Here is a 67,680-nt window from a genome sequence, read left to right on the forward strand (position 1 = left end):
CGAACTGAATCCTATCCGTTTACATCCCTAATTTAAACCGGGATCATTCCTTGGTGGTACGACTATGGTTTAACCAGCTTGATACTAAAATTGAAATGGATTTTTCTCAAAAGGTTAATTAGTTTAGTTCCACACACAGCACCCCCCCCCCCCCCCCACCCCCGGCCCCACCCCAAAAAAATACACATACACACACACTCTCTCTCTTAACTAGTGAAGGCTCATCTTATTTTGTAGGTATTATTTCAATGTTGTTTTATATTCAATCTACGATCATAAGTACGGCAGTCAACTGACATATACGGAAATTATCCTTTGATTCAATTATTTAGGATATGGATATGCTTATATTCTATCTGCTTAATACTTGGAGATAAATATTTTAGTATGTATAATAACCTTACCTAACTTATGACATAAACTAAATAAATAGGATTTGCATTGTATCATATAAATTATAAAGTTTTATCTTTGAAAAGTATACAGTTTGTGAGGGGTTTGGTTTATGCATTTAAAATTTTGTAAAATGGTACCATACGATTATGCTAGGCATGAATTTGTATTTTGCTGTGCTTTTTATGTTTAATAGGAAATGCAATATTTGATATGGTATTCGAGTATTTAAATGAATACACCTGTAAACATTTCGTATTGACCCATATATACACCAACTTATGAGTTTGCATTCATATTGTTTAGGTTGAATGTGATAAGAGGATTTTTTTTTTTTTTTTTTTTTTTTTTGTTTGGTTGGGTTGGTATTGGGAAAGAGGAATGTTGATTATTTTTTTTTATGTTATAGTTTTTAGTACTTTTATTTTACATATTTTATGTTTATTATTTTTTTAATAATTAAAAAATAAAAAAAGAAAATTCAACTCCTTTTCCAATGACCCATGGGATAACTGTCAGGTGTAAATTACCCTACATCTAAGTGTAATGAGAACACCATATTTAAATATGTTAGAGTTTGTTGCCTAAGAATTGGCATGGAAGTAAAATAAAAGCATCAAACTTTTTTTTAATTTTTTTTTTTTGGTTTAATTCTGATCAAACACCTTATAGAAAAGTTTTTTTTTTTAAATTTAATCTCATATACTTCACTCTATCATTGATTATTATTAAAAAGAATATCCATTGAAATTTTTATTTTAATTTATTATTATCAAAATGAAACATCGGGAATTAAAATTAAAAAATTATTATGTTATAATAATAAGGGAGTTGATTTGCTCTTAAGTTCCCTGATTCCAATTCTAAGCCTCTTCTTTTGGAATTTTTTTTATTTATAGAAATAAAAAAAATAGAATAGCCGCATTTCGTTAGCCAATGTTATAGTCTAACCTCTTTTTTGTGTTTGCAAATGTACTCGAGCAAAGGTTATTTGTTTAGTCCATCTAGAGATGTTTATTAGGTTAGCCTAAAAGTCTATCATATGTTGGATGAGATCCAAATTTTATGGATGGTTTGACCTCAAGATTATCTGTTTACATGTCAATTTTCAAGCCAATTAGAGTTGGTAAAATGATAAAATAAGGATTTTTTTTTACCAAAAAAAAAAAAAAAAAATGCACTTCAACTACCAAGAGGGTGCATAGTATGCACCAAAAAATGGAATATGGAATGTAGGAATGAGTTCGTCAATAACTACCAATACAAGGATGCACGTTTTTAGATGGGGGAAGGTATGAGATTGATTTTGGCTATGAAATTCAACAATTGACTAATTCAGAGCATACCTTATCCATCAATTGGTTTCCATTGCCACATCATTCTACCATGTGGAACAACTAGGTGGACTATCAAGAGAACAATTATTATTATTAGGGAATATTATTATTATTATTGGACGGTCTTTATATTTTAACAATTCATTTGAAATAAGAATTAAATTTATAAATTTTGGAGTCTGGTTCCTACACGCCCATTTTAAATGTCAACAAGTTCTAGATGTCAAGTTTAATCTCTATCCAGAGTTTTTTGTGTGGCAAAACAAAGCCTTAAAAATCTACTATGGGAGAGTGCATAGTTGTGATCAAATTTTATGAATAGGTAGACCCACTAAATCCCTTGCTCATATGGCAAATTTCAATTGAAATAGAGTTCTCCAAATGGCAAAATGGAGCGTTAAAAAGCTACCATGGAAATTGCACAGTAATGGTTAGACTGCCATAGACATGCATGGACACACATGTGTATGCATGGTTATACACAAAGGAGTATTTGATTACATTTGAGTCTGAAACTTGGTGAGTGGCCTCTCTAGACCATCCACTTTCTATCCAATGGACAGAAGTTCGCCTCGTTTTGCCATGTGGAAAATTTTTATGGACCGTCTAGAGAAGCATGTATTCATGGGGTTGTGAAGTAACATTTTTATTTAAATTTATTTGATTTTATATAATTTTATCTAATTAAAAATAAATATTATTGTTTTAATGGATATTGAGTTATTTTTGGTAAAATATTCCTTTGTACTTATTATTTCAAAAAATGCGACTTTGTGACCCCATGGATAGGGTTGTAAATGGATAACTGAAAATCCGAATTCGATCCACATCCGTATCCGTTTCGGAGCATCCGAATTCGTTTAGAGATATCCGGAAAAAAATCCGAATACTCCGATAAAAATCCGAATCCGAATACTTAATTATAAAAAATTAAATAAATAATGATCTTGAGGGTTTTTGAAGATTCAACAGGTTCTAGAATATGAGGAAAAGAGAATCATGATCTAAAACTATGGATTGAGAGTGAATTGTATCCACTAGGGGGAGGAAGGTTCAGGTTACACAAGGTAGAGGTGTAAACGGATGGTCGAAAATCCGAATTCGATTCGCATCCGAATCGATCCGAATCCGTTTAGAGGTATCCGAATTCAACCAAAAAATATCCGATCCGTATCCAAGCCGAATCCAATCTGTATCCAAACCGAATCCAATCCGTTTACAGACCTACCCATGGATATAAGCTTTCCTTGATGATACATAAAAGTTTGCCATAAGGAAAAAAATGATGTGACCATTCCAATGGCTGGATAGATAATGGATACTATAAATAGACCACTTATTATATATAATACTGAAATTCAATCATATACCATCAAAAAAGAAGAAGAAAGAGTGTGTGGGTTTAGTCCTACATCGGGTGCGTGAGTGTGATGTGTGTTGTGTATATCCGTCATTCCACGGTCTTAAAAGTCGATTAACCTTGTGGGATTGATGTGTGGTTTGTGTGATTACACTTTCATAAAAAATAAAAAAAAAATCAACTATATACCTTCAATGTGTTGGCATGGATCTTTATGTATATCCATACATTTCAATGTTTTTTTAACAGTAAAACGAATAATGAAAAATCCTATTTTGTAAAAAATTAAAATTTTCTTTTTCCATTTCTTTTACATGGAAACTAACTCGTAGAGCCATTACATATGTAATGTAGTCCCCTGAAAAAAATTATCTCATATATGTTTGTAATATTCCAAAAATATTATTTCATACATGGATTTTTGGTTTTTTGGTGTGTGTATGTGTGTGTGATTATAGCAACAATGGGAGGTTATGTACATAAAAGTCACAAGATAAATCAGAGTCATCTACTTTTACGTTTTATAAACTAAACCAACTGTTTCCACTCAGAGTTAGGAGAGCGCACAATAATGTTTAGAGTACTGATGCATATGCATGGAAATATATAAGATGTGAACGAATACAAAAAGAAAGGATATTTGATTCAATTAGACTATGAAATTTGACACACAGATAATTTAGACTTGTCCTCTCTATCCCACAGTCAGAATGGATATATGATATGTCCAAATGACAAAACAGAGTCTTTGATTCTCATTAAAATAAAAATAAAAAATAAAAAAAAGAATCTTTGACATTTGAAAAAATAACAAATCTTTGTAACTATAATAATTTGTTTTTTTTAATCTAAAAGTAGATTCTAGCTTGCATGCACATAAAGAGAAATTATTCTCCACATATCTTTCAATGCTATAATCTCCTAACCACCATTTTCATCTCAAAAAAAAAAAAAAAAAAAATTTCTCCTAACCACCATGATAGAAAATTTTCTGTTTATCTCAAAAAACAAAGAAAAAAAGATTGGAGCAAGTTTTTTACCATATGTAGGACACATGTCTGAAAGACAAGTTACTTGGAGAATGATAGTAGGGGAAAGTATCCAAACTCCTAAAAATCCATGTGTTCTTTCTTCTTTGGTGCTTGAAAGGGGAAAAAAAATCCTTATGATTCAATGGCTTTTACATCAGACAATCTACTCCGTGTTATACATTGATACGAAATCGACTAGAATTGATATCGACAAAGATCGATACTAATACTGATCGACTAATCCCATACCACTTCTTAGATCCATGTAAACCACTCTTCACACCAACTACATAATAAACTTGTGTAGAATGACCAGTACCCCATTGTAGTTTCTGTTTCTTTGAATTCAAAAAGGGGAACAATTGCTTCAACGCTGATTTTTGGTTTTTTTTTTTTCTTTTTTTAAATGGGATTTGACTTTCTTACTTAATTGACTTTTTTGTAGCTCAAAATTACTAACATGGTAGCCCATACGGGAGTTGACTTTCTGCCATCTCCGGATGGCGGCCATGGATATAAGCCTTTGGTGTAGTACCACTCTTCACACCAACTACATATTAAACTTGTGTAGTATTACCACTACCCCATTGTAGTTTCTGTTCCTTTGTTAACTGAAAAAGTGGAAAAATTGCTTCAACGCTGGCTTTTGGTTTTTGTGTTTTATTAAATGAGATTTGACTCTTTTTACTTAATTGACTTTTTCGTAGCACAGAATTACTAACATGGTAGCCCGTACGGGAGTTGACTTCCTGCAATCTCTAAATGGCGGCCATGGAGATAAGCCTTTGGTGTAGTTTCTTCTTCTTAATACGGTAGCGCTACCAATCCGTAACCTCGCTTCTCATCAACGAAAGGGTCTCCGGACTCAGTTTCCACCAATAAGTGGGCCGCATATGGCATAAGTCAGCATGCCTAGATAACATTCAATGTGGAAATATGTTTAATTGAACAGTTAGGAAAATCTAAACATATATCTTTGTAGTCAAGAGTACTTATCAAGTGGTGGGTCCTATTTCTCTATATATGGAACACGTGTCTTAATTTGGCACCAGGGACCGGCCTTTGTAAATTGGTTCCTTGGACCGGCTAGCACCGCTAAAGTCCCAATCCCTAAACCAACACACTCCCATGTTTCAATACGGCCCACCCATTTTAAGTCCCAAAGGGAATTAAGATATGTCATGTAGCAAATCAGATGAAACCCAAATTTTGTGATTCCGTTATTGTTTTATTTTTTTTGTGCAAAAAACTATTTATTAGGCCGAAACAAGATAGGAGTTACAATGTCCATGAGGTCCCCAAAAAAAAAGGGGTTCCCAAAAGCAGCTCAGCGAGCTAGAGAGGGCCCATTTAGCAATATTATGAGCCAAGTCATATGCGTCCCTACTGACATGAACAAAATCACAGAAAAAAAAAGAAGCTTCCAGGATACAAATATCCTGAATAATACAAGAGAAGTTAGGGGAAGAAGGAAGGGGGGAGGGGGATATGCATTTAATAAGGAAAAGACAATCCGACGAAACCAAAATGGAGAGCACTCCCAACTTCCTAGCTACTGAGAGCGCCAATCAAATTGCCAATGCCCCACCAATCATCGCCGGTGCCAAGGCAAAATGCTCAGACGCAATCAAGCACAACTCACCACTTGGATAAAAAACGATGCAGTCAATGTCAAGGGCCTTGGGGCTAGAACCAGTAGCCATATCAACGAAGAAGGAGTAGGTTCCCGCAGGAGGGGAGGGGGGAATCACCACTGAACTCCCAAAAACTACCGACTGCGGAGCTTGTAAGGAGGCCGACAGAACATCCTCGACTTCCCTATTGACTGAGGCAATCCACGGCTTGAAGGATGGAACCGAAAACCTGAAGCAACGGACATTCTTCAGCTTCCAAATTTCTCAGGCCACCGAAGCATGAGAAGTGAAGCAAATCTTGCGGTCCTTCCTTGAAACCCCCGGCCCCTTGCTCCTCACATATTATCAGAGTTTACCATATGGCAAAACTCTATTTTTAAAACTGGGGATATGGGGAACGCACAGTAACGGTCAGAATGCAGGATAGGTGCATGAAATGATAGGATGTAAATCGATCGATTCGATTTGTTATTGGTCCAACTCAAAACCAAAATCGTTAAAGAAGTTTCTAATTCGATTAATTCGGTGTATTACTAGGCCAAGTTGAAACGAAACCATTAAAGAAGTTTTAGTTTTCAGCCTAGTTTCTTATCGATTTGTAGTTGAGCTACTATTGAGTTTGGGGTATTTGGTTTCTTATTGGGTTACTACCAGTCTGATCTCAATTTTTTGACGGGATTGATCCATATTTTGATTTTCGATCAGTGCATTTGACGATCTGATTTGATTTTGGTTTATATCAATTTCATAGAACCCCAATCCAAAACCAAACCGATAAAGGTTTAATTCACAGTACAAACTTAACCATTTGGTTTGATCGATCGATCAGTTCGTTCTGAACTTTGACATCATATGTGCATATGAGGATGTATGCCTATATAAGGAAGGTGTTTGATTGAATTAGGCTCTAATTTTATATATTATAAATCTAAAAGAAATTAAAAAAATTTACTCACTAGCATGGATTCTATGCCAAAACATAAAAGCATATAAAATTATCATCCCATCAATTAAAATAAAAAAATCTTATCCATATTAATACCCGTGAAGGCTACACTATCAGCCCTAATCCAAAATTATGATTTCATTATCTAACTATTAAAATAATTACATCATCTCTACACACATGGCAATAGTTAAAATGGACATGAAGTATCCTACCACATGCGTGTTGAAACCATTTCCTTCCCCCCCACCTCCCCTGCCCTTTTGAGAGTTTTAGAGCCATCGCCATCTTTGACCCAATTGGACAGGCAATTCCCAAATTGTGGGACCCACCACGTGTCCTTATATAGTGGGGTCTGTGGTTAAGTGATTCGCTGATGACCGTAGATTCTATTAATCAAAGATCTTAGTTAGTGGTGTATATAAATGTAGAGAGAGTCGAGTGCGAACGGGTATGGTAACGAAAAGTGGGTGGGGGGAGGTAACGTCTGTTCTAGGTTGGAGCTGGAACTTGGAGAAGGGCCCATAAATAAAACACTTCAAACCTTGTTTTCTTAGGGTTCGTTCTCTTCACCCTTTTCCCTCTTTTATTATTATTATTATTATTATTAATTATTAATTATTAATTATTATTGTAAGGGGCAAAATTCTATGGATAAAAGTTCAATCTTTCTGTATCTCCTCCGTGTTAGTGAAGAAGACAAGAGGATTAACAAGAAGAAGAGAGCGAGAGCTCCTTTTGAAGAAGACCTTCTTCTTGTAGATTGATTGATTGAAGCACGTTATCGTTAACAATCTTTTTCTTTCTTTGGTATCTCCTCAACGTCACAGGAACCCAAAATTTTTTTCTTTCATCCCATTTATATTTTTCTCTCCTACCTTGCAACAAAAAAATCTCAGAGGAAAACCTCGGTTTGGTGAGGATAAATTTCTTTTTCCGTTTGTGGGTTCTGTTTATCTTGTGTTGGGTTGGTTCGGCTTGGGGTGAATGGAAATGGCGTCGATTCAGAAACAGGAGGCGGAAGAAGAAGACGAGAGGGGTACTGTTGATCTTAGAATGAGCGGTGGAGGTGGTGAAGAAGCAATTGATGATAATAACGGAGAGGAAGACGATGACAACGGTGGAGTTCCAGCTTCTGATCCACCAGAGGAGGTTGTGCCACCGGCATCTACTGCGTCTCCAATGCAACAACCACCACCCTCGTTGGTGGCGCCGCTAGTGTCTTTAAAAGAAGAGCCAACGGACACAGAGCCAGAGTTGGAGGGGAGACAACACCCGCCCATTGGCGTAGTACCGATGGCGATGCAGATGCCCATGCCTATGCAGATTAGGAGATCAGTGACTCCAGGAAGAAGAGCTTCCACCAAAGACCGGCACACGAAGGTCGAAGGTCGAGGACGAAGGATCCGGATGCCGGCCACCTGCGCGGCCAGAATCTTTCAGCTAACCAGGGAACTGGGTCATAAATCCGACGGTGAAACCATCCGGTGGCTCCTTGAGCACGCGGAGCCAGCCATCATCGCTGCTACAGGGACAGGAACTATTCCAGCTATAGCTATGTCCGTAGGAGGCACACTTAAGATCCCAACCTCTTCCTCTAATCCAGACGGCGAAACGACGAAGAAGAAAAGAAAGCGGGCGGCCACCAGTGAGTACTATGATGTCAGCGATGGAGTTTCCATATCTTCGGGTCTCGCTCCCATTGGAGCGACAGCAGTGGCTGCAGCACCACAAGGTCTCGTTCCTATGTGGGCAGTTAGTAGTGGCGGGAGAGTTATCCCTTCCAACGCTGTCGCTGCGGGTACGTTTTGGATGATACCTCCTTCTACTGCCATTGCTGGACCTTCAAACCAGCCTCAACTATGGACGTTTCCTCCTGCAACGCCACTCATTAACATCTCTGCCAGACCTATTTCTTCTTTCATATCTGCTATGCAACCGGGGATTAATTTAACCTCTACAACTCCGGTGGAGGTACAAACTGCTCCGGTCCCTAACAACACCGGTACTGCAGCAGCTGCAGTAACGTCAACAGGAGCAAAAGCGGCTAAGAGTTCTACCATGGCTCCAAGTTCAAGTTCTACCACAACTACTCAGATGCTTAGAGACTTCTCTTTGGAAATCTACGATAAACAAGAACTCCAGTTCATGAACCGTCCTGCAACTCAACAAACCTCTTCTTCTAAGCAATAAGAGTTGGAAAACGGTCATGAATTAGTGGAAGAAATTAGAGCTTACAAGTTCCAACAAACCTCTTCTTTTTCTTTTGTCATCTGGGTTTGGTCATTTAAAGGTTGTTTAACATTAGATTTTTCTATTTTCTTTTCCATCGCTTCTCCAGATTAAATTTCTCTGTAGTTCTTTTTCTTGTTTTTGGCTTTCCCCTGAAAGAAGAACCAGAGGGAGAGGAGGGAGGAGGTGATTGTATTATTTTCCCATCGAAGGAGGAGAACGGGGGTGTGGATGGAAGGTGGTGGGCCCAGCACGTGTTTAGAGTGACGCACGTGTGGAGTAGGCTTAGTTTATGGGGGAGGGTCTGTTACTCTGTTAGGAAGGGTGTGGGTCCCACAGTCTCCGGTGGTGTGGGTCAAACAAGGGCAAGGTAAGGTGCTCCGTGGACCGTGCTGAATGGTTTCATTGTGGGCCACCATCTGTCTGTCATGTGATGGTTAAGCGCGGGCCCCAAAGGGATTGGTGGGCCCGCAACCGTCTGTCTACGCTCTCGAGGTGGGGGCGCGTGGTGGTCCCCATACCTTTTTGGTGGTATTTTTACTTTGGGTGGTTCGATCGAGATGAGAGGAAAGGCTTGACTGGCTATGCTGACACGTGTCTCTGCTTAGCTGTTTCTGTGGGGACCGTTTTGTTCTACACCCGACACGTGGAGTGTAAGACGTGGCCGGAGCGAATATCCGTTATTGAACCAGAGATGATAATGATAAATATAGATTGTTTGCACCAGATTCCATGGGTCCCTCCTCTTTTCTCTCTATACAAACACTTGCTAATATTTATTCTCTTTTTCCTTCCTACATCTTAGGAATATATTTTTTCCTCTTCTTTCTTGGTGGCTTCTTACTTCTTTAAGTAAATTTTAATTAGCTTAATAGGAATTTCTCTCTTCTCTTTGGAATTTGGTCTGACTAATATTGTAATTGTGTACCATCATCATCGATGTAATATCTAAGTTTAAATTTCTGTTTTCAATTTCTCTCCATCTCAACTTTTCAATCTTTTCAGTTTGGTGTTTGGAGTTGATGCTTACCCATAACAAACTGCGGTGTGTGGGTCCCAATCTTTATCACCAACCGATCCGCTGCTTTCTCGGTGGCCCACCTCCTTGCTTGGACCATAGGAAAATGAACGAGAAAAATAAAAATTGGAAAACGAAACAAGAGATCGTAGCCGTGCGTTCAGCATCTTTTTATTTGATTTGACTTGACTTCATCTTCGTTCATATCGTCGTACTAGCAGGCATGGTCCTCATCGACGGTGACCAAGAAAATATTGGGCTACGTGGCAGCATATCGCAACACTTAAAAGTTATTCGGTTGGGTCCCAGATAAGGCGTGATTGACCATAACGGCGTAACGATCCGTTTTGCACGGGTTTCCTTTGAGGCAATGAATGGGAGGAAGAAAAGGAGAGGAGGGTTTGGGTAGCTGATCCACCACCAGTACCCAATCTCATCTTGACACCCTACGATCAATAGCAGATCAACGGTGAACGATGAGGGTTGGTGTTGGAAGCTGGGCTTGACGAGTGGCAAATGGCAATAGTAGTGGTAGAGAGTGTCCACAGCTGGGTCTCCGTTTCATAATGTTACACTTTTGTAGGTGGCCCATCCTTTAATGGGCCCCCATCGGGTACATAGTCTGGATCATGTCGAGTTTGGTGGGCCACGTGTGTGGTGTGAGTGTGGGTCAGCGATATGAATGTGATACTCTTGAGTCTTGATCAGCAAAGTCAAGTAATGCTCGCTGCCACATGAAATTTACAAAAAAATAAAATAGATTTTAAAAAGAAGGGGGGAAAATTGTTTGGACGAAGAAGGCCGTTATTTTACTAGGGAATGGGGTGGGGGGGGTATTGTCACAGAAGGAAGGCGATGCTTATCAAAACATGGTGTGGTGGGTGGACCCCACACCCACCACTACCACTATTACCACCATGGCACCACCACCAGTAGGTCCACCACTACCACCAGGAGCAGCAAAGGCAGAGGCACCAACTCATCTAAATGGGTGGGCCCTTTGTTGGGCATGGACCATTAACCCGCCGCCTGCCCCCACAACTTTCTTCCACCCTACTAAAAAAAATCAAGATAGATGGGACGATCTGAACCGTGCAATCAATGATGCTTAGTTGTGTGTGTGTGGCCCCCACTGCTTCTGCTTTAGGTTGAGGAGGATGAGTCAGGGTCTCAAGACTCTCAAGGGTGGAAACGTGAGCCATTTTGCCTGTCTTGTGAAGTTGGGTGGGGCCCATTTGTGTTAACCTGCCCGAAATGATGATTGGGCCCACACGGTGTCGGTAAGAAGTAATAAAGATGTGATTGGGGAACGTTTACGCAGTCTATAGTCTATAATTCTATATATATAGCTTACCCTTTTCAACCCTCTTGCTTTCAACCCCCACTAACGTGAATTCTGTCCCTTCTTCTCTATTATGTTAAGAGTAGACCTATGGTAGAACGATTCCGTCGTAGGATTGGCATATTCTTATTAGTGGGCCCCAATTGAAAGATCAAATACTTTCTTTTTTTTTTTATGAAGACCAAAACTCAAATGGTTTTTTTTTTTTTTTGATAAGTGAAATATTTATTGAAAATGTGGGGGAAAATGGAGCACAAGACATCTTGATTACATAACTCAAGGAACCAGAGAGTGGACAAATGCCAAAAACTATCCTACTTGCCATAGATAGATAGGGTTGTCTTTGCTAGAGAGTCATCGACTGAATTCGCTTCTCTAGAAATCCAAACAACTGTGACATTTGGAGTCTGGGAAAGGAGGAGTCTAATATTACCCACAACGCCGCTTGCTGCTATAGAAAAGAGACTTGTGGGGTCATTGATGGCGTTGATCACAGTTCCAGACTATTAGATTCGACTTTATGGTTGCACAGCCCCTATTGAAACTTTTAAAGAGACCGGCCCGGATAGCAATACCTTCTCCTACAAATATGTCATCAAATTGCTCGAGGCTGGAGAAAGCTGCTAAAGGCTTGCCGTTACCATCACGGATGACTACTCTTGTGTTTTCAATACCCCCATTGGCATTATCAGGGAGACAGGAGGCATCACAATTTACCCTGAAACTACCCATCGCCGGGGGATACCAATTGATGCTGGAAGGAATACTCGCACTGTGCGCTGACGATGGAACCCCCATAGTCGAGGCAGAGAATTCATAAAAAGCCTGCTGAGCTTTGCAAATAGTCTCCATGGGAGAGCGTATATTCTTGTTGAACGTCAGGTCATTTCTGGAGAGCCAAAGGGACCACATAACAAAAGCTGCCTAGGAAAGGGCGTCTTGACGATTCTTCTTAGATGGAAATGTCATCGTCCTCCATCCCTGTAAGAATTGTGGAAGGCTAGCTGTATCACGCGATGGAGGAACAAATGAAAGAAAGATCGCAGCCAAACCCAGAGTGCTCTGGCGTACTGGCAATCGAACAAGACGTGATCCATAGTCTCTATAGTGGCGCCGCATCTGCTGTATGCTGGATCGACTTGAAAGTTCCTCCTGAGTAGATTCTCTCCTGTGGCCAATCCTTCCAGAGAAAAGACTTGATCTTCGGGTAGGTTGAGCAGCTCCAAATATGCTTCCAGGTAGAGGATGGAATCAAGTCCCAACTGTGAACGCGTGTGATGATGAAGAACCAATGTTACTTGTATGGAAAGCTCACTCAGCCAACCGGAAAAAAAAAATCCTCAACAATTTCTTATAAGTGCAGTGTGGTTTAGTTTGAAATTGAGAACTAGACATGTGGAAGATGTTAAATTCAACTGTGTTGAGAAGAAAGATAAAAGAAAACTGGGTCAATCGATCTCAACACGGTGGAATTTAGCATCATTTAAGGAATTGGAGAGGATTTTATCCGAGCCGATAAACCTTTTAATGAAGCCCTTAATTCTTTTTTGGGTTTTTTTATAATTATCATCCCTAAATCTTTCATATCTACTGTTACTCCCTCAAAAATTTTCAAACAACTGTTACCATCCCCTGTTGCATGCTAATGACAAAATGACCCCCACCGGTACAGACCCGTAATGGAGGGGGTTAGTAGTGATATTGTGCTATTGTAACGAATTTTATATAACCAAACTACCCTTCGTCCAAACCCTTCCTCTTCACTTCCTCTCCATCACTTCATCACTTGCAGTAAATCGGAGGAACAAGAACATCGTCGGCTTCCTTCTCCGGCGAACACCTCCTTGTTCCGTGACGACTTCATTCTCTGGCGAACACCTCTTGCTCCGGCAGCGACCACCTGTGCATATAAACTCTCACACTCATTCCTTTTTTTCTTTACTCTCTTGTTCTTTGCTTAAGTGGACAACTATTAACCTCACACTACTACTTATTCCATCATTGGAATTGACCCACCAGCAGCCAGGATATGTTGCTCCAGCCTGAATAGAGATTCAAGCTTGTTCTTCACAAGGAAGTACTCCTGTTTCACCTGCTGCAGACATCTGAGACACCCTTTTGTGTTCTGCATCTCACAAAAGTTGCGAAACGCAATGCAGGCATTTTTAACCCTCTGTGCACCTATGCTGGAGCTGCTACCCTTCAGCTGGTGAACATAGGCATCCACCTTCTTGAAATCTACAATCTGTTGATCACGAGCTCTGCCCAAATCGTTGAGAAGCCTCTCAGAATCTTCAAAGAAGAGAGAGACAACTTCGACAACGACATCGGGGTTGCTTTAGTCTTGCAGTTGCTGAAGCTGAGTGAATTGAACATCCAGAAATACCTCACGAAACAAGGATGCAGTGTAATCAGCAAACCATCTCTGCATCTAATCCACATCCATGCGTGACTCCTCAGTCCTCTCTCCCCTCTCCTCTTAGACTGCCTTGCTCTCACGGTCTCACCAAACTGAGCTACCCCTTTGATTTTGCAAATCTTATATAAAAGAGGATGGAAATGAGAAAAGAAGAAACAAAACCCCGATCTTACCATTGCTGGACTCACCGGACACCTTCGCCTCAACCATCTCATGCGAACTCAGAACCCTAATTTCCAAATGAACTCGAACCAAATGGGCATGTAAGACCCAACATACAAGAAGAAATCAAAGCCAACCATTGTGTATTATATTTCTAAATGTAATGAAAACAAGACCAAATCAACAAATTAGAGAGAAAAGGTTGAACATTTCTCAATAAAGGTTTTCCCTCTTTCACTGGAAAACAGGATAAAGAATAGAAGGAAAGCAAACAGAGACGAACATATTAATACAAAATGACATCTAAAATTTGTAAGTAGAAAGTTTAAAGATAAAGGAACAATCCAAAATCGAATAGAGAAGTTAAAAAATGAACGAATTTGTTGAAAATGACCTCCAAAGTCTCAAAATTGACAGGATTTTCTAGATAGAATTTCAACTCTGCAACACGTTTCGCGGAGCTGAATCTCACAACCGGTGCCCTAGTCATCGCATCTCTAAGTATCACGCTGGTGGCACCACCAGATGCGTAAATGGCCCTACAACCCCTGTTAGTACTAGCCACCAAGCAACCCTCCGTGGTGGCCATAGGCACCGTAAACTCCCTTCCATCAAGCAACAGAGGGCATGCGACTCCCACAGAAATCTGAATATACCCAACGGGCATCTCACCTTTCAAACAACTTGAAAGTGAAGAGAAAGTGATGAAGAGGTGTTCGCCGGAGAAGGAAGCCGACGATGTTGTTGTTCCTCCGATTTGCTGCTAGTGATGAAGTGAAGAGGAAGGGTTTGGACAAAGGGTATTTTGGTCATATAAAATTCGTGACAATAACACAATATCACTACTAACCCCCTCCGTTACGGGTTTGTAACGGTGGGGGTCATTTTGTCATTAGTTTGCAACAGAAGAGGGTAACAGTTGTTTGAAAGTTTTTGGGGGAAGATAATAATAGATATGAAATATTTGGGATCCGTAACGGAAGGGGTCATTTTGTCATTAGTTTGCACCAGGGGAGGGTAACAGTTGTTTGAAAGTTTTTGGGGGAGAGGATAATAGTAGATATGAAAGATTTGGGGGTGGTAATTATAAAAAACCCTTCTTTTTTATCTTTCTCCTGTTATTATTTGTACGTTATGTAAGTTAGACTAACCATTTTAATTTGGACCGGGTTAGAACTTCTATTGACTTCCAATTGTGGTTGGTTAAGTGGACCTGGCCGTCCCTGATACAACCTATTTTCAACCCTTTTTTTTTTTTTTTTAAAGAAAGAATAATTAAATAAAAGGATCGAGTTTTCATAGTGAATTGGAATCCACGCAATGTGGGTCTTTAGAAGCACGGTATCGTGATGGTATTCTGGGGAACATACTAAAACCCTACAAAGGTTTGTGAACCCTAGAATGGTGTGGTGTGCCTTCAGTGTGTGGTGAAAGAAAAATTTCTCATAATTAAAAAGGCAAATGTTTCAGTATAGTTGGAAAATCGGGTTTTGACTGGGCCTTGCCGGAATCGAGTATAAATAGTTAGAGTCAAATAAGACTCAGTATTTTTATCTTAGTCATGACAAACTTGAGAAGTTTAATCATTGTTTAAAAAACCCATAAAAGTAATTCACTTAGGAATTGAGTTGATTAAAATAGTAAATTTGTATTATAAAACAGTAAAAAACCCTCAACTCCTCGTTTCTTTTATCTTGTTCAATGGTATAAACTCAAGATGCATTAATATGCGATTCTTTGATTTTATTTTTTGGTTTTCTCATATTCTTCTGGTTTTTTTTTTTTATATATTTTTTTTACTAAATTATACTTATTTATTGTATTAATAATAATAAGAAAAAAAAAAAAGCATGACTTGCCTTTGACAAGTCCAAGTCACTAGATTGTTTTGAAAGATCAATCGAGTCGAAAAACCTGATTTTCCAACTATGGATTTCACATGATATGACGATAGAAAACCGGACCAAAGAGAGACGAGATAGTTTCAGTTTAGAAGGAGCTGTATTTTGTTTTAGGAGAGAGAATGTAAGTATGGATCCTAGAACTCATTATGTAAAAAAGGTATACAAAAGAATCTCCACTCAAGCATCGTGAAGATTTTTTTTTCTAATTAAATATAGCTCAAACAGAGCAGGAGAAAAGATGAATTGACTTAAAAACACAAAAGAACCCAGAAGACAAAAATTCTTTTTGTTGATCTATCTAGTGTGGTTAATAATACAAAATCAGATGTCTTATTCTTTGAACAATTTGATCCCTAAATTCGTTACGCACTCAAATATTATCTATAATTTTCTGTTTATTATATTATTGCCACTAAAGAAGTCAAGAACTCCAAGAAGGGTTATATTCATGTGTTGTTAATTGGATGTGGGGACATTTTGTTATGTTCCTGATTTTAATGTCATTAATCAGCCGACCAACCAATAATAACCCAAAACCAAGTTTCATCTTTCACTATCGTATGGGTTCTTTAATATTTTTTGACCATCTCTAGGGTGGTCGAGCTTACTTGGTTTTGATTTGGACAGAGTCCAGCCCATTGAGATGTAACCAAATCAGATATGGATTGGAATACGGATATTCCTAAATGGTTATGAATGTAAATTGAATTTAGATTTTCGACTATTTGTTTACATCGCTAACTTATGAAACTTGGGTCTTCTTCTCCTGACAGATCTGAATTACTCTCAATCCATGTCTCTTAGTTGTCTTAGTCTCGTGATTCTCTTTTCCTCATTCTTTAGACCTTGTTAAATCTTCAAAAACCCTTAAAATCATTAGCTATTTAATTTTTTTTTACTCTTACTTGGATATTTATTTGGATCAGATATTTTTTTTTCTCTAAATTATCCGAATTCAAATCCGGATACAGATGCCCGTAAACAAATACGGAGATTTTCAAATATATGTTTACGTTCCTGGTTGTATGGCCTATTCCAGGACATTATAGATGGGCTTCAGCTTCGAATATCCAACCCAAGCAAAGGTTTTTTTAAGCCTACTAGAGTGGTATCAAACGGTTGGTTCAGTCCAGTTTCGATGAGATTGAATCGGTTCTAGACATGTATTGGATCAAACCTCAGCTGAACAGTTTAAGATAAATTTCGGTTTCTTATCAGTTTTCAGGTTTTTATCTTTTTTGGGTTCTGTTCAATTTTCTGTTTCGGTTGATTCATTTGGTCAGTCTGATCATTTTCGGTTTCTACCAGTTTTTAAAAATCGCAAACCAAAGCCGAATTGTTCAGTTTGATTCGATTAGGTTCGTTTTTTGGGTTGATTTCAATCGAACTGGCCTGTTTGTGCTGGAATATGGCACCCTGCACGCATGTTTGTCAATGTGGGGTTGTAAAGCATTACACCTCACTTAGATGGTGAAGCACCTTTATTACTATAGCATCCAGTTTGAATAAAGGCTTATGAAAGTAACCGGACCACATCAACCGGTCAAACCAGGAATGGACTTGTTCCTTTTGTGCCAGATTGACCCCTTGTCTTTGAAAACCTGAAATTGAACGGATGAACACTTCCGGTTTTCTAAACTATACCTTTGATCCTTAACAAGTAAATATTTTGCACTTTAGGGAGACCCATTTTCTTACTTCTTTATCATCTATTATGTGAAAACAGTGTTGAATTTTACACCACTTGAATGCAAATCAATATTGATTCTTGACAATTATTGATACAATTTGCCAATTAACCCATCCCGATGAAGCGGTTCAGGTTGGGTTGGGTTCAGTTGGGAGTTTCCGGTGACCTACTTCAGCTTATGAAGAAGGCAAGAACCCACCGTATAAGTGCCAACTTGGTAAGCCACGCTAGAATGGACCGGGCAAACCATTGCTATTAGAGACATAAGACAGGTTCAGATCCAGCCAAACTAGTAGTTTTCGCTGAAAATATAACACCGGTCTGATCCATAATTAACCAGTCGGGGTGGGCCGTTTGAGCCATAATAAGGCCGGTACAATTTCATCCCAACTGGCAGTTTGAGATGGAAATATAACACCGGTCTGACCCATAATTGGCCAGTCGGGCGATGGTAATTCAACCCTTCACACACACACACACACACACACTTGGATAATGCCATTTGCTTCACAGCAGCCTTTGAAAAGTATGCCCTAAATGTGGTGTTTCCCTCTTTTCATCGTTCATCACCATGGCAAGTTGAGCTGTTGAAGGATGCATTTAGTTAAACGGTGAAGATAAAGTGAACCAAAAGTAACAAATTTATTTCATTTCCAACCAAACACCATATTGAAAAATCATCATTTTATCTTTCTATATTTCATTTTTACTTCAATTTACCAATGAAAATTATAGATCATTTCATTTCCCCTTCTAATCAAACTAGTTTGTTCATAGTCAAATTGACAGGAATACAACATTAAAATATTAAATTGAAGCTATTTCTGCATACAATGGGGGAGATGCCCCGCTTCGTAGAGAGAGAGAGAGAGAGAGAGAGTTCAACTTTCTTCTCCATCTAAAGGACTGTTCAATGGTACAATCCCCCAGAGACAAGCTGTTAAAATTTAAAAGACCAGAGAAACAGAAGCATCCAACCTAGAACTTTCAAGCTGCAGAAGTCTTCTGATTTGGCTTGAATACATACTTTATGAGCGACTCCTTAATGGATAGAAGTTCTGGGAATTCCTGCTTCAGTTTAGTTGTATCCAGTTCATTGTTGCTCCGAGGAGCAATGATAACTTTTGCCTGCTCCTCCAGGGTAAAATTCTTCCACGTGAACTTTGGGTCTATGTATTCCCTGTACATCTCCAATATCTCATTGTGGCTGACAACTCCAGGGTTGGTGAAATTATAGATTCCAGTGAGGTTCCTCTGTGCCATCTTGATGGAGATCGGCAGGAGTTCATCCAAGATTGTCATTGAATTGGGAATGTCGACCACCTTCTCATATCGAGCAATCTTTGTGATAAAGTTTCGAGGGTTGGACAAATCTGATGAAATGGGCATCCTGACTCGAAGAGTGCAGACATTCTCATAGTTCTTAAGTAGATCTTCCACCTGAAACATTTCCAGTTAAACAGACCACCATAAGAAGGATGACTTATATTGCCACTCACCTGTCCATATTCCACGTAATTTAGCAAGTAAGTTCAAATGATTGTACACCAACATTCAAATGCTATATCATGTTTGTTCACTGGAGAAGTCTAAGCATTTGTGTAAGGCTTTGTTGAGCTTCAATGAGAAGCCACCACCAAAGGCCACTTCCATTACCGTGCTGTCATCTACGTTCCATTTTATGTGTTAAATAAGTTTTATCAATGGAGAGTCATGTATTGTTTATAGATCCTGTTCATTTATTAGATAATTTGAGCATTCCATTCAAAGGTGAACATGAGATAAGTAGTGAGTGTGCTTGTGTCTGTATGGTTGTTGTGTTTGTATGAGAGAGAGGCAAAACTTGCTAAACAAGTAAACAGCAAGTATTATATCCCACAGGTAGGACCAAATAACAGAAATTCCAGCAACCAAAGTGAAGTCGGTAGTTAAGGATCACGGCTCCGATGACCCGGTAGGTAAGGACCAGGGTTGAGAGAGAGAGAGAGGGCTAAACTTGCTAAAATGCAAGTATTTATACCCATCTCACAGGTAGGACCGAATAACAGAAATTCCAGCAACCAAAGTGGACCCGGAAGGTAAGGACCAGGGCTCAGATGAACCCTAAAGTCTGGTTGAAAGGGTAGTAGCTAGGGTAGGGGAACAGTGCCTTAACGTTTGTTGCTGATCCAAAGATTGGATCAATGGCTGTAACAAACAGGTAGAACACAAATAGAAAGTATGAACAAATTTAGTAACAACTGAGAATTAACAATTCAATTGACAAATCAAAATCAACATTGGATCCATGATCCAACATATGGCTTGGTTAACGGAGATGGACAACCAAATATTCCAGCAAGTTAGTGGTCAGATCTGGAGATATGATAGTAGGACTGAAATTAGTAACTTACTACTTGTAGCAGATCCAGCCATGGGATGTGACTGGAACTGAGGTCGATAGGCTACTAAAGTAAAAATCTTCAAAATCCCTTGGGTAGCTGATGGTCAGATGTGGAGACAACACCACAGATATAAAATTTGACACTAGGGAAGATTTAGAAACTTACAGACTTGAGAAGATCAAACCATTAGAGGCTGATGTTCAGTTCGATGGAAGATCTCAAAGGGAGGATTACACCCTCAAAACAATGACTGAATCTGATGGCCAATTAGAAGTTGATGAGGCCTGAATACATGCTGCAATATAACTCCACAGACAAGGTGCCGCATGTCAGGGATGATGCCACAGAATCTTCACTTGGTGCTGGGTTGATGATATCTATACTTCAGCTCCACAAATAGCAATCAATAACACTGATGTAGCAGTTGTCGAATGCTTCATAATACAGTATTTGTGGCAGTAATAAAATAGAAACAGAGGAGGAATTGGGGGATATGACCAAGGATTCTCACCTATGGCCTAGGTCAGTCTCTCACTAACCAATGGGGCATCTCACCACACAACTGCATCTCATAGCAAACAAAGGCAAAAGCCAATATTCTTTCATTATCAAAATAGTGGGTTAGGGTTCTATGAAGAGTGGTTCAACCTTTTGAGAAGGGAAAGTAACACAATAGAAACTAGAAGAGGTCCACAATTGTAGTAATGGATCCTTTTTACATTAAACAACTGAAAATATAAATAACTTAAATATAAACTTACTTATTGTTACCAAATAACCAAAATAGAAATTAATTACTTAAAAGTAACTACTAAAAAATAAAATAGAAGCTAGCAGATAGGACCCCCATGCATGGACTTCTTGAAGGACTAACTGATGGGCTTAAGTCTGGCCCAAACTGGGCTGCTTGATGGCTAGGCTTACTGGCCCCTCTTCTCTTCTTTCTTTGAACTAATCAGAGAGAAAGACAGAGTGGTTGGTCTTCATCAGTTTCACAGCACAAATATGTTCATTTTTCCCCACCTGTAATTAGGGCCACTTATCCTATGCATCGTTTATCTATCAATCCGCTTCAGATCTCAGTTGGGTCTCTTATGGACTGTCAAGTTAGGTAAGCACTAGACAAATAAATGGTTGTTCACAAACTCCACCAACAGTCCAAAACACGATTTAAGTTCATTATACATAGCAGTCAGGTTAAACAATTTCCTAGAAAGCAGTATTTGAAACATGTTTGTAGATACAACTGGAGCACAAAGTGACTGATTTTCATAAGAACTTCCAATGTCATTTTGATGCTTGATAATACTTAGAACTCAAAAACCTTGTATTAAAACCTCATGATATTTATTTTTGTCCTTATTGTGGAATAACTAAAAATCTAAGAACAAAGATAAAAAAGCCCACTTCATCTGCTCCTGACTTCGTCTTGATCCAATCCAAGGGATTATGTTTGCTTAGGCTTCAATATCACCTAATACAGCAGTAAACCAAATACTTTGAATTGTCAACCAGATAATCATTACCATATTCTTCGAATCTGGTATTACTAAAAATCTAAGAACAAAGATAAAAGAGCCCACTTCATCTGCTCCTGACTTCTTCTATGAAACCTGCGATGGCTACTAAATCATTACCATATTCTTCGAATCTGGTATTACTAAAAATCTAAGAACAAAGATAAAAGAGCCCATTCATCTGCTCCTGACTTCTTCTATGAAACCTGCGACGGCTACTAAATAACCTCCTTTTACTTTCACAATAATAAAGCCTTTTACCTGTGTATTCGTTCGCCAAATCTTTTTCAGTTCCATCCAACCTCGGTTTTGTCTGAATCTTCGTGGAGTCTCCTTTTGGAACTACTTCTTTTCCTTTCTCTCTGCTATCCTATTCACTGAACTGACAGTATCGAGGCAAGGTCGGAAGAAAAGGCTGAGTGTAGACTAGTCCGTTCAGACAGTCACAGGCTCGCTAAAGCTAAAAACGGAACAACGCTTCTCACTGACACAGACTTCAGAAATGGTAGTAGTTTTCTTACAGGCCGGGTCTTCAATCTATCTATACATGCGAGATCATGAATTAGTACCTACATCCAATCCCACACATAAGGCTGAGTGTTTGATTTGATAGTTATTTTTTTTATGACAGGAGATTCTATTCATCCCCCATCGCCATGACACTAATTGTACTAGTTACTGCTATTGCTAGTGCTAGTGTTCAAAAAAGCCGTCTATTTGATTCTATTTTGATTCTTTAGGGGACTCATACTCTTTTTCTTTCCTTGATCCAATCCAGGGGATTATGTTTGCCTAGGCTTCAATATCACCTAATACAGCAGTAAACCAAATCCTTTGGATTGTCAACCAGATAATCATTACCATATTCTTCAAATCTGGTATATATACATTCAAAACAACCCCCCCCCCCCCAAGGAAAAAGGTAAGGAAATAAAATTGGGTTTGAATAGACAAATACCCCCTCAGTCGGTGGCTGTAATTAATCACGTTCAAGGTAGAGAGCTCAGTCAATTGCTTTCTTAATCAGGTATATCAAGGTGATTTTTCCCCAACTTTATAATAGGAAATTAAGATTCTATAAGATGGATATCAAAACGAAATTCTTTCAGTAGAATGGCAGGAATCTGAAAACATTAAAAAAAATCTAAAGCTAAAAATGAATATATGATTCAAAAAGATTACCAATTTAACATGATGAGAGATCGGAAATTCACGTTGAGAATGATGTGAATAAGAAAATTTTCAGATATATTTTTTGTGCCTTAGCACTAATTTTTTTTTCTTTTTGAGAAATATCTCAGGAGAGAATCGGTTAACTCAATTGAAACCAGAAAAAAACCACGTCTTATCATCTCAATCCAACAACACATGATTAATGATGTGATGCATATCAAAAGATGCCATCTTTATAGTAAGAGTTTCTATTTTCTTTTGTCCTTTTTAACTCCAAAATGAGAATTCAACCTGTGCGCATCTGGGATGCACAGAAACCTAAAAAGACCATCAACCACACCAAGGCTGCATGACTCTGTTTCTTTACTGAGGAAGAGACTTAAGCTGATGTTCTGGGCAAACATCAAGACATGAATGCATATACTCATAGAAGCTAGCATTTTCTTTGTAAACGTTTCTCAAGACACAATCTTGAATCGTGCACAGATGCGCTATTCAAACTGCAAAAACACAATTGGCAGGAACTATTCTGACTGTCTACCAACCTCTACAAGCAAAATGCCGACTTACAGATCCAACTACAAAACACAAATATAATAGATCTTAACATTCTAATTAGCAGAGAAACAGAAAAATTAAACGCAATTACTTCGATTCATGCAACTATACACTCGAGATTCATCATTCATGTACTAATAATTAGCACAAGACGAGCACCAAAAGATCAATTCTGGATAAATTTAATTTCCAAAATTGAAAAATTGGAACCAAAATGTTCATATACTAAAAGTCAGAATGTCTAAAACCAGAACTACAATAGACAGTATGGATCTGTGACCCCAAACAGAGCAAGATCGAGCAAACCAGAACTAAACAATCCAGACCAGCACAAACTCATCTCATACTTAACCAGATCCAGAGATAATTAAGAAAGAAACTCACCATGGCCTTGGTCTTGGAATAGAAGGATCCAATAAAATTCGGGATATCCTCCTCCTTGAATCCGATCCCAGAACCAAGCGGGTAGTCCTTATTGTACTCGAAGATACAACCGGTTGCATAATTGATCAAGATCAAGCCTTTCTCTCTGCAAACATCAGCAAGGGTTAGGGTTCCAACGACATTGGCGCGGATGGTCTCCACCTTATGGGATTCGCACCAGTCGACATTAGGTCGACCAGTGACGCCAGCAGCGTTGAAGACATGAGTTGGCCGGACGGTGGCGATGTCAGACTCCAATGAATTTCGGTTCTCAAGACGACCTGTACCGTAGGCGAATTCGATGCCCTGAGCCTTGCAGAGCTTACCCAGGAAACCTCCAATCCATCCGGTGCGGCCGTAGATCAGGAACTTCAATGGCTTATCCGATGCAGATCCATTTGATTCAAAACCCATTAGAGACCGAAGAGAAGAAGAGATGAAGAAGTATCAGAAGACACGGAGAAAGACAACGATACCTTGGAAGAGGAGAGAAGAGAGAGTCGAGAAAAGAATGGAAGAACTGTAAGATGGGATCTGAGCTCTCAGGTATTTTAGCTTTGGCATAAGCGACACCGATACGTGGGTTGGTTATTGGTTTGAGGTTTGACCTCGTTATTTTGAATTCTTCCCTTTTTTTTTTTTTTTTTTTAAATCAGAAAATAAGGAGCGAAAAAAATAGTATGCATATGTATGTGCATGGGAGGAGCATTGATGACGCTGGATTCGATAGAGATATTCATTATACACCATCCGATGTGATGACTTTAACAAAGAATTTTATATATTAAGTCGGTTATTGATGTGGCGGTGCTCGGATTACGGAGTATTGGGCGCGATTCTCAATGCTTTCTTACTGTCTTACCGTCTACTCTTAGGATTGTTGTCCTAAGGTGCGTTTGGAATTGCTTTTTTGGCTCACACACATGCACTTTTGTCGCTTTAACTAAAGTCTTGGTTTTTTTTTTCCTGTCCAGATACTTGCTGATAATAATTGTAATTTTTTTATTTTTTTTTTGGGGAAAAGAAATCTATTGATTTGCTAGTGAAATACATGTGGCTGACAGGATTTCCCTGGTCTCAGCCACTGAGTTGGTTTTCCTAAGAATAAAGAAAAACTTATTAAAACACCAATTTGGCTCTCCTTCAATCGTGTGAGAGTTGGAGGGTCCAGCTTAGCAAAACAAAAAGGGTTTTGATCATTTCACATGTGGGATTTAAGTGGGGCCTATGAAATAATCAAACCCACCTACCTTATTTTACTGGGTTGGACCTTCCAACTCCCACCACGGCTACAGAAGAACCAAGTCCCTAAATGATGTCCACTATGATTGGCTCGACAGATGGGGGAACCATCTTCTCCTGATGTTGCAGGTAAAATATGATGTTTTTGGTTATGATAATGGTTATAATCGTGATTCGTGAACGTGTGACTTGGTGGGTATGGAGTATGGACCATTAAAGGGATTAATACTGATAAATAATCGGATTTGGCTGGGTCGGGTTTTGCAAACACAACCCATTAAGTATGTGGTCAACTCTAATTAGTTATCCAATCCAAAGAATCATACAATATATTTATAATATTTTTTTTGTATTAAAATATACCCTCGTATGTACATGTACCATTATTATATTATGGGTCATGCACACTTGTGGTAGAAATCTCGGAGAGAAATTCAATGTTTCTGAAGAAAATAGTTCTACATATTTATGTAAGTTTATGGGGTTAGCGAGACTAATCAATTGAGTTTGACAAAAAAAAAAGAGTAATCAATTGAGAAAATGATATACATAATAAGCATAAAATATTAAAAATAATAAAATAAATTACATGAAAAATAGTAAATAGAACAATTATTTTTAAATTTTACATTATCTATAAATATGATATTATCAATCTAAATTTATGTTGGAAATAAATTTATTGTATAGGAACTTATTTTAACCACTTAATCTTTGAAAGAAGTAACTATGTACTGAAGAGATGTCGGTATACAGACAAACTCACAAACACTTGGTAGAATTGAGTTGTGTCATCGGTCACTCTCTTCAATTCAAGATCACCCTTATGGTGCAATATGGGTTCCACGCAAGGAGCATGAATAAGCAATAAACCAAAACCAAAGAGAGAAAACAATAAGCAATAAGCCAAACCCAAAGAGAGAAAGCAAAGAGTATGAGAGAACTAATGGAACATTTAGAATCAATCTCTAAGGTGTCCAAGGTCTTTTATTTTATAGAGGAGAAATGCCTCTTAGATACACCTGTCGAATGAAGCCCAAATGATGTGTCTCTAAGAAAGAAGATATAGAAAACCAACCATTATCGATCTAAAGCTTTTTGAATGACACAATGAAAAATTGTCGATGCTGGTGACGCATCGGACGGAGTCAAAAGACACCTACCTGAAGCCAGAAAAACGGTGTTCAACATTGAACAGAGAGTAGGGCTATAAACGGATCGGATTCGGTTCGAATAGTGCTATATCTGCATCTGCATCCGATTAGCTACCGAACGGATTCGGATAGTGCTAAACGGATACGGATCAGATATTTTATCTGTTTACATGTAAGTATAGCTTTTCGGATAGCTATAGTTTATCCGTATCCCCATCCGTTTAACTTTCGGACGAATTCAAATAATGGTAAACAGATACGAATGCGAATACGGAAACGGATTTCGACTATTCATTTACACCCCTAAGAGAGAGTAGTGTATCCTGATAAATATCGGCTTTGAACACTCTCTGGCCAAGGTCTAATGACAAACTATCAATGTTGGGAAAGCCGCAACTAACGTCGAAAAATCCCTATCCGACATCGAGAAAGGAAAACAAGATTCAAGTCTTGTTTGGAGCGAAAATTAAGAAACTATATATGAACTACACACTACTCTGTTTCACGATGTGGAACTAACATTTCCCACTCTTTTTGCTAAATTTTATAAAAAAAACAACACCAGTAATAAAAGGTTCAAAAAATTTGTGGGAAACAAAAACAGGCAAAACAAAAGATGTAATAGGGATTTTTCTTTTATAAATGTATTTAATACAAATTCTGAATCTTTTACATTTTTTTTTGGTAAAGGAATATTTTACATTAAAGATGAACAAAACCAATATAATAACATCTAAGAACAAATTCTATGTCGGCACTAGCAACTATATATATATTTCTTGTGTCTAGTTTAGCTGAGCTTTTTTTTTTTTTTTCATTTTTTTCTTTTTAAGAACTCTAGTAATTAGGGGTTTTAAAAAAACTTAACAAGAACAATAGCAAAATGATCTAAACCCAAGGCCATGTTTGGTTGTTTAAAAATGTAGTTTTTTAGGGTAAATAACAATTGAAAAATGAGAACCCCATAAAGATTTCTTCTTAGAGAGGGTACCTCTCCCCCCCCCCCCCCTTTTCTGTCCTTGTAAACTAGGGGTGTCAATCGGTCGGTCCTGATTAATTATCTGGTCATATTAGGGTTATCAGTAATATACTTTCTTTAATCATTTTGCGGTGTAGGCTCTCTATCACAGTGACTCACCCACAGTCTACCACATGACAGGTTATTTACATTAAATGGTTGTGAACATTAGTATTTTACATATTCTTAATGCAAAAAAATATTAATAATTTACAGATTACAAAAATAAGGTACAAAATACATCCTAGGTATAATTCAAATTAAAACATAGAAAAGAATGAACAAATATTCAAACTTCCATTTAATTGAGGAAAAATGTATTAATTTGGAAATCATATGGTTGGTACAATGCCTTCAATTTTCAACTCTGGATATGAATAAATAGAGAAAATGTCCACCTGATGGCTGAATCATGATAAGATTATTTTGATGCTCCTTTTTATTTCTTGGGAAAGGGGTTTCTGAATTTTGGGTAACATGAAGAATTGGCATTTGGTATGCATTCTAGGTTGATTTCACATTTGCGTTTGATATGCATTCTAAGTCAATTTCACATTCTCGGATGATATCGCTCGATAATGTGAAATTGACCTAAAATGCATATCAAACACAACCTAACTGTTAGATTCCAATAAATCAGCCTAGTGTTAAGTTTGGGCTCCCATCTCAATCATATATCTACTACCATTATATGTAGGTATTGAGCTTTTTTACTCTATAAATTATAATTGGTTTGCAAAACCATTAAAACTTGTTTTTTGCATCCATTTTTTTTTTTTAAACTTTTATAAACTCCATACAAATATAGGAGAGAAGTTTTACATATAGTTCATTCATAATAAAATCAGGCGCAACAACTCTGCAACATGGTAGGATGGAGTCGATGGAGATGGCCGACTAGAAGTTTTCCTAATTCTGTCATGTGATAGGTCAAATGAGGTTACACTTTTGTGGATACGTAAACCCCAAGATCTCTCAAATATCAAGTTTCAACATGAATGGAGTTGATCACGTGGCAAAACAAAACAATGAACAAATTCAAGAGTGTGTTTTTTGGTAACAATCCAAGAGTGTGTTAGAGATTACAATGGTGCATGGATAAAAATGGGAGAGTGTATGATTGAATTTGAGTATAAAATTTGAAATATATAGCTAATTTAAACCATTTCTCTACCATCCAATGGTCGGTATTACCACATTATTTCTCCAAGCTGCAAAACTAGCGGGTACCCATATAGAGAATCTCTATGATTGAGTATTTCTTAGAAACCCTAAACTCAACTTGTGATGAAAACTATTTAAATTTAGGGCAAAAGATTGCTGCCTGATCGCGTTGCCCTTGTACCAATGCGGGGCCAATGAGAGCGTGTGCAAAGGCGTCAATATGGATAATATTTTTTTATTTCACAAGGGACGAGCGGTAAATTCATGCACTCCTTTGCCTAGGCATAGGACTAGGAACCATGTTGTATTATTATTTCAAAAATGCATTTTTTGAGTCAATGTGTTATTTCAAAAAGCACTTTAGAATCAAAGTTTCAAAAATGTGTCTTTTGTTCATTTCTTCCTTTTTACTTCTCTCCATTTTTTTTTAGTTTGAATTTGTTGTGCACTAATGAGCACAGTAATGTGTGAAATCTTAAGATCGTAAGCATGCATTCTACTCATATTTTACGGAGCTACTCGAGGTATTTTTCTGTGTTTTCAGGTTTTAGGATAATTTTAGTAGAAGTAGAGTAATAAAGCTAAAAGAACCGAAAAAAGGAAGATTCAATGAAGATAGAAGCTGAAGACCAGAGCGAGTCGATACGAGTTGAGAGAAGAAGAAGAAGGAGAGGAAAGAGAAAAAAATAAAGCATAGGGGCATAAGGGTAATTTCTATAAATTAAGAATCTTTCGGAAAATATTGGATATTGGGCTCATATCGCCTAGAATTTAAAATGGTGCAACATTAATTCTCGGGTTAGTTCCATCTGGACCCAGGATGAAAAGATATAGCCCAAAAATGATCTTTAGTGAAGTTGGAATTTAAGATAAAAAATATAATATAAAAAGAAAAGAAAAATATCTTTTCTCTCTAATCTCTCTCCTAAACTCTCTCGGATTCTCTCTCGGATTGTATCTCTTTTATTTTGGTAAATTTGGATTGTATCTCTTCTCTCTCCCACTTCTTTCAAATTTTCTCTCCTATCTCCTACCCATCTCTTTTTACGAGCTCTCTCTCCCCATATAACATCCATCTGGATCGCACTCCAGCCGCGCTCTCTCCCTTCAGTCCTTCATTTTTTTTTTCAGTTTTAATTTTCTATTCTAGAATGATAATAGCAGCAGCAGCAGTGCCATTCCTCTTCGTTATACCCGATCTCTCATCCTCTTCTTTTTATTTTAGTTTTTAGATCTTATATAATTAGGTTATCATATGTAATTTTAATTTTTAGAATCATTGTAGGATAATTTTTATTTCCCCATCCCTAAGATGATATGTGTAATTTTCATTATATACTTTAATAATTTGTTCTTCAATATTGGATGTGGCTTCAAGTGATGAGATTCAAGTGACGGAATCATCTTTATTAGAGTTATTCTAATCAGCTAAGTTCTTTTTCTTATAAATTATAGTTTTAGTAATTTTCATATCTTTTTCTCCATCAATCCTTCCATCCCTCTTCATTGCTTTCATGGCTAGCTAAACCTCTCCTCTTGGGAGTGGGTGAAAACACGAGAGAAAGAAGAATTGATGGCTAGCATTGTCTATGTGATTAATGGACTTGATCAATATTGGACTTACAATGAATGACCGCCCACAGCTTGTATGTCATTCCAAGGGGAACTATACACATGTTCGTTAGCCGTATCCATTGTGACACCATTATGTTCATGTATTTTTTATTTACATTGTATGTTGTATGAGCACTATTTTCATAGGATATGTTAGTCGTATATGAGCCGTGCCGCATATCTTATAGACCTAGGCCGTATGCATGCTTTGCCCTAATATGCTAGTCATTGATCTGCCCTAATTCTCATGGTGGAACCCATTCCCAAGTGACTTTCTTATTTTTAATTCATCCATTCCCTTAGCAGTTGCCCTAGTTTCTATTTTTAATTTGTTTTCTTTGGTAATTTAGTTGCTTCTATATTTGCTAGTTTTCATAATTGGTAGTTTCCATATATAGATTGTTTCCATATTTGGTAAGTTCTACACTTCGCCTTAATTAAAAATAAAAATGTATTCAAGGTTGACCTCCTCGTGTTCGATCCGTAGCTACGATTGACCCGTACGCTTGCGGTATTATTTTAAACTCAAACATGCACTCATGTGTTCAAGAGGCAATATTGAGCTCAAGAATAGTCCCACATTGGTTTTGGGAGAGTAGCTTGAGGAGTATATATATATATATATATGGTTGGTTCCTTAAGGTGTGAGCCTTTTGGAGAGGTAGTCACTCTACTCTCTAGTGTGTGGGGGGTCCTTAGGGTGCTTTTGAATCGCACGCGTGCCGAGCAGTAGTAAGCCGAGCCTAGCTGAGCCGTGGCCGTGGTGTGGGTGTGGGTAAAACCTTATTTTTTGGTAGTAGGAGTTTTGCACTTTTTTGGTTCTCCCATGATTTATCTATACAGTTGAACTGTACGTGTCTATTCATACATGTATACGAATAGATACACCCCCTCCCTATACGTGAAGGAAATGCATACTGTCTGTACGTAGGTCACCTGTATTCGTATGGATATATCCCTTCATGAAAGGGTACTCCATTATTATATATATACAAGGTCTTGCCAATATTTTAGACACACAACAGACGAACTGTCTCTGCAACAGTCCATTCTAGAGACCAGTCTTTACTGTATTTTCTTTAGTAATAGGTATAGCTGTTTGGTATCCACAGTACTCATATCAGGTTCTGCAACCTATACGTTTATGAGTTGTTTTTATCTTGGAGGGTAAGGTGCAAGGTCAACCCCGTTGCAAAAGTGGGGACATCTAAATCCTTAAGGAAAGTATCTGTCAGATACGACTCAACTCAGTTTGTTCGTGCTTCTGCCTTTCTGGTTCGTTTCTCTCTGCATCTGTTGTACGATTACAGGTATTTTTCTATCTCTGAATAGCTGATTAGTCTTACAGTATATGCCTTGTATAACAATCTTAAGGATTTAGAATTTATTTGGCTTTTTCTTGTGTAAGACTATGGCTGAGAATAATACTATGGACCCTCCTACTACTATGGACCCTCCACCTACTGCTGCTGCTGCCCAAAATACTGTTGCTGCCATACAACCGAGTATGGAAAAACTGAGAATAGTCTTAGAGTTTGATAAAATAGCATAGTTCACCGGGCAGAATTTTAAACGGTGGAAGCAGATGATGCTATTTGACTTTACACAAATAGGGGTGGCGTTTGCATTGACTGATCCCAAGCCTCCGGCCAGTGAGGACATTGCTCTTGATATGAAGAGGATTGCTTGGATAGAAGCAGACTTTCAATGCAAAAACAGGATTCTGAATGCTCTGTCAAATGAGCTGTACAATGTTTACAATTCCTTTAACCATGCCTACATGATTTGGACTGCTCTTGTCAACAAGTATACTCTTGAGGATGTCGGTTTAAAGAAGTATGTGGTGTCCAATTTCCTGAACTTCTAGATGACAGAAAGTGAAACCATTTCTGGTCAAGTAGACAAATTCCAAGTCATGATTGGGAATTTGGCTAAAGAGAACATGATTTTACCAGATCTTTTTGTCACAAGTTCTTTGATTGATAAACTACTTGACTCTTGGAAGGATTTCAAAACTACTATGAAACGTAAGAGGAAAGACTGGTCTTTTGATAGGGTGGTAGTTCGAATCAAAATAGAGGAACGTAACCGTATTAAAGATAGAGGTGAAAAACCTATTGGATACATTAGATCCAATGCTAATCTGGTGGAAACAGAGAAGAAACCAAATCTCAAGAGGAAAGGCAATCATGTTCAGAAGAATACAAACTCAAAGAGGAAGAAAGGAAATTGTTTCATATGCGGTAAGCCGGGTCACTTCAAGAAAGATTGCAGAAATAAGAAGAAGGTTTTGCCAGATAAGGCAAAAGTCAATCTTGCTGAAGAGGAAATCTTTGCCGTAATGATAACTGAAGTGTTTTTGGTTGAAAAACCAAATGATTGGATAATTGACACAGATGCTATAAGGCACATCTGTGGGGACTGAAACTCTTTTTTGAGTTATTCTATTTTAGATGATAAGGTCTATATGGGCAACTCCCAGTCATCCAAGGTTATCGGCAAAGGAAAAATTACATTGAAGCTCTCCTCAGGAAAGACTCTTGTCTTGGACAATGTGTTGCATGTGCCATAAATTAGACGCAATCTTATTTCAGGGCCACTTCTCAACAAAGCAGGAATGAAGTTACTTTTTGAGTCTGACAAGCTTGTTGTTCTGAAAAATGATGTATTTGTGGGCAATGGTATTTAAGTGATGGACTGTTTGTACTAAGTATTTCTGATATAATAAAAGAAAAGTCAAGTGATTCTTCTGCTTACTTTATTGATTATTATGATTTATGGCATGGTAGATTAGGTCACTGCAATGCATCTTACATTTCTTATATGTATAAAAAAAGCTTAATAGACAATCATATTAAGCAACCATTGACAAAGTGTCCCACATGTGTGGAGGCAAAATTCACTAAAAGACCACATAGGTCAATAGAACAGCAAAGTGGCCTTCTTGATTTGGTGCAAAGTGATCTTTGTGACTATAAGTCACTTGAATCTAGAGGAGGCAAAAAATATGTTGTTACATTCATAGATGACCACTCTAGATTCACCATGATTTACCTTCTTAAGTCCAAGGATGAAGCGAGTAATGCTTTTATATCCTATAAGGCAGAGGTAGAAAATCAATTAGGGAGAAAAGTAAAAAGGCTTAGAACTGATAGAGGTACTGAATACTCTAATCTTGCTCAGTTTTGTGAGGAACATGGTATTATTCATGAGACCACCACCCCTTATCAACCTGAGTCTAATAGGGTGGCAGAAAGGAAAAATTGAACATTGAAGGAAATGATGAATTCAATGCTCATAAGCTCAGGGTCACCCCTAGACATGTAAGGGGATGCCATTTTATCGGCATGTTACATTTTAAATAGAGTTCTGTACAAGAAAACGAGATTGTTACCCTTTGAGTTATGGTATGGAAGAAAACCTATTATAAAGCATTTAAGGGTATGGGGTTGTCTAGCCGAAGTGGCTATACCAGAACCAAAGAAAAGGAAACTAAGACCAAGAATATGTGATTGTGTTTTTGTTGGATATGCAGCGCACAGTACTACATATTGATTTATGATTATTAAAATCATAGATGATGTGTTTGAAGAAAATGACATCATTGAGTCAAGGGATGCAGAATTCTTTGAGAATGTATTTCCTCTTAAGTCTAACTTACTAGAAAGTAAGGTCGATAGTAGTGTATCATCTTTTGGATAAGAAGTGTCAAAGGAAATTGAGCCTATACCTAGTGATTCAAGTCAATTACGAAAAAGTAAGAGGCAAAGGAAAGCTACTTTTTTGGATGGTGATTGAGTTGTCTACCTTTTAGACAAGGATCCTTTATCGTATAAAGAAGCGGTTACATCTTTAGATGCCGTGTTTTGGAAAAAAATCATAAAAAATGAACAAGATTCTATTGTAGCCAATCACACATGGATATTAGTTGACTTACCTAAAGGTTCCAAAGTATTGGACACTAAGTGGATATTTCGAAAGAAATTGAAACCAGATGGATCACTAGTTAAGTTTAAAGTCCGTTTAGTAGTAAAAGGCTTTAGACAAAAGAAAAATATAGATTACTTTGACACATTTGCTCCGGTAGCAGGAATAACTACTATACGAGTAATGATGGTTGTTGCGTCTATATATTATTTAGTTATACACCAAATGGACGTGAAAACAACGTTTCTAAATGACGACTTGGTAGAAGAAATATACATCAAGCAACCTGAAGGTTATGTTGTGCCTGGACAAGAACACAAAGTGTGTAAGTTGGTTAGATCACTTTATGGACTAAAACAAGCTCCAAAACAGTGGCATGAAAAACTTGATTCGGTACTTGTATCGAATGGTTTTCTCATAAATGATGCTGATAGGTGCTTGTATAGCAAGTTCTATAAAGGTAAATTTGTGTTCATCGTACTTTATGTAGATGAAATGTTGATAATGGGAACAAGTTTAGACATTGTAAAGCAAACTAAAGGTTTCTTAATGTCTAAGTTTGATACAAAGGACATGGGGGAGGCTGATGTAATTCTTGGAATTAAGATCATCAGAAAAGAAAAGGAGATTATATTATCCCAATCCCATTATGTCGAAAACATACTAAAGAAGTATGATTAGTATGATTTATCACCGGTTAAAACACCTTTAGACGTTAATTGTTTTTTACAAAAGAATTTGGGGGAACCTGTCTCTCAAAAGAAATATTCACAAATTATTAGTTCAGTTACATATCTAATGAACTGTACCAGACCAGATATCGCTTTAGCAGTTGAAAAATTGAGTCAATATACTCACAATTCAAGTATAGAGCATTGGCATGCCATGACAAGACTATTGCGATATTTAAAGGGAACGATAGACTATGGTCTTCACTATAGCGGAAAATCAGCCGTGTTAGAGGGCTATTGTGATGCTAACTAGATTTTGGATACCAAAGAAACGTTAGCGACTAGTGGATATATTTTCACATTAGGAGGTGGAGCGATTTTGTGGAAATCGTTAAAGCAATCCTGAGGAATAGGATCCACCATAGAAGCTGAATTTATAGCTTTGGAAAAGGCGAGAACTGAAGCAAAGTGGCTCAGAATTTTGATGGCAGATATTACATTGTGGCCAAAATCGTTGCCTTCGATATCACTTCACTGTGATAATCAAGCGGCAATAGCTAAAGCTAAGAATAAAATGTACAATGGAAAGAAGCGTCACATCCGCCTAAGACATAATTTTGTAAGGCAGTATGTTAATGAAGGGACAATAGCTATTGATTTTGTGAAATGTGAAACTAATTTAGTCGATGTTTTCACAAAACCATTGCCTACAAAAATAATTCATGACTCATCTAAGGGAATGAGCTTAAGGCCTGTGACATAGGTCATGTGATGGACACCCAACCTATGTGAAGAGATACATTCCTGAATTATGTTCAAAGGATACAAACGAAGTCACTAGATGATCTAGTTAGTACTACTAAATATTAGCTCATTCTAGGTAGATAGGAAAAATAGTACCACCACAAAGAAAGGAGGATGAGTTTTATAGACTCTTAATCAAGTCGAATCTCATGTAATGTGAGGGTGTGTTAACTGTAGTGCACACTATGGACTGACCTAAATAGATGTAGGAGGTGAGGCCGCCTATCGATGAAAGTTTTATAGGCGAATTCTCTAAACATCTATGAGACCAAGATAGGGGACAAGGCCAGTTAAAAATGTCCATCTTTATAAAAGGGATATCACAAACGGTCGACAAGTAGGATGTGACTGGTGAACTAGTCGGCTACACCGATGAGGAAAGATTCAAGAAGTCTGACTTCACCTGTACTCCGTAGCGTAGTTCATCAGACTTAGTGTAGGTTCAAGTCTTGAAGACACCTGCAATGATGTGTCCTACTATGTCTAATATACTTATCACTCGTTATGTATCACTATTTTGAAACTTGTGGGGGAATTGTTGTATTATTATTTCAAAAATACACTTTTTGAGTCAATGTGTTATTTCAAAAAGCACTTTAGAGTCAAAGTTTCAAAAATGTGTCTTTTGTTCATTCCCTCCTTTTTACTTCCCTCCAATTTTTTTTTTTAGTTTGAATTTGTTGTGCACTCATGTGTGTAAGAGGCAATATTGAGCTCAAGAATAGTCTCACATTGGTTGTGAGAGAGTAGCTTGAGAGGTATATATATATGGTTGGTTCCTTAAGGTGTGAGCCCTTTGGAGAGATAGTCACCCTACTCTCTAGTGTGTGGGGGGTCCTTGGGGTGCTTTTGAATAGCGCGCACGTACCAAGCCGAGTAGCTTCGGGCCTGGCCGTGGCCGAGGTCGGGGTGTGGGTGTGGGCAAAACCTTATTTTTTGGTAGTAGGAGTTTTGTACTTTTTTGGTTCACCCATGGTTTATCTATACGGTTGAACCGTACGTGTCTATTCGTATATGTATACGAATAGATACACCCCCTCCCTGTACATGAAGGAAATACGTACTGTCTGTACGTAGGTCACCTATAGTCGTATGGATATATCCGTTCATGAAAGGGTACTCCATTACTATATATATACAAGGTCTTGCCTGCATTTTAGACACACAACAGACGAACTATCTCTGCAACAGTCCGTTCCAGAGACCAGTCTTTACTGTATTTTCTTTAGTAATAGAGGGCTAGTATAGCCGTTTGGTATCCACAGTACTCATATCAGATTCTGCAACCTATACGTTTAGGAGTTGTTTTTATCTTGGAAGGTAAGGTGCAAGGTCAACCCCGTTGCAGAAGTGGGGGCATCTAAATCCTTAAGGAAAGTATCTTTCAGATACGACTCAACTCGGTTTGTTCGTGCTTCTGCCTTTCTGGTTCGTTTCTCTCTGCATCTGTTGTGCGATTACAGGTATATTTCTATCTCTGTATATCTTATTAGTCTTACAGTATATGCCTTGTATAACAAGCCACTCAAAAAAACAACGTTCTTTTTCACATAACTTTAACTCGACTATATTTGGATGCCAAGAAGAGAAAAGAGAAAAAACATAATGATACAAAAATCATGATGACACAATGATTGATTCTATCTATATCTCTACATCCAAACATTGCCTGTAGTGAAAACTATCACACCCATATGAAGGAATACTTCACCTCCACTCCACCTCCATTACTCTATGTCACTGTTTTCATATGTTAGAGATGGGGTCTATTTGTTTTTGGATTACTATGTATTAAAACTTCAATGGCACCCAACAGAACTCATTGAATCTTGTATGGAGTTTCTAGTTTTAAATATGGGGGCATGGTTGAAGGAGATTTCATACATCTACCAATATTTCTACCCAGAAATTGTGTTGGCATAGGTAGCACAGAGATTGAAAGATCTGGTGTATCATATTAGATGCAAACCCTCTGTCTGAACTGTAGAAAATATTTTCTCTTGCTTGATGTAAGAAAGTGGGGGCTTGAAACCTATTTGGTTAATCTTGAATGCTTAATTATTTAACAAAAATAAAAAAAATGGGGCAGAGCAAAATTAATATCATTTATAGAAGCTATTGCAGTCAATTTGAATGAGAAAACTTTTGCTGTTGGCTTGTAACTGAGCCTTCAAAGCTCAAATGTAACAGTAAACTAATGGTCAGACTATTATCTTTCTGGTTTGGAATATAGATTCAATCAATTCTCATCCATCTGGAAACATGCAGAGTAACATGTTCAGTTCATTGCTGATTCAAGAATCTGTTATGCAACATCTTCCCCCTCCCCCCTCCCTTGTAACTGAGCTTTTAAAGCTCAAAGGCAAGTTTTTGCAGTGTATTTGATAATGGTTTCTGGTTCTCTCTGGTAAATTGCAGATACCCAGAGGGTAATGGTCTCTGAGAGGGACTTCTTCAGCCTTTAAGGACCTTTACACCACTCAACTGTTGATTAGTAAGTACAACATCTTCCCTACATCAAGCATTAAGGCATCATACTAATGAACCCAGGAGCATCACTTCTTTATTACCAAAAGTGCCAAAGGGTATGTAAACTCATCAAATCCAATCACTGCAAAGCAAACTGAATGATCAGAACATCTCGATCCCCAAAAAACTGTTGAGAGTAATCTTGGTTAGTGCTATGGCCCTCAATGACTGGTATAGAGTATAGACCTATACTTTGTCCTGGAGACCACACAAATTTAATGCACAGGACAAACTAATCATTTTAAAACTCCATATAATCTTAATAATTAGTATTGATAAAGAAAAAAAATTCCTCATCAAGATTGTAAAAATCTCAATTATAATGGGCAGGGGAAAGAGGTTAGAATGACTTAAAAGACAGAATGAATATCTAGGGCAGATCAAGGTAAATGAAGAATAGATAGGTAATTTCATGCATGAATCATGAACAATTGCTCTTTTAAGCTCAAAGTTTCCATTGCATGAATCAATGTAACCCAAATAAGAACAAAGCTTGTTTCACCTCACAAGCTGAGAAAAATAGATAGGCAATTGGAACATTCTCCATCCATATATCATCAATGAAGGAACCCTTTTCAATAAAAATGATAATGAACAATTACATGCACAATGAAAACATCCTGTATTTTATGCGGTTCTGAATTTGACATCTACTATTGGGCCTCCCCCCAGAGTCACTCACAATCCCATGGAAATGAAAGCTGTGTTTGGTATGCATTCCTGGAACGCATTCTAGGTTGACTTCACATTCTAGAATGAAAAAACAGCTATTTTTAGCTTCAGAGAATACAAAATCAACCTAAAATGCATTCAAAAAATACATACCAAACACAGCCGAAGAATTATATGTGAAATAGAATGAAACTGAATGTAACATGGTCAATATTTCACCATCTACCAATTAAGTTGATCTTGGTGACATGATAATAAAAAATTCCAAGTGAAATTAAAGGGATGTTGCATTCGAGCGCAGCAACAAACCCAATAATCACAGAAAGAAATATGATCCCAATCTCCAAAACCTACCACACCAATCTTTGTCATTTCCTCTGGCTGTCGACTCCCACCAAATACCAAATTAGGATCTAGTCGAATGCCGACGCAGCAACAAGAGGCTAAATGGTGCAATCATTATGATACATCTCCGAAACCTGTGACACCAATCTCTGCTTCAACTTTGTCATTTCTTCCGGCTATCAACTCCCACCCATAGTTAGCAAAAATGGGAACGGCAAAAAAAATGGAGTCTCACGGTACGGGTTAAACGGTAAAAAAGTTATAAACGGATGGTCAAATAAAACGGTAAAAAAAAATAGAACAATTAAAAACGGAAAATGGACGATACGGATTTTAAACGTTTATATTTAAAAAAAAAGGGCACTATTCTCATATAAATTGAGGAATTTTTATTTGAAATACATGTTTCTAATGTTCAAAACAACTGTAACATCTTAAATTAATCCATATATATTCCACAGCCCATTGTAAGCTCCAAAACATGTCATCTAATATCATCCAATATCAATTTCCAATTCATATACCATAAAGGTCCATAATGTCCAAAGTTCAGCAATGTGGTTTGGCCATGGTATTGCTCATTGTTGTCAATACAGCCAACACACTCATGGAGTGATGCATGTTTAGTTGGAATTGGGAGTCATTGCTTTAGAAACCTTTATCAGTAGATGCATCAATTTGTAATCAATTTTGGGGTTCATGCATTGACTTTGAGTTGAAGGTGACATCATGAGAAATGTAGTCTTTCAAGTCATCTTTACGTCGTTGAAAGAATCAAGTTGACCAAAGTTCGAAATAGAGAGATGTGGTCAGTTAAGTAAGTCATTGTTTAACGAGTCCAAGGTCTTACAAAACACTAAAAAAATGGGAACTTATTTTAAACGCGTTTAAAACGGGAATACTAGCCATTTGTTGTTTGACATTTTTTCTCGTATGTATGGAAAATTAACATACGACAAAATATGTTTAAAATGGTAAAAAACGGAAACGCATTTAAAAAGGAGTTTTAAACACGTTTTTGGTAACACTCCCACCAAGCTTCAACGGTGAGAAAATTGATCGGTGATGATGGCTCGTCCTCTCTCTGTTTGTATCTTTCCGTCAGGGAGTAGCCAAGAAAGATAAAGAGAAGACAAAAGAAAAGATGGTTGTTTGGTTTAATCTCAGGAGAGGGGAGGAGAAGAGAGATTGATTGCAACAATGGTTCTGTAGACTGAAGAATGCATGGTTTAATTTCAGAGAGAGAGAGAGAGAGAGAGAGAGAGAGAGGGGGGGTGCGAGAGAGGAGATGAAATGTGCAACATCTTCGACATGTTTCGTGTCAGCAACAAGATATTGTTTTTAAAAAGGGAGAGGGTTCCCTACACTGCCCGATTACAGTTTTAGGCGAATGAAGGAACCTCTTTTGGAATCTGACAAAAGTGGGAAGGGCATTTATGACATATCACCCCCTCACATAAATAGTGATATGTGAAGGGATGTGCAATTTCATTTTTTAGCTTGCGTTGTGCACAACCTTGTCCCTACAAAAAACTAGGAAAAAACGTACTAATGCTTCTCTTGCTTCGTTCCTTTCATTTGCCAGTAGACATATGTTGCAAGAAAGAAGTTCGACCTGAAAGTTTCGTTTTTTGTGTTTCTCATCAACTAGTTTATTCCGAAGAACAAAAAAAAATGAACTGGCAATAACAAATGTATTTTTATTCTTTTTAAGCTCTGGCAAACAAAAGTGTTAATATGCAAGACCTTTCTACTCAAGAATTCAATATGCACTTTTATGCACTTTTATTTTTCAACCAAAAAAAAAAAAAAAGAGCATTTTTATTTTACTATTTCGCTGTCCCTAGTTTTTGTACCACCAATTTGGTATATGGTCTTGGTTGATATCATTATCGATACAAATCGGTCGTATTCATGGTTTCAGGTATCAGTATCAGATCACCCGATACGATCGATACTATACGATTTTGAAGGTGATCGATACCAATAAATGGCCGATACCGTATCAATAGAACGATACAAGAAAGGGATATAATAGTAATAAAAAAAAACCCATTTTTTAAGGAAAATCAGGAATAAACTTCTCTCTTACAGCTGATCCATGCCGATACTGTATCGATTTTGAAGATTATCGATACCCGATCCAATACTGTGCACTAAAACCATTGGTGTATTATATTAGATCGGATAGTTTTATCCTAAAAAATATTGATATCTTGGTCTTTTAGATAATTTTACCCTCCCGATATCGGTAGCACTGGTATTGTATTGTATCCGTATTGGGTACGGATAAGGGTGTTAAAATGGTCCAGTTTCAGTTTAGACCGTTGAAGCAAACAGTTTCAATTTTGAAACCATAATTGAACCATTTATTAAACGGTTTTACGGTTTCAATTTTAAACGGTTCGATCCAATTTCAGTAAATGGTTTCTATTTGTTTTTGTCATATTTATTTACATTTAAGAGTGTTTAACGATTTATTCGGTTAAACGGTTCAGTTCAATTTAAACCATTTAATTAAATAACCTTAATTTTAAAATAATAATTGAACCATTTATTAAATGATTTCATGTTTTCAATTTAAACAACTCGATTCGATTTCGATAAACGATTTTCGTTTGATTTTGACACCCTTAGTACGGATGTCTTTTTTTTTTTTCTTTTGGGTAAAACGGATACCGATACTTGAACCGTGGGTTACCGGCGATACATTGTTCCGGCGATACATTGTATCTTCAGCTCTAAGTAATAGCATCTAAGGACCATATTGTTTTCCACTGATTTCCATATTTCGTTAGTTTCCCTAAACCCGGAAAAGAGCCTTTTAGTTTGATAAAAGAGAAAATTTCTGTTGAAGGAGAGCGACGAACATCTCTGAAAGCTCTGAACTCTGAGGCTACAACAAAGCTATGAAACAGACTCTTTCCGATTCGACTTCATTAGTAATGGAGGTTAGGCCATCACCATCGGAGTTCACCGTACCTGAAAACATCCTCCGACGGTTACTCGTTGCGGCAAATTCGTATAGACTAGACGAAGCCCTAGAACTTCTCACGGAAGCCGCTCGAACTGATCGCGGCCGGTCTGCCCTAGCTTACAAGGACGTTCTCCCTGCTGTTCTTCAACTCTCCAGATTGCTCTCTTCTTCATCTTCGGTTCATCCTCACCTTATCTTCTCCACTCTCAGACTTCTAAGAAACCTCTGTGCAGGGGAAATTGTTAACCAGAACTCTTTTGTCCGAGAAAATGGTGTTGAAGTTGTATCCATCGCTTCGTCATATGTGGATTTAGGTTCTAATTCCGATTATTCGTTCGTTCGAGTTGGATTGCAGGTTTTTGGGAATGTTTCTTTAGGTGGGGAGGAACATCGGACTGCTGTTTGGGATTGGCACTTTCCGGCTGTGTTCTTGGATATTGCAAGAATTCACAAGGTCGAGGTTTTTGATCCTTTGTGTATGGTCATATATAATTGCTGTAAAGGAAGACATGAGCGAATTAGGGAGCTTTCTGGTGTCCAAGGTTTACCTATCCTCATCGAGATTGTCAGGACTGCTTCAACAGGTTTGATTTCTGAGTTTCTTTGTTTGATTACACGTTTATATTCATCCTAAATAACAAAATAAACCCTAAACATAAAGCCATAAAGCACCATCCATCAAATTTTATTCTAAATATCCTATGTCTCTGTTCTCTGTTTTTGTTTTACCAGTTGGATTCCAAGAAGATTGGTTTAAGTTGCTTCTCTCTATAATTTGTTTTGAAGAATCCCACTTCCTTTCTTTATTCTCTGAATTAAGGTTAGTTGAGAATGCCGGTAATTTTAAGTATGGAGATAACCATTTTACCATGGAGCAAGCCTTTCTGTTGAGTACCGTTGCTGAGTGTTTGAACAAGAAAATGACTGAAATTTCTGTATCTAATGAGTTCGCAAACTGTGTTCTTGGAATACTGAAAGTAGCAGTTGGGGTTCTCGATTGTGTTTCAAAGGAAAAGTTTGGTCTTCCAACGGGCTCTGCTGCAATCGACGTTCTTGGGTATTCACTCACCACTCTGAGAGATATTTGTGCACGGGACGAGATGCTGAGTTCCGAGAAGGATAGCTCAGCTGGTGTTATTGAATCATTACTGTCAGCCGGACTTGTAGAACTCATGTTAGATTTACTTCGTAACCTTGAGCCACCTGCCATAATCAAGAAATCTATCAAGCAAGTGGAGAGTTGTGAAAATCGTAAAGGATACATGTCTTCTAACTCACTCAAGGTCTGCCCCTACAAAGGATTCCGGAGAGACATTGTTGGTGTCATAGGGAATTGCTTGTACCGTAGGGAACATGTACAAGATGAAATTAGGCAGAATAATGGAATTCCTCTGCTATTGCAACAGTGTGTTACTGATGAAGATAACCCTTTCTTAAGGGAATGGGGTATTTGGATGGTGAGGAATTTATTGGCAGGAAATGCAGAAAATCAAAGGGAAGTAGCAGAATTGAAGGTTCAAGGGTCGGTTGATTTACCTGAATTTGCAGCACTTGGTTTGCAAGTGGTAGTGGATCAGTCTGGTCGACCAAAGCTTGTTAATGTCTCTGCTGATGAAAAAATTTCTGGAAGTTAGACAAGAATTCTAACCAGATGGTATTGTCTATCTGGATTATTGAATTGGTTTTCCTTGCATCTTCTTGGTTGTATATGGACAAGGGTTCTGCTTACCTTCCTTGGTGGAATGGATAAAGAAGAATATACCGATGTAAAGGCGATAGTGAAAACTTGGTAGTTGTGGAAAGCTAGTCTTAGGGCCATGGGAGAGTAGGGAAAATGAAGGCAAGCCAGCATCTCAGATCAAAACTGTGTGAATCATCTCCCCCTCCCTTTTTGGTTTCTTGTTTTTGTTTAGCCCATGATCTCCTGTGCTGAGGACCTTGGCCTTAGATTTTGGTTGATGACAATTTTGGTGTTTTTTTATTTTCAAAACATTGGTGAAATAAAATCATAAATTAGGTATTCTTCATTATTTTGTAAGGAAAAAAGGTAAGTCAATTGGAGCACCAGGGCAAAAAATTATTATGTTTTTTGTATTTAATGGAATGTCTCAGCTTGTATACAGAAACAACCAAGGCACATTGGGATGTGAAAGGAAAACGTGAGTCTTTTTTTGCCAAAAATATCCAAAACTTCAGCTAATATTTTTTGCGAAAAATTTTCAGGTCTCCTTAACAGGCACACTAATATTTGTCATGTAGAAGAGTGCTATAACAAATCTAACCATTGGATATCTAGGGAATGGTTTGAATACACCGTTTTTTAAATTTTACTTTCAAAATAATCATTAATCCTTCAATCTTATATCATATCCTTGGTTTGGAGGTTTAGCATGTCTTGTTGAAGCATGTTTGGGACTATGGTCAGTTGATTGAGTCTTTTGATCTGCATTTCTTGGTATGTGATATCCTTTCACCCCGATCCCTACACCATAACTCCCCCACCTTCCCCAACACCTTGGTCGTCCCGACGGCCACCCCTGGGCGGCCCCATCTGATATAGTAAACCCAGAGATATTATTTAGTCTTTACATATATTTATTATTCCATTTCAGATTGAATCTACATTCTAGAATGACCAAATCCTCCAAACATGGCAAAAACTAAAATTCCCCCATCCCCCATAGTGTTGATCCTTCGACACTAATGTCGTATTTTTGAAATTTTATTTATATTTTTTAACAAAATAAATGATAGTTTGATGGTGGCAAGCTACATCCTCCATTGTTTGAAATCTAATCTTGTGTTGGTTCATCGGCTATCATTTTTTTTTTGTACTGATTTTCACTAACCAAATATTGATACATCAACAACAGTACTTTGCTACTTAAATTAGACACTGAAAGTTACATGTGACCTGAAATATGAGGGAATATTATTTGGTACTAGTTCTGTTGATTGAAGAACTACAGTTGAAGAAAGAATCTACATAAAAATTATATTACAACACAATATAATCATTTTTTTTTATCATTATAACTTAAGATAAAGAAAATAAATAGGAGTAGGGATTAGGGAAGAGTCTTAAGGTTGGATCAATACATATGTAGCAGATAGCACCAGATAAAAATTTGGACATAATAAAGTCAAGCTAGACATTTGGGACATCAACTGTCATAGAACTTCTTCCCCTTTAAGGCCCTTTAAGCAGCCTGCCTATTCCAGCAGTTTATAGGTGCGCAGGAACGGAAGTGTATCAGCATTCTCAAGTTAAAAGTAGGGCTGTTAATGGATAACCGAAAATTCGAATTCGATCCGCATCCGTATCTGTTTAGGGGCATCCGTATTCGATTAGAGATATCCAAAAAAAAAATCCGAATAATCCGATAAAAATCCAAATCCGAATACTTAATTATAAAAAATTAAATAAATAACGATCTTGAGGGTTTTTGAAGATTCAACAGGTTCTAGAATATGGGGAAAAGAGACTCAAGATCTAAAACTATGGATTGAGAGTGAATTGTATCCACTAGGGGAGGAAGGTTCGGGTTACACAAGGCAGAGGTGTAAACAAATGATCGAAAATCTGAATCTATCCGAATCCGTTTAGAGGTATCCGCATTCAACCAAGAAATATCCGAATCCAATTACATCCGAGCCGAATCCGATCCGTTTACAGGCCTAGTTAAAAGTACCTCATTGATATCACTCTAAGATGCTCAAATGGGTGCAAAAATAAATCTTATATTAACATTAGAACAAGTAGCATGCCAAAAATATATTTCAATAACGAAAGAGTGCAGAAGATGCTCTCCAAGAACTAATAGGAAAATGGTAATCTTGTAATGTCATTAAGCTTTAGCTCCAGATACAATTCATGGTAGGAGCAGTTTACAGTATAAAAGAATTATCATAGCCAAGCTGCTCATCCTTCTTCTTCCTCATACATTAACCAAGGAGTTTTCTAACAGTAAGCTTTCTTCATACCCTTTTTGTGTAAGCAGAAACAAGAAGCTCCAAGACAATTCATTAACCACAATATTATGCCTCCATACTACTGGCTAAAACACCCTCATATAGCAGGTTCAGGGTTGAGCTTGTTGTACGTAAACATCAATACTTGAACTGCATTGTGATTTTATCAGTTGTTGTAATTAACTGGTGAAACATTTAATGAATAACCATGGCATATCAAAATAAATAAATGAATAAATCAGATCTCCTCTTTCAACTCATAATTTCACCAGACATCTGCAAACCCTCCTATTTTTCAAACTTCCATTTGGTATTATCTTGGTGGCTAATGTACTATTCACATTGGCCAAGATAACAGTTTAAATTCCAGTCAGTCACTATGTGTGTGTGTGTCTGTCTAACAAGGACGTTTCTTATCCTTGGGGAGCACAAAGGTTGTCTTGAAGTGATGAAGTGATGTCTAGACAACAGAGTTGTTACACTCAATCAGCAGTCTAAACACCATTGAATGGCATCAACTTAATAGCCAATAAAATTGTGAATAAGCAGCCATTCATATTCCATATCAGATCCAATTGAATCATTCAGAACAATGTGCAACTTTCACAATAGTTAAGGTTACAACTATCCATCGTAGTTGATATACTTACCTTCGTTACAAGCAAGTTTGGAAGCAGTTTTACTTTTACTTTATCCCCCAATGGAAAAGTTTTGAAGACACTAACCAAGATAAGAGGCTTCACTAATGTGGGGATGCCTCAGTAGCTTTGACATTGGTACGAAACTAAAAAAGGGAACTTTGAGGTTCAAACATGTAGGACTGCTGAGACCCAAGAGTGGAGTTAGAAATGTTAAGAGCAAGCCTTGGAGATCTGGCTCTTGATATCACTATGGTTCAAATAGTGTAGCTGCAGGAATCATGGTTTTTGCAGCTCGAAACCACAAGCTAATTCATGATTCACAATAAAAGCATAGTGGTGTCTTTGATAAATACATGTATCAGAAATGGATTGATTCCATGTATATCAAATGCTCTATTATATGCTGCTACTTTTTAAACTTTGAGATCCTTGATCTCCATCTTATTTATCATAAGAGTAATAGTACTTGCAGCAATGGTGGCTGTGTGTGCACTAAATGGATACACCAATAAAACAGGAGTATTAAAATTAAGAATTGAAAAGGCCAAAAAGCTGTCTTACTGGGAGAAACAAGAAAATCAGAAATAAATGTTGTAAAAGAAACTTGAAGTGAATAACATACCTATTTTGCTTGAATGGCAAAGCTCCAACACTTGTCAAGCAAAAGCTACATCTCATCGGAAGATATATTTGATGCCCTTAGTAATGTTTCGGCCTTCATGTAGCATACACTTATCGCCATGAATGTGAAGTAGTGCCATCCCTTCAACAGGAGCCACCTATCAATGGAAAATACCAACTTTAGAAAGCAAATCTTCCCCCAAGTTGCTGTTTAGTAACTGAATAATGGACAAAGTGCAGTCCTCATGCAAGCATGCTAAGTTAGAAGGAATGACAGAAAAATTTTTACCTCCGAAACAATACCTTGTCTAGAATCATAAAAGACGGTCTCTCCTCCTACTAGTGACTCAGAAGAATCCTGGTTGCTGCCTATATGACTATTGCCTTTGTACCTTACACCGTTACACCACCACTAAGATAATATTAACAATGTATAATAAGTACGACTCATCCGAAAGATCAACACTTTCATCAATATGCCTCCCAAAGCACTGGACCCACCTTGTACCTGAGATGCCAACAATTAGTTACACTCATGAAGAAGACAGCATTTTGGATGGGAACTAAGTTAGTGGTTCATTGGTTTAAGCAGTTAATTCACAGAAAGCAATCATAAGGTTGCTGGTTCAACCCTCGTTGACACAGAGAAATGAAAAGGTTCCATTGGCATAGTTCGACGAATTGAACATAAAGGAGGATACACAGAACCCAAAAGGGTAGTTCTTAAACAAGTGACCCAATTTATATTCATTCAAACTAATTTGATCTTGATTTAGCAATTCGGTTTCACTTAGGGATCTAGTTTTCTGTGAGCAGTTCCGAAAACTAGTCAATCGTGTGCGTATTCTAATCAAGTTTTTGAAAGAAAGAAGTAGTTCAACAGAGAAAAGATACGATCGACCTGTAGAATCTGATATTTGGATTTAAACCCACAGCAGATTTCCCCCAAATTTTAATATCGGAAAAGATATTCCAGAGGCCCGACTCCCATATAGTTTCAGCAAGAACAGGGTCATTGACAGAAATACAGTCATTGTCCCTAAAAGCTTCTTCCTTTCGCTGGGCCCAAGCTCCCTTGGTGAATGAAACCAACGGACTCCGCAGCGCGATAAACGTCTTCGATTTGGCAGATGTAAAGAAATTCTGAACCTGAAAATGATGAAAAAGATGACAATTGTGGCAGCATAGATTAATTCCACCAATATATATATACTGGATTCTTCGGATATATTTATCTATAAAGTACAAATGCGTAAAGATGCTTCGTTAGTGCGTAGTTGAAGTCCAGCACCCACATCAACGATCATTTCCCTTCAAAACTATTAAAAATTCTTGACAACTATCTATCAACTCTCTACCCAACAGAAGATTAAACAAATACGGATGGAAGAAAAGTTGGTACCGTGAAGAGATGAGTGTCTCCGAGGAACGCAATGTGGAGATCTCATTTGGGCTTCATCTCTGGCCACTTTGATTTCTTTGCATCTGCTCCTCTTTCGCTCATCTCCGTCCCCTGCTTTGTCTTCTCACAGGACAAAGATTAGGCCGCAAATATCGCACTTCTCCTCTTCGTAATTGAATTTCCTAACTTTAGGTCTTTGGTACGGGTGTTAAACGGTTCGATTTGATTCGGTGCAAGTTTTTTTATGTACAATCAAAAGTGAATAGTTTAATAAATGGTTTCACATGCTGAAATCGAAACCATTTATAAACTGTTTCAGTTTAATCGGTATTATAAGGTTTTTTTACTTTTTTTTATTCAAACGGCTACTTTTTATTACATGTCTTTTAATTATTTTTTTTATTGAAATGGAAGTTTGAATTGAATTCTTATAAATTTTCTTTAAATAATTGTTTATTTGTACCATTATATATTTACTAATTATTTATTGTTACCGTTAATGCTTAATTATTGCCATTACATAATACTAATATTTGTTTCGGCTTAAACGATTCGTTTCGGTTAAACTGATTAACTAAATAGTCTCAATTTTAAACCAAAACGAACAATTTATTAAATAGTTTCACGGTTTCAGTGTAAACAGCTCGGTACAATTTCGGTTTGATTTTGACCCCCTTTAGTCTTTGGTCTCCCTCGAAGGGTAGCCATGGACGTGATGCGCTCTCCCTCAGCGAGGCTTGGCTGGCATACTAGTGTACGGATGGGTCCCACATCTCATGACCTAGAGAGATGTGTCAATTGGACCGGTTCTTTAAAGGTTCCTGTCCTAAAGAGGTCATGACCAGAACCGAACCAATAAAATAATCGGCTCCAAACCTGAGATCCAGGACCATTAACTACTGGGTGGGCCGGTTCCGGTTCCTAATCAGTTCCAAGCAGTCCAAAAATTTTATAAAAAAATCCCCAACACATGCTACATATATTCGACAACTCAAGCCTTTTCTCATGCTACATATATTCAGTAATATTATAATAAGACCAATTTCAATCACATGAGATATGCAACCCACCATCAAATTTTTTTTTCTCAAATCATGAAACTAGCACATATTACCTCTTGTTTTATATTCAATTAATAAGCAGGAACACCACCACCCTCCTAAACTAAGTTTATTTTAAGGCATGTTCTTAAGTTAGCATTCCCAAATGGACTTTTAAATTAACAGTCGAATCTTTATTCTTTAATTAAATAATGGGGAAAAGAACGCTACCTGGTCGTGTGGCGAGTGTGCCTACACACAAACGGTCCTGCCCCCATGGAATACCACTCTGCCCTAAGGGTGTCAAATTCAAACCGAAATTGAAAACCCAAATGAGAACCGGACCGAATAAGCCAAACCAAACCAAACCAAACCAAACCGAATAAAATTCAGTTAGGCTTGAGTAGTGGATTTCATAACCAATTCGGTTCTAGATCCAACACAAGAGCCGAATTCCAAAACCAAAACGAAATTGGATACTAGTATATTAAGTATATTACTATATTATAATACTAATATATTTAAATATTATAGTACAATAATATGTTATACTACAGATTGTATATTACAGTGTACGGACCGAGTCACGGAGTACAAGAACCGGAACTGAACCGTGTAAGGACTGAATAGAACCAAATTCGAAATCGAGTAGGTTCGGTTTGAGTGTCCAATTTTATAACCGATTCGGTTCTCGGTTCGGTTCTGGATCACACCAACACTCTTTGGAACCGAACCAAACCAAATAACCGATCCAAACCGATTGACATCCTTACCCTGCCCCCATGGAAGGCGGATATCCGCCCAAGTCGATGCTTGTGCGTGCGTTCCCATTAGTCAGCACACAAGCCCAGACAGCGTTCTCTTACCCTCAAATAATATATGGGAGAAGAGGTACCAATCAAAATTGAAATAATAAAAAAATAAAGGGCCTGACCTAAGTTATCATAACCTTTTAAGTCTTAAGAATTATATAAAATATAAGGTTAGGATGTGGATTTGTACCGGTTCCAATGGTTTCTAATTGGTCTATCGGTTCTAGAACCGTGGGGAGACCAATAACTTAATCGGCAGATCCAAAATTGGACCAATAACTTAATAGTAGATCCAAAACTGGACCAATAAACTATTGGGTGGGGCGGTTCCGATTCCTAGTGTTAGTTCCCGGTTCCGATCCAAGATTGACACCCTTAATAAAGGGCGAGAGAACGCTGTCTGGGCCTCTAAGAGCCCGCATGCACGCACTGGCCAATGGGAGTGCGCGCACAAGCATCAACCTGGGCGGGATTTCCTCCTTTCAATGGAGCAGGGTAGCACTGTGTCTAGGAACAGGAGCCACGTTGGCCACATGACTAGGTAGGGTTCTTTTTCCCATAAATAAAATTGGAAAGAAAATGGGAGAAATGCTCTCTGTTGGAGGGGGGGGGGGGAGGAGGAGTGTACCCTTGTGCTGAGACACATGGGTGCAGAATGACTGCCCTGCCCCCATGAAAGGCGGTAATGACCACCCTATCGATGTCGTCGTACGCGCTCTCACTGGTCCTCGCACACATGTAGGGGCCACACTCTCCCATAGAGAACTCTTGCCCAAGAAAATCACAACCTTGTGAAAACCCAGTCCCACAATTAAGGGTGTTAATCGGTATAGTATCGGGTATCCGGTATGGTTTGGCACAACTCAATCAGATCAAACAATGCATTAATCCTCAGGAACTTTGATTTGATTGGGCCATTCCAACATCCCACTTTCATCCACAACCTACGATGATGATGAAGACGATACAATAGGGCTATGTTTAGCAATGTTCTTGTTCTGAGAATGTTGTTCTTTTGCAAGAACAGTTTTTCTTGTTTCTGGTTTGAAAGTGTGTTCTTAGCCTCCAAATGAGTGTTTGGTAAACCTGTTTCAGAACGTGTTTCAGAACAGAAAAAGAACATTAATGGCATTTAGTAATCCTGTTCTAGAACAGTCTGATATAACTATTGCTAATATTTACATAAATGCCATTAATCTCCAAACACTCCCATGAAATGGTATTAATCTCCACCTTCTGAGATAAACAGTATCACTAATAGCAAACATTATAAAATCCAGAGATGTTGTGCAAAGCAATAGCCAAGACTAGACTAAGACCAACATGAAGCATTCAACATTTAATAAACACAAAAATTAAATGCCAACGACACGAGCATCAAATGTCTGAAGGAAAACTTGCCCAGATCTCACATCTTGATTTCAGCAATAGATAGAACAGCACAGACAGAAAAACAAAAGGTAACACCATCCCTAGTCCCATATACCCACATACCATTACCACCAAACATACATACACCACTCCATTTCTTCTTTTATTCTATATCATTATATATGTCAAAAGCTCCAAGGAAGAAGATACTTTCAAGTGCACAAGTTTTCAAATACATGATTGCACACAGATACGTAACAGAACTTGATATGTCTGCATTTTTTTTAATTTTAATTTCCCTTGGGCATCATTAATTAATACTGGTCTTACAAAATCAATAGGAACTCATATATTTCTTCACTGAACTACCGACGTTACGAGTCCATCATTGGAATTAAAATTATCCAACATCACATGAACAGCTGAATACAATGCATCAATTGATTCTTCCTGCATCAAACCAGAGTTCAACAATCAGGATTACAAGATAAAAAGCATTTTATTAGGAAAATTTCAATCTAAGTTATGTCAAGGTTTACACAGAAAGTAGACAACAGAAAATAGGAATTAAGGATGATTATGACTGTGTCTCTACTCAAGTATGAATATGATAGAAGAAAAGAAAAAAAATAGAGAGAGAAAATGAACTACCAATGAAGATGGACTTATCTCTTGACAATCAGGTAGATATCTGGCTAATTTTTTAGGGCTTCCACAACCAGGTAGGTAAATCGATGACAGAGGTTGCAGAGCACCAGAAATCAACGGTGAAAACCACGTTTACCTGAACTAGGGCGACGGCCTGCAAGGTTGTTTGCTGGGAAGAGGATCTGGGGAGTGGATACAATTGAGCATAAGCCCGATGGATGCTGTGGAGCTCCAGAAATCAAAAACGGAAACCACTGAGGGGCAGAACTAGGGCGCCGGCCTTTCAAGGTTTTTCGATGGGAAGAGGAACTGTGTAGCAGCTACACTTGAGGATTACCCCCAATAGAATCTGTGGAGCTCGAGATTGGAGGAGGAGATGGTACCGAGGTTGAGCGCAGGTCGTCCTTCACTGTTGCGTGGTTGAATGAGAAAAGGGGTTGAAGACCACCGTGGCTGATTTTGTTATCAGGGAACGATTTCCATCTTTTTGTTCTTTAAAACTGGAAATTTCCATCCGCAGAAAATGGTTTTCGGTAGGGCTGCAACAGGGTCGGGTTGGACCGGGCTTTTTAAAATCCTAACCCAATACAATTGAGTATAAGCCCGATGGATGCTGTGGAGCTTTAGAAATCAAAGACGGAAACCACTGAGGGGCAGAACTCGGCTGATTTTGTTATCAGGAACGATTTCCATCTTTTTGTTCTTTAAAGCTGGAAAGGTATTTCCATCCGTAGAACATGGTTTTTGGTAGGGCTACAACAGGGTCGGGTTGGGCCGGGCGTTTTTAAAACCCTAGCCCAACCCTGAGTGCCCTTAGCTGGGCCCAGGCCCGCCCTGATTGGCCCTGGCCCTGTAATAATTAAATTAAAATTATAAAACAAAAGATGTGAGAGAGGAGGCTTGAACCCAAGATCTTTTGGTAGCTATTGGATTTTACACAATACAAACTATCAAATGCGCTAAATACTTGATATACATATAAAACCTTTTATTTTTTGATAAATAAAGAAATTTCTTCAGGGCCAAAATCAAGGTCGAGCTGACCCGAGGTCTCAACCCTGATCCGACCCTACCGGACCCTGACTTAGGGCCAGGAATTTCTGGCCTTAACCCGCCCTCAGGGTTAGAAATCTAGCCCAGGCCCTATTCGGGTTCAGGGCAGGTTCAGGCCGACAGGGCCAAACTTGCAGCCCTAGTTTTCGGTGTTGTTGATTTTTTTTTTTGGTGCCGGTTCATTTTGCGAGAACAGAGAATGGAACAGTGTTGCCAAACGTTTTTACCTATTTTCCTCTTGATTGTGGCTTTTGTTTTCTAAGTAATAATAATTGATGTGTTTTATAGTTTTTGTTTAGGGAGAATTGCCTAGATCTACTAGATAATAAAAAAATTTATAAAATTGATAGATATAATTTATATTTTACAATCACAAGTTATGAAGTTGAAAAGATTACCAAATCCCCATCCCAGTAAGAAAAGCTACATGAACAACCTAAAATACCCTTTACATCCTTTCCTTTCTTCATCTTCCTCCTTCCCTCCACTGCAAACTTTCCCATTCTTTGTAACTTTCATCCCTGAGTGGGTATACGGTAGACTGGCAACACGTTTGAATCAAATTAGGACTTGGTTCAGAGGCAGCTACAGGTACGAATTGAAGTTCAAGGTAACTACCTAAAGAAGATAATGGAAGAGCAACGATGGCTCGGTGGTTACTTGGGGAATGCCTGGTTCTGTGCTTCCTATGCTACCCTCTATATGGAAAACCAGTTAACCAAATCCAAAGAAACTGCTCACAGAATTCATTGGAATTATCCCAAATTAAGAAGCTTGAAAGAGAAAATTTTGCAATATTGAAAAAAGAAAACAAAGGAGAAACTTTCTTTGATTTCTCTTCAACTCCAACTTAATTCCCTCACATCCGACAAATTCCTTTTTGGAGAAAACCAAAGCTAAACCCTAGTAAACAAATTGAAGGAATGTTTCTCTTGGAGACTAAAACCTATTCAAGAAACGTGAACCCTAAACCTAACATTGGAAGGAAGCAGAAGAAGAAAATAGATTTCTTTAAACCAAATCAGTCCTATGTCTGGCGTCATAGATTTCCTGACCTGAGCACGCAAATGAATATCTCAAAACAAGATGCTGATTTATTCAGTGAAGAAGAGTCCAAGCAAGAAGCAGAGTAAGAGCGTGTGAGGCACGAAGAGGACAGTCATGGCGGCTCTTCTTCCTCCCAACCAAAACACACCTTTTAAGAGAGAGAGAAATTGTTTGGGATTTCTTATTTATGCTATTCCTAGCTGCCTGGATAATTTTTCAATGGGCACGGCCTCTGGGTCCTCTGTACCGATATCATCGTATTCCGAGGCCTAAACCTCGAGTTCAGCAAAATAAGCATCACCTGCAACATCATCTAAAAAGGTGTGTACAAGGGGGGTTAGTTCCACTGAGCCAGTGAGGGGGAGGGAAATGCACAAACACACATACATAGCAGATAGTCTATGGTGCATGTAATTATTACCATATTGCCACCTAACATACAGTTCTAGGTCAAGGGTATATGCTACTTCAATAACTCGGGAAACACTGTGGGTCCTTCCATTTTCACCACAGGGAAGCCTCAGTTATTACCTTAGGGTCCAAGCCGGCCGTAGCCTCATACCACCCAGAGGCAGACCCCTACCCCTGGCTTGGCCTCTCAAACTCTCCACAGGCAGCAGGTGCTCTGACTACCCGACGCCTAAACCACTATTGATAAGGGTCATAGTATAGGGAACTGAGCCTAACCGTAGATATGCTACATGAACCTTATCGTGTCGAGAGGTAAATCCAGGTGTATCAACGTCTCATTCCATCTAACACCCGGGTACCAGCACAACATGGTGCATACAAATAAGAATGACATGCAAATACAAGTTCACATAAATCGGGGTTCCGATACCGGTACTTCCCGGCACCGTAACCTAACATAATCCACATCATCATTATCATCAAATAAGAATAAATGCAATATGCAATCATGCTTGAATGATAACGCAATATATATATATATATATATATCAATAAGTAATAATAAACAAGCCCAGACAGTCACCTAAACCCACTCTTTTAATGCCTCCGACCTTGCGTCCGACCTTTCCTACAGGCTTAGGCCTCGTCAGATGCAAAATCGGATTCAGCATCACATGCCTCCGACCTTGTGTCCGACTTTTCCTGCAGGCTCAGGCCTCGTTGGATGCAATATCGCATGCCTCCGACCTTTCCTGCAGGCTCAGGCCTCATCGGATGCAACGTCAGACTCAACATCGCATGCATTCGACCTTTCCTGCAGGCTCAAGCCTCATCAGATTTAACATCGGATGCACGCAGAGTTCTGCCTCCGATGCAATCCAGGTGGATTTTAAGGTCCTTAACAGCCTATAATTGTCCCATTTGGTTATTTAAGTCTCAAGGGACAAGGGAGGGGGTGTCCTAGGGTCTATTTGGGTCTTCAAAGTACTCATCATCTAAAGATTAAGGGAGGTTTAAAGGGACCAATCACTTCATCTCCAGATTTGGGGTTTTCCCTTGGTAGTTGGAACCCTAGGTCAAGAGATTTAGTTGGAGATCTCAAAGGATGTAAAGAAATAGGACAACATCCTAACAAGGGAAACCAAACACAGCTCAAGCCAACCATTTGGGTTTCAAAAGGAAAACCCAAGCTTAGAGTTGCAACTCAAAGGGCCATCCAAGCTCAAAACGAGTAAGGGGAAAGAGAAAAGGGGGAGAAGGGGGAGAGCACTTGGCCTACCTGGTTTGAGGTACACAAGAGGTGCCCTCTTTAAAGCTCCATGTCCAAGCAACCGTTTCCCTCTTCTTTACTTCCTTCTTCTCCTTGCTAACCCTCTCCCCTCATAACTCCCTTCTCTTAGCACGATTAGGTTAGGTAAGAAATGAGCTAAGACTAATGAATAGTCCTACCCACCTCACTTATAGCACGGATAAGACCTCATAAGTGTAAACCTAGGGTCTGTTTGGATAGGGTCATTTAATTGTCGTCCTTACTCAAATTTTAAAATCCTAACTTGGGCCCCAAAGGCCTATTCAAGGTCACTAGAATAAAAAGGGGGGTAAGGGTAGGGTCAACCATGACAGGGCACCAACAGCATCCTCGACACAGGGCATGTGAGCCCCACATAGGGTCTCACCCAAAAGAGTCCTTGTTAGCAGCATCAGATGCAGGGTCGGATGCAGCTAGTAACCTTGCATCCGATCCGAGCAGGAAGGTAGTTCCTACCTTAAGAGGTCAGGGTTTTTGTACCACACCTCGAGGGCTTTGAGAGAGCAGTAAGCACACAATAAAATTAGGTCAATAACTTACCCTTCACTCGTCGTGGTGTAACCTCTGTGATCTCGAAGAGCTTCCCCACCGCAATGCTAAGTTCATCACTAAGTGAAGTGTCTAAGTGGGACGACACGGGGTGTGCCGTCTGATACTCCTTGCTCTTAGGACTGGTACTTGGAGGGTAGTTGACAAAGTCACCGTCGATGAATTTCCCCCACTCCCGGTTGAGGAACCTTTCCTCGACTGGCAGACCCGTGTCGAAGTCAACAACCTTGTAACTTGGTTTGACCATCATCGTGAACAGCTCACCAGCATACATGGCAGCACCCTCTACACGTCACAAGGATAAAAGAAGAAAAATAGGTGCGGGTATAACAGACAAGGTCACAACTACAGTAATGCTAACCCATACTCTCTTTTAGAAATCATAGGGGAAAAAATATATTACATGTCATCACTAATCAACAAAGATAATGATCCCTCCAAGGTCTTGCACTTTACCTGATTGGCCACATAAGCCCTTTTACAAGCACAGTCAGAGTGCTCTAGTACAAGATGTTCATCCCAGTTTTCATAGGTGATGAGCACATTTATGTGTGAAATCTTAGGGCATAAAGTATACATTTTACCACATTGGACAGAGTTACTTTGGTGCTTTCTTGTGCTATTCAGGTTTTGGGCTATTTTGGGCTATTCTGGACTATCGGGAGCTGCATGTCCCAAGTTACACGTAAAGTTGCCATATTTCTTCCCATGGCTGTAAAGAGGATTAAATTTGGAGCAAGTTGGACGTGATGGAACGCAAGTACGCATTCATCTAGCTCACCGTACAGTTGATTATTCTTTTCAGCCCAAGAATGGATAATGGGTCAGAAAGGAGCTGTAGTGCAATCCCATAGTCATTTTACCACTGCCCAATGACATTTTTGATATTATAGAAGATATTTCTAAGCAATGGTGGAGATCTATTGCAAGTACAGGACCGTTTTGATAATTTTGCATTCTTGAAGAGAGAGAAGGACTGCTACCTACATGGAGGGACCCACACTGCCACTAGATTCCATAGTTTTGAAGGCTCACAAGGTGTCCACGATTTTTCTGGGCTGCATTTAATGCCTCACTATTTTTAGAGGGCACATTGGGAATTTTGTTATTTGGTTGAGTGGAATCCTAGTCATCACTATCCTAGTCATCATTTTCTCTCTCTCCTCCAACTTTTCAAGGGCACTTTTGGAAGTCTACTGGGGATAGATTTATTTTGAAAGATATTTTCTCATCTATGGAAGGTTGAAAAGTCAAAGATGCTTTGATCTCATTGCTTGGAGAAGATATCTACAAAGGAAGCACAAGTTAGAATTAGAAATTTACTTTTCTAGAAATAGAAAGTTTATGTAAACAATATTCTCTTCTCTCCCTCTTTCTATTTATATTTTTTTTCTTGGGGATCAAGCATTGTAAAGGAGGAAGGAGAAGATTCTCTTCTTTTATTTTTGGATTCCCTTCTCGCACTCTCTCTCCTCTCCACGATTTTTAGAAGGAGAGGAGCTCCAAAATCGTGGAGCCCCTCCCCCTTTTCTCTCTTCTCTTATTTCTTCTCTCCTTCCCCCTATAAATACCTCTAGCCCCTCTCTTGTAAAGGAGTAAAATTTTTAGTGAAATTTCTTCTCTTCTTTTCCTTCTAAATTGTGATTTTTGGCTTTCTAGTTTTTAGTTTTGATTTCATAAGATTATTCTTTCAAGTTCTTAGTTTTGATTTCATAAGTCTAGTTTAATGGTTGTAATAGCTTCAGTTTAAAGCTTCCTAGTCTAAGTTCCTATATTGATGACAAGACTTAGAGATTTAGAAGAGGAAGTCATGGTAAGTTTATTCAAGTATTCATGCAAGCAAGTTCAATCCGGTTCAAGTACATCAAGGTATCTCATTCTCTAAACCCTTAATCTCATTCTCGCTCTCCTCTATCTCTCTCTATCTTCTTCTTCTTCTCCCTCTATTTCTTTTATTTTTTTTATATGGTTGTGGTTTGTGGATGCACTTTTATTCCTTTATTCCTTTTTATGTGGTTATTATGTGTGGCTGCATTTTTATTCCTTTCAATTTGCATTAGTTTGATAGTTAGATGCTCATGTGTTAGAACGCCAATTTAGTCCCTTAATTTTGTTAGATGCTTATGAGTTAGGATGCATTAATTTTTATTAGTTTAATTAGTTTAATTTAACACTTTAATTTGGTTCACTTTGCATTACTTTTAAGTTAATTAAATAGAGTGACGTATATCTCCTCGTGTTCGACCCATAGCTACGATTGACCTGTACGCTTGCGGTATTATTTTAACTCAAACAATAGGTATATGTTTTTTGAAGACGAGATCAAAAAGATACATCAGATCATAAGGAATAGAATGAAAAACAAAAGTATATTAAAATAACAGTTTCAAATGGACCTACCTGAACATAACTAGATACATCTAGAACCTTCAATTTCTTACACTGGAAGAACTGTTGAAACCAAAGGTTTAAATATAAGAACACTTGAAAATTGATTTTATCTATAAATGAGCTGAATCACTCTACAAAGATTTTTTTACAGTTCAAATAAGAGTGATGGTATGAAAAAAAACTTTATTACCATAACAATAACAATCAATGCTTAGTACACCATCAATTTGCACTACAGAACATTAATTTAATTTTTTAGTAGCCCAAGCTTCTACCTGTTTCAAAAGCATTTGAGCAAATCTGATTGAACTTTTCACCCATTTATCCTTTTTCCGGTGGTTCTCCCCCCACCCACCCACCCACCCCCCCCCCCCCACACACACACACAATAAGAAAATCAACAAAGAAAAGTTTCAGGATTCATTACTTAAAAAAGAAAGGGCTTAATATAGATACTTGAAAATTTTTCAGGTAAAAAAATGAACTGCACATGGATCGTTTTAGATCAGGTTCGATTAACATGCAGTTCTCATGGTCAAAATGTCAGCAGTAAAAGGCGTACCCAGTGCACGAGGCTCCTATCACTATGAGTCTGAGGAGGGTAATGTAAGCAACCTTACCCCTGCTTTCGCAAAGAGACTGTTTCCAGACGGGAACCAGTGACCACTTGGTCACAGTGGAGCAACCTAACTATTGCACCAAGGCCCGCCCTCCTTGAACATCTAAACTATTTTCTTCCTGAAAGCATGAAATTCATTAACAAATGAGGTCTCCAAGATAAAACTAGAAGACATGTTATTTTCCCAAGTAAGGTCAAAGCATCTATTAGACAACCACTTCATCTACTTATGACCCCAACACCCTCCATTAGGATCTAAGTGGGTGGTGAATAAGAGACAATCACCAAAATCCCGCGTACAATTGACTTGGTCACCTAAAATATGAATATATAAAATATTTAAATTTGACATGCCGCAATAACGTGAACAGGGGAATGGAACCTTTCCTACCAACTTGAGTCGATAAGAGGCCCTTTTTAAAGGTACTATAATTAGAAACTTCTAAGAACTATATAAAAGCATCATGTTTTAAGAAAGATGAGTCCAATTTTAGGTCTGATACTAATTGAACCAAGTTTAAGCCAGGACTAGCGGACTCAAACTACAATTTTGAGGTTGAACGATGCAGAAGGATAGGATACAGCCAAATATCTCTTGCTTTTCTTTTTTTTTTTTTTTTACCTTAATTACTTATTTTGGTATTGAGTATTTAAAGTAAAGCCCAAGGGGCCTGCATTACTTAGTATGCAAGTAAATATTATAGGGTTTGAGGTACAATTATGATTCCAATCGATATAATTTATTGGATGTCTTACGCTTGAGTTAAAAAAGACTATAATAATGCCATAAGGGGCAATATAAAGAATCAGTTTTCATTTTATTTCCTCGAGAGATTTTGTCTAGGTTTCAGCTACAAACCCTAACCCTCATTTGATTTTTAGATTTGTATTCTCTCAGGCTTTCCATCAGTAAGTGCTATTCTCTTTAATTAGTGTTTGTTTTCATTAAATGCTGTGTCGGTGAATTCAATCAATCTCTGTATTATTGTGTCACACAGGCTTATCTCATTGATTGTTTAGGGTGCTAGTGCAAGGTGCCAACAGTACAAGACAGCCTAATAAGTTTAGAACTTTAATGTGTTGTATGGACCTGTAATGCATCACTGTTGATTAATCCTTTGACAATATTAAGTAAATTATTTTGAGAAGCATGTGGTTGGAGGATTAAAAGGGTAAATACAAGATTCGATCCCAAGACACATTAACTAAACTATATGCAATTTGCTATTGATAGAAATACAAAATGAATTTACTAATTTTCTCCCCCATCATTTTCATAACAATTATCTTTCTTGACAATAATCTTGTCCTTTTTACAGACTAAATTAACAACACAAAGAAATTAACTGATATATTCATATAATCATATGATCTGCTAATAATTTAGGGCATTCAATCCTAAACAAAACATAATCACACCCAGAAATCTAAAGAATCTAATTATTTTTATTTACGTTTTAAAAAAAAGGGAAGAATTGAAGCATCTACAGAATTACTTTTCAAAGAATATAAAATAAAAAAAGAAAGAACAGAAAATACCCTAATGTTGATAATTTTGTGTATGCCTGACGTATCTATAAAGATCAGTGAACGACTGCTTGCATAATGGGCATTTAAACTGACTTTGTCATGTTCTTTGGCCGCGTGAATGATAAAACGATTTTTACAATCAAACCCTTTTTTGCAAATAGGACAGAATGCACCCTCTACTTAATGGTTAGTTTTTTAGGATGAGACTCAAGTTCCTAAAAAATTGGTATCAGAGTCGGGACGTGAAAATTTTCGTTTGGTCAAGGATTCTCGGGGTTTGATCTCAGGCTCCACGTCCGCTCCCTCGTGGAGGGGGAAATTAGGATCTCAGGCTCCACGTGTTTGCCATCCGCATGGAGGAAGAGATTATTGGGAAATCCATGCATAAGGCAAAAAGAATAGTCTCACATCAAATATGAAAAGGGATGTGGGTGGGTTAATAGGTACTTAGGCACTCTTTCCTTAACTAAGGTTTAAAATCTCGTCTCATCTTGTCATTTTAGGCTGGTCGAGATTTCTGAAATATACCGAAATTTCATCGAAATATGGTATTTTTTCTGCCATATTTTGGCACTCCATCTCGGTGGGTTTTTGGCCATATTAAGTCCTGATACTTCATGTATACCCTTATTTAAGCTAAATAAACACATTTAAACCTTCATATTACAAAAAAAAATGAACTCAAAGTGGTGTTTTGAGTTTGCACCCTTGATTGATAGTATACGGTCGAACCTTTATGTATAAATAGTTAAATACACATTGTTTAATAAACTATACCGAAATTTACAAAATTTCGACGAAATATACCAAAATTTACCGAAATATTCTAAAATTTAAATATTTTGCATTTCGAAAGCCCATATCGCCTCGATAGTGTTGAAATTATCGAAATATACCAAAATTTTGGCGATATATCATGAAATTTTGAACCATGTCCTTAATAGCTAGCTTTTAAGGATGAGACCTAAGTTCCTAAAAAATTGGTATCAGAGCTGGGACATGAAAATTTTCATTTGGTCGAGGATTCTCGGGGTTTGATCTCAGGCTCCAGGTCAACTCCCGCATGGAGGGGGAGATCGAAATCTTAGGTCTCCGTGTTTGTCATCCGCATGAAGGGGGAGATTGTTGGGATGTCCATGTATAAGACAAAAAGAATAGTCCCACATCGGATATGAAAGGGAATGTGGGTGGGTTAATAAGTACTTGGGCACCCTCTCCTTAATGGCTAGCTTTTGAGGATGAGACTTAAGTTCCTAACAAGCATGCATGATCCACATGCTCTACAAGTCCTTCTATATACTTAAAACGCGCAGTACAATAGCAATAGCAATGCCCCTTTGCCTCTTTTTTTGCCTTTTTCATTTTGGATCCCTTGTCCATTCGAAACAAAAGTTAGAAGATTGAGCGATTAGAGCCAACGTAGTAGTTAGAGGGAGAGACCGAGAGACGGAGAGAAGAGGGTTTTCAGAGGGCCCGCTTGATAACCTTACCAGGTGTTTTTGTTCTGGAACTGTGCTGGGAAACACTAGAACAGTTATTTTTTCAGTTTCTTTGCTGAGAAACCGTTTTTTATCCCCTTGGTAAACCTGTTCTGCAAACGTTTTCAGAAGATAATTGGAACACCATTGGTGGTTGATAAAATCTGTCTCTGGAAACATGTAATGTGACCAATTTTAATAAAAGTTATTATTCATGTAACAATGATGGGTTACATTTGGAAAAATAACAAAATGGTGAAAAGACTATTAAGTGATAAAAAATAAAACATTGAAGTATCAATTAGGTAGGATAAATTGGATATTTCATTTTTTTATTAGAATCTCATACTTATATTGTGATGACATATTAAATGGTATTTCTGTTATTTCCTAACATACACAGTGATACAGTACCTCTCTCTCCTCATTCCTGCCATTTTGTATTTATTCAATGTAACCAACATTAATTGCAAAACGTAGAAGGATATTCATACAACTGAAGTAAACTACAGGAGCTTGACTAATCTTAAGGAAATACTCAGTTACTCACTAGACAACAAGAGAAAATGGCGTGTACAGTGCCCCTCTCCTTAACCAAGGTTTAAAATCTTGTCTCATCTCGCCATTTTGGGCTGGTCAAGATTTTTGAAATATACCAAAATTTTATCGAAATATGGTATTTTTTCTACCATATTTTGGCATTCCATCTCGGTGGATTTTTGGTCATATTAAGGCCTGATACTTCATGTACACCCTTAGTTAAGCTAAATAAACACATTTAAACCTTCATATTGCAAAAAAAAAAAAATGAACTCAAAGTGGTGTTTTGGGTTTACACCCTTGATTGATAGTATACGGTCGGACCCTTATGTATAAATAGTTACATACACATTGTTTAACAAAATATATCGAAATTTTATGGAATTTCGACGAAATATACTAAAATTTACCGAAATATACCAAAATTTCGACGATATATCACGAAATTTTGAACCATGTCCTTAATAGGTAGCTTTTAAGGATGAGACCCAAGTTCCTAAAAATTTGGTATCAGAGTTGGGACGTGAAAATTCTCATTTGGCCGAGGATTCTCAGGGTTTGATCTCAAGCTCCAGGTCAACTCCCGCGTGGAGGAGGAGATCGAGATCTCAAGTCCACATGTTTGTCATCCGCATGGAGGGGGAGATTTTTTGGATATCTATGCATAAGGCAAAAAGAATAGTCTCGCATCGGATATGAAAAGGAATGTGGGTGGGTTAATAGGTACTTGGGCAGTGGGCACCCTCTCCTTAATGGCTAGCTTTTGAGGATGAGACCTAAGTTTCTAACAAGCATGCATCCCTTGCCCATTCGCCTCCTTTTTTGCCTAGCAAAGCCCCTTCGCCTCCTTTTTTGCCTTTCTCATTTTGGATCCCTTGCCCATTCGAAACAAAAGTTAGGAGATTGAGAGATTAGAGCCAGCATAGTAACTAGAGGGAGAGACCGAGAGACGAAGAGAAGAGGGTTTTCAGAGTGTTAGAGAATGTAAAGTATGGAGGGAAAGGAGTTAATATTTAAATCTTGAATCGCTTTGGTAAGGATTTGCGATTCCTGGTTATTCTGTACGTTCCGGTTATTCTTTACGTCTGTGTGATTTTGATACGGTAGTATCACCAGGTGACGTGGATACCAGCAACGTGGATACTAGCCCTTCTACTGCTATGACGATCCCACGCAGGACCATCAGAAAGGCCAAAAGACTTGCTGTGCTAAATGATTAGGTGTAACAGAATTGTCATGGGGGAATAATTGTAACAAACTCGTCTCAGAATGGGAATATTTCCGTTGGGATTGCTTTTGAAGGGACAGTTGTTAGCTAGAAGGGTATATAAATATCTGTAACCTGAAGAGAATAGAAATCACTTCTCTTATCTCGTTCTAGGAGGAGTTGCCATAGCATTATCTTTCCTTTTCTGCATTTTTTCCTTAACAGTTTTTTTTTGGGGGGAGGGGGTGATCTATAAGGTGCGGGGGTGTAATCATATGGTGGATGCCCATCTGATGGTTGGGATCTATTCTCACATTCTCATATGGGTATGGAAACCCACTTGGGGAGAAGAGGGTGCCTTCTTGTTGGGGAAGGGGGGGGAATTATCTGCTCCATTTCCTACCCGGTCCATTTCCCCAAGTCCCTCTAATAGTGGGGTGGACCCCACCTTGGCAGTGTGTTCAGGCAGGGGGTAGGGTTTTCATTTCCGCCCCCTATTAGATGAACTTTGGAAAATGGACCGGGCAGAGAAATGGAGCAGATAGTGATCGGGGGGATGCACTCAGAATTTTTATCCTCTCAGGTTCCCTTCCTGGTCAGGTGCTCCCGTTCCTCTCACTGGGAGGTGGAAATGACGACTGAACCCCACCCGGGCAACGTGTTCGGGCAGGGGGTGAGGTCGTCATTTTCGGCCCCCCTATGAGAGGAACCGGAGCACCTGACCGGGCAAGGAACCTGAGAGGATTACGATTCGATGCACTTAACTAGCAATGCTACCAATCAATCGAGCTATGGGTTGCTTGCGGTTTAAATGGTAACAATGTGAAAATAGGGGTGTCAAGTCGAGTCCAGGGTTTTAGTAATTGGTATTGGATTGGTATCAATCTCTCTGTTGATACTGATTCGGATCTGCTGTATCGGTCTAGATCGACTTTGTTTTTGTTAAAAAATTAATTTTTCCCATTTTTATCCATTTCTCTACCGATCCACTAGTACGGGATCGGTCAGGGACCAATACCGATACGAATCCACCAGATCAGCCGATCTGATACCAATTCCTCAAACCATGGTGTCAACCGATTGGTCTCGGTTGGGCCTAACTAGGGTTAACAAGTTCAAGCCCTGCACCGTAACCGCCCGATTAGCTAATTTGGCTGGGCCGGGCTTGGACGGGCTCAGTCGGACTCTGGCTATAATCAGATACTAGAATTGGACCTTAACCAGCCCATGGGCTTATTTAACACTTTAACCCTAGACGGTCTCTAAACGCCGTATAGTGAGGCTTCTGGATGATCAAAGGTAGGTGTGAGATGAAGTGTAAATGGGCATTAGAAATTTCTGGATGCCAATGTTTCAGTTTAGTTCCACTTAATCTTTATAGTTTGCAATGAACATGTTATTTGCCATGAAAAAGTGTGATTACTTCACCATGGCTTCCTTTTTTTTTTTTTTTTTGGTAAGACCATGGCTTCCTTGTGACATGATCCATATGGTGATGGCCAATGGTTGAGGCGATGGATAAAATTCAGGATTTAGATTAGTTTCACAATATTATATGGTGTAATGGAGCGTGTACAAAAACCCGGCCAGTATGTTTTGTCTCAAGTGGACATCTCAGTTTTCCAGCTGATTGGCAAGATAATAATTCATAGAAGAACTCGTCACATAAAATAAAAAGCATACAAAATGTTTGGGAAACCCACTTTCTTCTTGTGTTGCATGACTTAGTTGAGAACACTACAAATTTTTTGATACTTCTGAGTAAACACTACAAATTGCTGTCAATGGTTACCCAAACCACTCTGAAAGTCCACGTACAATTTTCTGATACTTCTGAGTAAACACTACAAGTTCTATCTTAAAGGGTTGGGTTGTAACCGAGCGGGTTAGGTCGGGCTTAGAATGGGTTAATCCGTCTGATGTGTGACACGGGCAAAGACCCCATATCGGGAGTGCCCGATTATTAAACATGTCGGGCTAGCTCAAGCCTGATTATTAAATATATCGGGTTCAATCCTGACTGGTTTAATAACTGGATCAGGCTTGGAATTGACACCCCTATGTGAAATCAAAATCAAACCGGATTGGAATCAATCAAAATCAGAATTGTTTTGCATACGGTTTGATTTAACAGGTTTTTATTATCCGATTCACAATCGGTTTACAAACGGTTTGTAGTGCTAGGGAGAGCTTCCAAGCTCTTGACGCAAGAGAGAAAAATGGGAGAGTGAGACAGGACGTGTCTGAGAATGGTAAGAGAGAGAGAGTGGTTCGTGATTTGTTTGTGAGAGGAGGGGAGGTACCTATTTGTTAGCGGAACCAGAAGATGCGTCTATTCGTGTGGGAAAAAGAGCTCGTAGGAGGGGTCTCAGGGGTATTTTGAAAATCAAAAAAATTGGAAAGAAAATTGAGTATGTACTTTTATAGGATACATAGATATATGGGCAGGATTGGGCATGCCGCTAGCTTTCCTGGAGCTAACCGCTCTGCCCAATGGAGAGGATAGGATGGGATGGTAGCGGGTCATTTTCATAGGGGGTGGAGCAGACACACTCAAACATGGCACAGTGCTGGCATGCTGAGCTTGTACCCATATCTTTATGTAACTGAATAAACTTGTAATTAAGAGGTTTAACTTGCACTCCAAAATAAATTTGGTGAAATTTCTTATTTCTTTTTAGAGAAAAAAATGAATAAAAAACTCCTACGTGAGCGGCATAGAAAATTTTATAGGTTTTTCAACCATATGACCACGGTATACAACGCTGTCCACCATGTTTTTTCGTGGTTCTACATCACACCAAGTACCAAAACAAAAATTTATTTTTCTAAATATAAATTTTTTTTTGGTAGATCTCTAAATGTAAATTTTGGTCATTCTATATGTCAAATTTGAGAATATATCTCAACCATATGATTACCATGTATAAGGCTGTCGCCTTTATTTTTTTAGTCTTTCTACGTCAAGTACCAAAATAAAAATTTACTTCTTAAGAATAACGAGTAGAAATCAAATCGATTTGAAAAATAATCATGATTAGAAGATGAAGTAGATAATTCCACCAAATTTAAGTCTCATCAAATATTGGCATGTGACTAAAAAACTGCTTCCAATGATCGTCCATGATTCGCCATATCCGACCCCATTCCTTTCTCGATTCCAATGGTGGGTAAAGTATCGGCGATTTGATTGTCAATGTTGGCAGTTATATTAGAAGATTTTATTCAAGTCATTGTGGAGGCAGATAATAAGGACATAATTGATCATCTGCAAAAGTGGGTTATACTAGCACCGCTTATCGTTAAGCCCATTCTTAAGGATGTTTAACATTTACAGTCCCCTTTCGAGGTCAAAAGAAGTTTAACAACATAATTGACTCTCTGGTAATAAGGGCCCTA

At 38.2% G+C, this 67,680-nt stretch overlaps 3 protein-coding genes, 2 long non-coding RNA genes and 1 pseudogene across 5 annotated transcripts; 3 read left to right on the forward strand and 3 right to left on the reverse strand.

Annotated features, from left to right (window-relative positions):
* Positions 1-7,597: 7,597 nt before the first annotated feature.
* On the forward strand, positions 7,598-8,941 carry LOC122649048 (transcription factor TCP9-like). The gene has a single exon (XM_043842405.1). It carries the CDS (start codon positions 7,689-7,691, stop codon positions 8,892-8,894), a length of 1,206 nt encoding a protein of 401 aa, XP_043698340.1. The 5' UTR covers positions 7,598-7,688; the 3' UTR covers positions 8,895-8,941.
* A 4,287-nt stretch (positions 8,942-13,228) lies between these two features.
* LOC122670788 lies at positions 13,229-13,742 on the reverse strand (annotated as a pseudogene).
* A 4,447-nt stretch (positions 13,743-18,189) lies between these two features.
* LOC122670777 (bifunctional dTDP-4-dehydrorhamnose 3,5-epimerase/dTDP-4-dehydrorhamnose reductase-like) lies at positions 18,190-24,025 on the reverse strand. The gene is made up of 2 exons (XM_043867762.1): positions 23,485-24,025; positions 18,190-18,908 (listed from the first exon to the last, which is right to left on the reverse strand). The coding sequence occupies exons 1-2, from the start codon at positions 23,935-23,937 to the stop codon at positions 18,456-18,458; spliced, it is 906 nt and encodes a 301-aa protein (XP_043723697.1). The 5' UTR covers positions 23,938-24,025; the 3' UTR covers positions 18,190-18,455.
* Positions 24,026-37,492: 13,467 nt separating this feature from the next.
* On the forward strand, positions 37,493-56,676 carry LOC122648565. Its single transcript, XR_006331098.1, has 4 exons — positions 37,493-37,603; positions 39,851-39,866; positions 51,151-51,154; positions 56,666-56,676. It is a non-coding gene; the product is annotated as an uncharacterized LOC122648565 (long non-coding RNA).
* On the forward strand, positions 41,570-43,446 carry LOC122648563 (ataxin-10-like). Its single transcript, XM_043841775.1, has 2 exons — positions 41,570-42,224; positions 42,373-43,446. The coding sequence occupies exons 1-2, from the start codon at positions 41,573-41,575 to the stop codon at positions 43,272-43,274; spliced, it is 1,554 nt and encodes a 517-aa protein (XP_043697710.1). The 5' UTR covers positions 41,570-41,572; the 3' UTR covers positions 43,275-43,446.
* On the reverse strand, positions 46,330-48,431 carry LOC122648564. The gene is made up of 4 exons (XR_006331097.1): positions 48,277-48,431; positions 47,776-48,023; positions 47,164-47,382; positions 46,330-47,032 (listed from the first exon to the last, which is right to left on the reverse strand). It is a non-coding gene; the product is annotated as an uncharacterized LOC122648564 (long non-coding RNA).
* Positions 56,677-67,680: the final 11,004 nt, after the last annotated feature.

This window comes from Telopea speciosissima, chromosome 1 (genome assembly GCF_018873765.1).
Source record: "Telopea speciosissima isolate NSW1024214 ecotype Mountain lineage chromosome 1, Tspe_v1, whole genome shotgun sequence".
Lineage (NCBI taxonomy): Eukaryota > Viridiplantae > Streptophyta > Magnoliopsida > Proteales > Proteaceae > Telopea > Telopea speciosissima.

Excerpts from the sequence above, each read along its gene's own strand:
- LOC122649048 (XM_043842405.1), top strand. The coding sequence starts at position 7,689 with ATGGAAATGGCGTCGATTCAGAAACAGGAGGCGGAAGAAGAAGACGAG.
- LOC122670777 (XM_043867762.1), bottom strand. The coding sequence starts at position 23,937 with ATGGGTTTTGAATCAAATGGATCTGCATCGGATAAGCCATTGAAGTTC. Across the intron at positions 18,909-23,484 it reads ATTCCAAGACCAAGGCCATG|GTGGAAGATCTACTTAAGAA; the intron begins GTGAGTTTCTTT and ends GAAATGTTTCAG.
- LOC122648563 (XM_043841775.1), top strand. The coding sequence starts at position 41,573 with ATGAAACAGACTCTTTCCGATTCGACTTCATTAGTAATGGAGGTTAGG. Across the intron at positions 42,225-42,372 it reads TGTCAGGACTGCTTCAACAG|TTGGATTCCAAGAAGATTGG; the intron begins GTTTGATTTCTG and ends TTGTTTTACCAG.